General features: G+C 31.3%; 2 protein-coding genes, 1 long non-coding RNA gene and 1 pseudogene across 3 annotated transcripts; 2 read left to right on the forward strand and 2 right to left on the reverse strand.

Moving 5' to 3' along the window:
- The first annotated feature begins 7,527 nt into the window (after positions 1 to 7,527).
- Positions 7,528 to 21,943, forward strand: LOC110640973 (uncharacterized). The gene is made up of 9 exons (XM_058133708.1): positions 7,528 to 7,920; positions 8,008 to 8,109; positions 8,190 to 8,349; positions 8,464 to 8,649; positions 8,827 to 8,961; positions 9,164 to 9,246; positions 9,648 to 9,741; positions 9,839 to 9,938; positions 21,475 to 21,943. The coding sequence occupies exons 1-8, from the start codon at positions 7,646 to 7,648 to the stop codon at positions 9,926 to 9,928; spliced, it is 1,125 nt and encodes a 374-aa protein (XP_057989691.1). The 5' UTR covers positions 7,528 to 7,645; the 3' UTR covers positions 9,929 to 9,938; positions 21,475 to 21,943.
- On the reverse strand, positions 10,985 to 26,907 carry LOC110640975 (oligopeptide transporter 4-like; annotated as a pseudogene).
- Positions 26,908 to 33,216: 6,309 nt separating this feature from the next.
- LOC110640970 (oligopeptide transporter 4) lies at positions 33,217 to 39,334 on the reverse strand. The gene is made up of 6 exons (XM_021792550.2): positions 38,707 to 39,334; positions 37,652 to 37,749; positions 35,328 to 35,897; positions 34,955 to 35,207; positions 34,508 to 34,690; positions 33,217 to 34,092 (listed from the first exon to the last, which is right to left on the reverse strand). Exons 1-6 carry the CDS (start codon positions 39,274 to 39,276, stop codon positions 33,478 to 33,480), a joined length of 2,289 nt encoding a protein of 762 aa, XP_021648242.2. The 5' UTR covers positions 39,277 to 39,334; the 3' UTR covers positions 33,217 to 33,477.
- LOC131172586 (uncharacterized) lies at positions 34,090 to 35,323 on the forward strand. The gene is made up of 3 exons (XR_009143111.1): positions 34,090 to 34,353; positions 34,469 to 34,708; positions 34,972 to 35,323. It is a non-coding gene; the product is annotated as an uncharacterized LOC131172586 (long non-coding RNA).
- Positions 39,335 to 72,089: the final 32,755 nt, after the last annotated feature.

Raw genomic sequence — 72,089 nt, forward strand, 5'->3', positions numbered from 1 at the left:
CTCGACGAGGGCTTCATGATATTAATTTCAAAATTTTCTGACAACGTTTTTCGGTGGGTCCCACGGAAATTCGCAGTGTATTTTCGAGCATTAAATGAGCTTAGAAAATTCTGAAAAATTTATGTACTAACCCCCGTGTTATGGGCTTCGTGTAGGTATTCTCATTTCGCGAAATTCGACGATTGACCGGATGCGAAATTCCGCCGATGCATCTGCTACGGAAAAGTCTCCGAATGGGCGAGATTTTGCCTACCCCATTGTCGACGCCCCGAGCGCCCTCAAGTCGGAATCGGCAAAGGTAAACCCGAACGTTGTTTTTTCGTAATTTTCTAGTGCTTAAATAGGATAAAAAAACCATAAAATATTCGTGGTAGCTTAGAAAATTACGATTCTATTTGCAATACCTTAGTAATATTGCTAAGGACATGGCAAAGTTTTAGAATTTTTAGAGTTGATTTGGGCGCTTTTGCAAAAATGGTCAATTATAGGGACTAAATTGAAATTTTACATATTGTGATTTATGTTTGGTTTGGTGGGACCAGGAGGGTCTGTGTGATATGACTGAGTTGTGGATATATGGATTGTGAGTATATAAGTGTGTTTTGAACCCTTTTTAAGGGTTGGTTAGGTCCTTGGTATAGGGGGGACTCTGCCGGATTTTCGGCACGACTTAGGACGTATTTGGGTCTTTTCTTGATTTGTCTTGAGTCATTTGTATTAAATGATTGTAATATGATTGTCAGGTGAGCCGGGACTGCCTTCTTTCTCCGCCCAGCCACCACAGTGATTTGTCGTCAAGTCTGTGAGTAAAATATTAATTTTAATTATAATTTCGATATTATTATATGTTCAAGATGCCCATGCATCACTTATATGCATATATTTATGTAGTTAAACTCTAGGCACGATTTATGTTGCATTCATAATCATAAAGTGCCATGAATGGTGTTGCGTAATTTGGAGCAGCAGCGTGCGTTGGCGTGCGTGTGATGTGGTGTGGACTATGGATAGGACGGGTAGACACGGCTTGAGTTCTTCATTGGGACCCGGTCCTTCGGTAGACACGGCTTGAGTTCTTAGCTGGGACCCCGATTTGGTATTTAAGTGGAAGTCCTAGATGAGTTCTTCTCTGGCACAAGATTGGATTTAAGAGAGCTGAATAGGGGATCAGCTCCCATATACTATTAATGATGTTACAGGGTGTGTGAGTGCTCCAAATTACCTTTTGATGCTATGATGTGAATATGGTGTTGATGTTGCATTTCACTCTACAGTTGCATTAGTTTCAGATAGTTATTGAGTTTATAGTTAAGATTGATATTTTACTCTCTGAGTCGAACGCTCACTCCTGTTCAAAAATTTTTACAGGACAAAGGAGGATATTTTGTTCAGGTTAACTCGCTTTTCTACCTCGCAGGTTGTTTATCAATATTGTGTAATTTTAATTACTCCTAGAATTTCCGCATGTGTTAGCAGTAATTATTTGAATTTGGTCTGTAATATTATTATTATGTTGGACCTGTAAACTTAAATATGTTATGCATGTTGATGGATTGGATGAGGGAGCTGAGCTCCCATTTATTTTATGTTGATGAGTATGTGGAGGGTGAGCTGAGCTCCCCAATTGAGTATTTATTGTGTTTACAGGTCGGGTGAGTCAAAAACTCCCCGTTGGAAAGTCCATTTTATGGCCGGACTCTGTCCGTTTGTTTTCTTGAAATTGGTCCCAAATGGGCCTTAGAGTTGGGTTAATGAATAGTTAAGGCTTACTACGGGCCTCGGGGGCTTTAGGCTGGCCCAGGTCCTAGTGCCGGTCCGGCCCATAGGTTGGGTCGTGACAGTAGTAAGTTAATATAAAGTCAATCTACTTTTTTTTTTATAAAAAGTCACTTAAATATACAATTTACACTCTTCTATATAAATGAAATTTTTTCTTAAAAAGTTGAGAATTATTTTTCAAATATTTATGATTAGTACAAGTATTTCACTAGTTACAATATGTTTTATGGAAAAATGTTTTTAGTTTATTAATAGATTACGTTAAAATAATAAGTATTAAAAATAAAATAAATAAAATAAAAAAATTATTCAAATTTAATTTATATATATATATATATATATATATATATATATATATATATATATATATATATATATATAGAGGAAAAATGTTTTTAGTTTATTTGTAACACCCTCACTTTAGCTAGTTCGTGCATTCAACTGTTTTGGTGATTAATGTCGGTCTGGACAGTCAGAATGTCTGAAACTATATGTAAACTAGAGTGAGGAGTCATAAATAACCCAAATAATGATAAGAAAAATTTTAGAAAAAAATTTAAGAAAAGAAATGTAATAAAGTTAAATGAGTCATAGTCCCAGCGATGGGTGACCCTAATGGGAAGTTGCTGTGAAGACAGCTAGTAGCCCTAAACCTGAGGAAAAATTCGTAAAATAATTTTTAAGACTCTAGAGATGAGTTATGGAGGTTTCAATGATAATAGATTGTTAAGAAAATGCAAGAATAATTAAATTAATCGGTACACACAATTTTAGCTCAACAAGCTAAACGAAGGGCATTTTGGTCATTTCACCTTTAGAGATAATTTTTGACCAATTTGTCCAATTAAGTTAATAAATTATATGGCACAAAATGTGAATAAATATTGCTAAAAATTTAATTAAAAATTATTAGAAAAAAAAGAAAAAGAAAATGAAGTTTAATGAAATTATTACACAAGCATGACATAATAATGATGTCATTTAAAAAGCTCCTACCAATCACATTTAAACAAGCCATTATAAACCAATTAAAAAGGGATAAAACGAGATAAAATGAAAAAGTAATATGCCTTCTTCTTTGTCTAACCAGCCGAATTCCCTTCCCTAAACCTTTTCCACCATTAAAGCTTTCTGAAAACTTATATCCCATGTAATTCTACCATAAAAACCCTAGCTTTCTTTATAAAAAATTAACCTTGCACCTTGAGAAAGCTTTAGGCAGCAGAAATTTGAAGAAAAATTGGAGTTGTAACAAGCCCAAAGAGTAGCCAATTCAAGGTTAGTGCACTAAACAATTTCTTTTCCTTATTTAATCCTGTAAGCATGCTAAATCAAGTAAAAATTGTGTGAAATTAAAAGAAAAAACTTGAGTAAATGAAATCTCTAAATTTGTAGCCATGAGAAAGTTTAAGAATTGTTGGTTTTGATGAAATTAAGTGGCTTAATTATGTTATTGATGAGTATAGATAATGGATAAAGTGATTTGGTATGAGTTTGGTGTGTGTGTATGCCCTGAATTAGAAATTGAAGTTAGGGTTTTAGTGGAAATTTGTGGGTTTTGTTAAATTGTTAATGAATTGACATTATTAAGGTCAATTAATGACTATTTGAAGCTGTTTGACCATAAAATGAGGCAAATTGTGACATGGGATTGTGAATTGGTAAGGCTACCCCATGTGATCAATTTTGGACCATTGGAGTCCAACGTGTTTGGACAGCCCTAGTTAGATTTGTGCAGCTCTAATTGGTGTAAGGCCAATTGAAGGTGAAAATGGACACTTAATGCAACATTTTTTGTGAAAAAACTATGCCCAGAAAACCAACTTAAGTTGCCCTAAAAATTGACCTAATCTGGGTAACACACATACTGCCTTGAAAAATTAACCAAATGAATAGTATTTGTTCATTTGACCATAACTCAGTGTAGAAATATCCAATTGACCTGAATTTTATATCAATGGAAAGCTTAGACAATTTAGAACAATTTTTATGAAGAACACAAGCCCAAATTCTAACCATAACTCATCCGAAATACTAGCCAAAGTCAGGACACCTAACCTACTAGAATTAGTTTTGCCCATAAATTCTGGGTAGAGACTAATCCAGCCAGTTATGGTAATTTAGCCATAATTTGAGCTACAAAACTCCAAATGGAGTGATTTAAAAAGAGAATTAAAGAAGACACATAAAGGAACAACTTTGATGGAGAAAAGTTTATCAAATTTTCACTGTAGCTTAGACCAATGGAATAGTAAACATAGGACATAAAAACTGAATTTTTAAAAATACTTCTAGGAGGCTTTGAAGTGCAATTGGCAATCAATGCCAACAAATTTAGAACTCAAAATATGGTATAATTATGTATCTATAATTTGTATACATACTATGTATGAAAAAGTCAACAAATTAAATGAATAGAATATGTAAATAGTAACTCCAAAAACATAAGGAATAATAAAATAAATTAAGAAAGCCATTATGAGTACTAATATATATAGTGTAATTAGTGAATTAAAAATTATTGAACTTTAGTGACTCTAGGACATAAAGGAATAACCCATATGGAGGGCCTTAAGAAAATATTTTGATATACAAATAGTACACGAAAATTAATCGATGTAAATTACAATTATCATGAATGGAATAATGAATATATAAATTACGAGGAATGCATGAATTATGTGTAATTATGATTTAGGAATTTATGTTTTCACTAGAAATAGAATAAAATTTTATCAATTGTAATTGAACCTTATAATGAAATAATGACATAATAATACATATTAATGTTTAATGGTACTATGTGTCCATGTATTGCCTAGACACGTGTGTCAGATTGGATAGATTGGCATGTCAATAGGGTATTGTTTAAACAGTGCTACGTAAGGTTTTATGCTTGTATTTATGACTTGTATGCCCGATTATCTATTATCACGGCTTTTAGCCATATTAATTTGTTATCATGGCTTTTAGCCATACTGATTGCATACGTGGTTGACGTTCTGTATTTTATGTCCCATGGTATGACGGTCCGAGACACCACGGTGTTTAGTGCCCAGTGACCCGCTTATCCAGTTTAGTCAGCCTGTCATAGGTTACTTGGACAGTGTAATTTATTGAAATAAGTTAAAAATATTAACAATTAAAAATATTAGAGATTAACTAAATGAGTGAGAAGACCTGAAATAAATTAGATTAACTATAAGAATCTATTTAATAGAAAGAACTAAAATGAACTGGACTGATGTTAAAATTTATCTATTATAAAATGACTATGGGAACGTTAATATCTAAGATAACCTAGCAAGTATTGAATGAAATGATAAAAAAGATTAGCAATAGAAATATAACTTAAATAAACATTACAAATGCACATTTTCATAATAATATAAAGTTAAGAATAATATTCTTAGAATTTTTGTAGATTGTATATTATTACTGTGAATTTAGGAATTAAGCGCTTCTGACGAGAAATAAATTAGAACAAAAGATAGTTGATACTATAAGTGTTATATTAAATTAGATTAAATTATAGAGTATCCAAATTATGATCCATTCTTTTTTTATTTGTATATATTATTTTCTTATTATATTATTGCACCACTAAGTAGAAATGCTTAGCGCGATGGATTTGTTTCCCTTGCGCAGGTACTGAAGACAAAGCCTAGTGGATATTAGACTGAGATTTTAGAGTTTGGATCAGCAAAGTGTTCAAGATTGTCACCTTCTCAGCAATACATGTAGATAGGGCTCATATAGGTCTTACTATGTATTTTGTACATTATAATTAGTTATTATTTATAATGTAAATTATGAATTTATATAATTAGTTTGTAAATCATGTAAATTAATGAAACTTGAGAATTTTTATGTATAAATTGTGCATGAATGGAAATGCATGGAAATGAATATGAAATTGAAATATATGGATGATATTTGAAATATAAGATGAGTATGTGAATAATTGATGAGATTTTTTTTTATTGTAGAATGTTATTGAAAAAAATTCAAACAGGTGAATAGTGAAACACGCCAAACGGCAATACAATAGGGAAAATTCTGCCAGTTTCTCTTTCATAAATAAATTGAATGATTAATTAAAAGGGCGAGAAGAAAGGAAAAAAAAATTTAGGAATAAAGTAATATAAGTTAGGGTGCTCCGGTATCGAGTGTGATATGCCTCACTCGTCTACACTGTAAATGGGTAAGGGGTGTCACATTATTAATATATTATGTTAAAATAATAAGTATTAAAAATAAAATAAATAAATTATTCAAATTTAATTTAAATAAATAAATAAATAAATATATATATATATATTTAAACCAGTATAAAGTAATAAAATATAAACTTATGTTGAGAATAAAATTAAATTAAAATTGCAGTATAATATAAAAAAAATAATGAATATGTACAATGGTATAAATAACGTGCATTGAAGGTAAATTATTATTTAATTCTTATATTTAAATAAAATTAATTAATTGGTTTTCTCTCTATTAATTATTTTGGTAATCAATAGTGGTCAAATTATTATTTAATCTTTCTATTTTGATGAAACTAATTAGTTAATCTCTATATTTTAAAAAAATACATTAATTAGTCCATGTTATTTGACCAGTTAAGTATTTTATTTTATAATTATTTTTTATACCTAAACTACCCTCATTCTCTCTCCTTATTTCTATTTTATTAGCCCTTATTTTTCTCTCTTCTTATTTTTTTTTCTCCACGCATAAACCCTTCTCCCCTTATTTTCTCTCTCTTTATTTTTATCTATTAATAAAAATAGTATAAATTGTCTATACAAAAAAGTGAGTGAGTTTCCTTAAACTTCTAAGTGATAAATAAAATTTATTTTATAATAGAGAAAATATAAAACAAAAGTCCAATAAATTGAAAATGAAAAGAAAAATGTAAATTCATATTTAGTTTTTACATAGTAAAATTTTTATTTTTATTAAAAATTATATTTTTTAAAATATATAGATAATTAATTAATTTCACTAAAATAAATTAAATAGTAATATTTTTTTAAATATATGAATTAATTAATTAATTTACTTAAAATAAAGGGATTGAATAATAATTTAAATAATATAAATAATGAAAAATTTAAAAAATGAATTAAATAATTTAATAAAAGTAAAATATATAGATTAAATAGCATACTTTTAAAATATAAACTAAATAATTAATTTATTAAAATAAATAAATTAAATTATAATTTTTCTAAAACAACTAATTTATAATAAATGTCTCCTTCTTTATCATTTAAATAAAAATTATTATATATATATATATATATATATATATATATATATATATATATTCTTGTAAGTCTTATTGATTGATACGTGCTTTGATGATCCCTGCAACTAAAGAGGTGGAAGGTTTTTATTAAGGGAGGAAGAAAATGATTGAAACTGGAACAGAGGAATAAAAAAGGCAACAAAACAGGTGCCATAAATTATAACTGAAGGAGAAGGAGATGAGAGTGGGATCTAGAAATGGAGCTTATAATAAACACTTGATAATTTTGTGTTTATTTATTTATAATATTTTTAATTAATTAATTAATTAAATCATTAAGATCAATTAAAATATAATAAATAACTAATTTTATCCTTATTTTTAAAATTATTTTATTTATAAAATTATTTTTTTTCAAATTTATAAGAAATTTTATTTATTTATATATTAAATTATAATTAATTTAACAATTCATATAATAATCCTATATAATATTACCTTTGTATTGTGAGTGGGTCTTACCGTGACTCCCGCCCCTTCAGGCCCAACTCCTTTCTTAGCGCCACTGCAAAGTACTCCAATTGTCCACCGGAGCAACGATACCGTTATTCAATGGCTCTCACCCTCCCTCGAAAATGGAAATGGAGGCCATTCTTGGTCTCCTCCATAGCTTCAATTATTGGACCTGAAACTAGAGCTCATGGGTTTCGATCAGATGCTGTTTTAGAAGCATTAAGGAAGGCAAGAGAAGAGAAGATCCCAAATGTGGTGCTATACAAGTACCCTTCTTTCTCCGGATCATTCTCTGCTCTGTTTGCTACCCTCTTCCACTCTCGCCTCAATCTATCTTGCCTTGTTTTGCCTTTCTCTTTGGTTCAGCCTCTCAGGTCCAATACCCTCTGAACGAGATGTTATCGGCTTGGTTTTGGTACCCAAATTGATTCTAAATCTTGATAGGTTTACTGCTTATACAGGGTTGAAGATTTGGCATTTGAAGGACTTGAGAGATGTTATCTTCTTGATTTTCTTGGTCCTCCAGGATTTGCCGCTGTGCTTTCACGGCAATCAATGTGCGAGTAAGCTTGCTGTGATAATTTTTGCCCACGATGATTCAATTATTATTTTCTCTTTGCTTATTTTTGGTTTTTATTAATAGGGTAATAGGCTTTGATCACCGAAAATCAGCACTTTCAAGAATTCCCTCTGCTGAAGAGTGTGCAGAGAAAGTCACATTTCATGTTGATCTTGAAAAGAGTAGCTCTACTGTTGTATATAACTATTTCTCTAACAAGCTTCTAGCTATAACATCTCATAATGTAAGTGCTTCTTGAGAGTTGAGACTATATTCTGTTGGTTTTGGTTTACTAGCATTTTAGATGGAGATGATGTGAATAATCATATTAAAATGGGAGCTCATTTCTCTTGGTCAGAATAAGGGAGGAGTTAACAGATTGTTGAACCCAGAAGACCAAGAACGTGTTGAAATGGTTCTTAAGTACATTGAAGATGCAGATCTTCGACGATGGAGCCTACCATATATTAGGGCTTTTAATATCGGACTAAATGAATGGCGCTCGAAGTTAAATTGCATCACAAACCCATTTATGTTTGAAGAGGTTTGGGGCATTGAATTATTATTGATTCACTGTTTATGTATTTCCTTGCTATTGCTTGAAAGCTTGATTATTCTAGAAGATGTGCAACATGGGTAAAATGTTTCCTCTGTTCATATTTCTTCACAATTTCTAAAATGTTAATTGACACTGAAGTATCTCTAACTTGCCTTTTATTAGTTGTTGGAGATGAGTTCTACCTCTTTAATTGCCAATGGAAATTCATATATTTCCTCTCGTCAGAGTGCTGCAAGCAAGTTACTAGATAAGGTTTTTAAAGTTCGATTGGGTAGAGGATTTTATGGGGAGTGCCTGGTAATTACAGATCTCTCTTTCTGAAATCATGTTTTTTTATCATGTCTTTGCTCCTTATGGAATGAATCAAGTTCCCAGATTTCATTCTCCCTTCACTTTTTCTTTTTCTAATACCTTCCCCCACTGTGGGGGAACCTAGCCTATAGTTTCCTCCTGGTGTAACATCTATCTTATCTTATTTATTCCTGTTCCATGATTGCAGGGAGTTAGAGCTGATGGCAATTCCAACTTAAGTGATGAAATTGGCAGGCAACTTAGTGTAAAAAGTGCTGCAGCTGGTCTTAGGTAACATGTTTTGGATTGGTGTAAGAAGTCCAACATTATCTCTAGTGTTTTCAGACTTTCAGCTATAAAAAGTATTTCTAATTTTATGTACAAATTCCCGTTGATTGAGGCCATGATGATATTTGTGTAGTTTGTTATTTGAGCAAGGACCTGACTTAATCTCTAAAACAATATTGGTTGGCAAACTTGGAGTTGGATATGTTATTTCATATTAGTGTGGATGTGTGTCAGTGATAAACTTGATTCTTTATCACGTAGTGTCTTGCTAGGTCTTCTGCTGCATTTGCTATCAAAGCCTTTGTCGTTTTCCTATCATAATTTTTCATTATGGCATATTGAGTTTTGTTGCTAACTGTAGTGCAACTTAACATTGCATAAGAGTGTGTGCAATGATTTCTCAGGCCCATAGGAGCTGTTGTCTACATGCAACGGAATAATCTAAAGATGTGCTTAAGGAGTACAGATAGAGATACTGATACATTGGAAGTTGCAAAGGTGTGCATCATGACATTTATCGAAATTATATCTATTTATTTTGACTATTTTGGGCATAATCTTCAAGCAAGTTGCCTTTCACTTTCTAAACATGAAGGCATATGGTGGAGGTGGCTCGCCAAGTTCTAGTTCCTTTATTATACGGATGGATGAGTATAATCAGTGGCTTTCAGACAATGCATCATGATTGCATCAAGGTATGAAGCATTATAATTAATATACTTCAATAATCACGCTAGAGAATTTTATGTGTGGAATATTCTTTGTACAATATGTCATATTTCATAACCAACTATATACTTCAATAATCACGCTAGTGAATTTTATGTGTGGAATATTCTTTTTACAATATGTCATATTTCATAACCAACTAGGGCAGCCTAGTTGGCCACCACCTTTGTCTTAAGACCAAATGGTGGGGGAGGTGTGGGGTTCGAATCCCACCCTCCTCAAAAAAGTGGTGTCTGGGTGATTTATTCCCAAACTAGACCCATTACCCTGTCCTAGTAAAACCCTTTACTAACACTAGCCCACTAGCAGTGCAGGCTTCTATGGGAGCAAACCTAATAACTGTAATCTATTCAGAAAAAAAAAATCATATTTCACAACTGCAAAAATGGCTGCTGACCTTGTAATTACATCATTAATCAATGTGCACCTTATTATGGATAGGATCCTTGATCCTGTCCAATCAAGCCAAATAGTCTTTATTTATTGGGTGAAGTTTGTAAAGTCAAGTCCTATTAACTTCAACCTTAGTTCAAAGGATTTATCTGGCTTGAGTATGTGATAAAAGTATTCTAAACCTCTGCCATGTTTTTGATCATGATGACTCTTGTTTCCGTATACATGCAGTAGCAAAGGGTATACCTATTTATCTCCTTTAATGAAATGAAAAAGAATTGCTTTTTTCTTTTTTTCCCACTCTGAACATATGGCCCAGTGTACGATGCTATTATTTTCTGGTAAACTGTTATTTCTGATTAGTGCAGTGCTTCTGTTTTATAAAACCTGTTCTAATGCGAAGAACAATGGGCCATTCCCATGCAATAACATTGCAAATACCCTGTCGTCACTGCTTTTGCCATCAAAGCGTGCATAGCCGATATGCATGTCAGCCTGTTGGGTCATGATCTTAAAGTAATAGCTTCACCTGATTTAGTTTTGGACTTGGATCGTGACCCAACAGGCGAACATGCATCTGCATGATTCAAACTCAAGTCATTTTCCTTGGGCTAAAATGTATTTTCTAATTGTTTTATTGCACTTGCATTAAAAGAAGCAAACTTTCATTGGTGAACTTATATACAAAGCAGAATTTATGGTAAAAATTATATTACACATGAAACCTCCAGTTGCCATAATCTTCCCATCCCTGTAGTTCATTCGTGATCCTGCTCTTGTATGATCTCCTAGATCCATCTTGTGCAATACTTTTAACAGAAACATGCAGCAGAAGAACAATATGTTTAGTTCACTGGACAACCATCAACCTTTATGCCTTTGGCTGTTGGACAAGATGCTAAATCACAGTGTTCACCATATGTACCCCACCAAGTTAAAGTTCTGTTTTCCATGCCAACAGAAAAGTACAATAGCACTGCCATGAGAGCCACCTCTGCATCCACTGCTGCTGAAAGAATGTAATTGTACCTTTGCCACCACTGCTTCCAGTCGCGGAAGATGAAGAAATTAAAAATTGTTCCTACTATGATCCAGGAATTGTAGTTTACTGTTGTTGCTGGAGGCAACATTCCGGATGCTAGAAGAACTGGAAGGTTAATCAGGGGAATCCAAGATTGCTTTGGGAATATCTTGTGTAATAGCCAAAGTATAACTGGTCCTGCTGCACTTCCAAGGAAGAGCGAATTCATGGCTTGATAATTTCCAAGACTTCCAAATATCCGTTTAGGTCCTACGAGACCCCATATGATAGATGCATCAAAGAATACTGTGTCACCTGGGCATCTCCAAGGACTGTCAGGGGGAAGCAGATCGTACTGGCATATGTTATTAATGAGTTTAGCAGCCACCATACCATTGCAATGTTGATGGTTCCAGCGAGCATTTTTCCAATGAACTAGGCATTCCCATATGGAAAAGAAAGATAGGAGTAGAATAGTTCGGCTATTGTAAATTAAAACACTAGGTGTAGCGTAAAACAATAGAAGGTATTTACTACTTTTGATTGTTTAATATAAGTTAGAATTCTAAGCTTCAAATGATTTTGGGATGCCCAAAAATATGGTAAGATGATTTTCCTTGCAAACTGTTTTTGGTGAACTCACCCCAAGACAAGCAGAATGCTTTACTTATGTATCCATACTTTAGCATAATCTTGTTAATATGTTAATACACACTGCTGCGCTTTCTGTTGGAAGGTTTGAGCTTCCATCATTGTTGAGGAAAATTTTCATGCTATTGCAGTAACTAAATGTAGGACAAATTTTAATCACGCATTTGCATACTTATTTGAAGGGCTAGAGTTTGAAAATTACTTTTAGTAGGGTTAACAGTGTTGGAGAAAGGATGTGGGGTTTGTATATTGAATAGGATGGGAATTGATTAAGTTTTGACCCAGGAAGAGTGATCATATCTGAAAAGCTTTTCTCATGATATCTCCTCTTCTCCTTTTCCTTTCTTCTTTTTATGTACTTATTTATTTATTTTTGAATATAGTGAAGGGAAGCAAATTAGTTTAAAGCTTTTGGTTCTTAGAATTCTAAGTTGTTGAGTGGATGTAAGGGAAAAATGCTTAGGATTATGGCATAGAGTTTTGGAATATAGGAAAGAACTCAAGGGCTGATTTGCATGAAGTATCACACTAATGGTTGAAGTACCCAGATAAAAAAAGGGAAGAACCAGTGCAAAAGAAGATGTACTCCGGGGTTTGTCTTTTCAATCTGGTAAATATCATTTTGCTCATAGATCATTCTGTGTTGAAGATGCTTCTAAGAATTACCTTGTGCAATTATAACCTTTAAATGGATGCTTTACATTTTGTTCTTTTATTTTCTAGGTACTTTTGGTACAAGATTACAACTCAACTCAACTCAACTAAGCTTTTATCTAAAAAATTTGGGGTCCGCTATATGGATTCGCTTTCTCTACTCTAAACGATTTTGGGTTAAATCCTCAGAAATATGTAATGCTTCTAGATCATGTTGTACTACTCTCCTCCAAGTCAATTTAGGTCTACCCCTTTTTTTCTTTCTATCCTATAACCTAATTTGCTCTACTTGTCTAACTGGAGCCTCCGTATATCTACGCTTCACATGACCAAACAATCTCAATCTTTCTTCTTTCAACTTATCTTCAATTGGCACCACTCCTACATTTTCTCTAATACTCTCATTACGGACTTTATCTAGTCTAGTATGGCCACTCATCCACCTTAACATTCTCATCTCTGCAACTCTTATCTTAGACGCATACGACTCTTTCAGTGCCAAACACTAACTACCATATAACATAGCTGGTCGTATGGCTGTACGGTAAAATTTTCCTTTCAACTTATTGGGAATCTTACGATCACATAAAACTCTTGTGGCACGTCTCCACTTCAACCATCCGGCTTTAATCATATGACTAACATCCTCCTCGCATCCCCCATCTACTTGAAGGACTAAGCCTAGATATTTAAAGTGATTACTTTGGGACAGTATAACTCCATTCAAACTAACTCCTTCCCTATCATCAGTTTGGCCTTCACTGAACTTGCAATGCATGTATTCTGTCTTCGTTCTACTTAACTTAAAACCCTTCGACTCTAGAACTTCTCCAAAGCTCTAACTTTCTATTGACTACTTCTCGTGTCTCATCTATTAGAACAATATCATCCGCAAACATCATGCACCAAGGAATACTCTCTTGTATATGTTTCGTCAATTCATCTAAAACTAATGTAAAAAGGTAAGGGTTTATGGCTGATCCTTGGTGTAATCCAATTGAGATAGGAAAATCTCTTGTGTCCCCTCCCACTGTACGCACAATAGTAGTTGCTCCTTCATACATATCTTTCAACACTTGTATGTACCTAATAGATACCCTCTTTTGTTCTAGCACATTCCATAAGACATCTCTTGGAACACTATCATAAGCCTTCTCCAAATCAATAAAACCATGAGTAGATCTTTCTTCACATCTCTATATTTCTCCATCAAGCTTCTAATGAGAAAGATCGCTTCCATAGTTAAACGACCGGGCATGAAACCAAATTGATTGAGAGAGATAGAAGTATCATGACGTAGTCGATGCTTCATAACTCTCTCCCACAACTTTATAGTATGACTCATGAGTTTAATTCCCCTATAGTTTGAGCAACTCTGTATGTTTAAAAATAGGTACTAAAATACTCCTCCTTCATTCATCAGGCATTTTCTTTGAGTTTAGAATCTTATTAAATAATTTAGTTAACCATGCCACTCCCATATCTCCCAAACACTTCCACACTTCAATTGGTATTTCATCAGGTCCACAGGCTTTACTCACTTTCATTCTCTTAAGTGCTTCCTTTACTTCTAAAGATCTAATTCTTCTAGTATAATTCACATTCTTTTCTATTGTTCTATAGTCTATATTCACGCTATTATCATTTTGACTATTATTAAAGAGATCATTAAAATAATTTTTCCATCTTTCTTTAATGTCTTCATCTTGCACCAATACTTTTCCTTCTTTATTCTTAATGCACCTAACTTGATTAAGATCTTGACATTTTCTTTTTCTCCTCCTTGCTAATCTATAAATATTTTTCTCCCCTTTTTTAGTTTCAAGTTTCTCATATAACTTTTCAAAAGTCTGTGCTCTTGCTTGACTAACTGCCTTTTTTGCCTCTTTCTTTGCTATCTTGTACTGTTCATATGCTTCATTATTATCACATTTAGGTAATTTCTTATACCATTCCCTTTTTCTCTTCACTGCCTTTTGTACTTCCTCATTCCACCACCATCTCTCTTTTGAGGGTGGTCCATGTCTTTTAGACTCTCCAAGTATTTTTCTAGCTACTTCTCTATCTTTGATGCCATCTGTATCCACATATCATTAGCCTCCATACCCAGCTTCCATACTTCGGATTCAAGAAGCTCATTTTTGAATTTCACTTGCTTTACTCCTTTGAACTTCCACCACTTTGTTCGAGCTACAATATTTCTTCTGACCTTACTTGAATTGTTCCTAAACTTGACATCTAAGACCACCAACCGATGTTGACTTGTTAAAGTCTCTCCTGGAATGACCTTGCAATCCTTGCAAAGAGCTCTATTTGTCTTCCTGGTTAAGAGGAAGTCGATTGGCTTCTATGTTGCGCACTTTTGAAAGTCACTAAATGTGACTCTCTTTTTATAAAGTAGGTATTTGCTAGTATTAGGTCGTATGCCATAGCAAAATTCTGGATGCTTTTTGCCTCCTCATTTCTACTGCCAAAACCAAAACCTCCATGAACATTCTCATAACCTTGTCTATTACTTCCTATATGTCCATTCAAATCTCCACCAATGAAAACATTCTCTTCATTCGGTATGCTTTGCATTAAATTATCCATATCTTCCCAAAACTTTTGTTTACTATTACTGTCTAGTCCTATTTGTGGGGCATAAGCACTAACTATATTTATTGTTTCTCCTTCTAGTACTAGTTTTACTAGTATAATTTTATCTCCTACTCTTTTTATAGCTATTACTGCATCTTTCAATGTCCTGTCTATGATTATATCCACTCCGTTCTTGTTTCTCTCATTTCCGGTGAACCACATTTTGTACTCTGAATTACCTACTTCATTACTTTTCTCTCCTACCCATTTAGTCTCCTGAATGCAAGCAATATTCACCCTTCTCCTTTCCAAGGTATCCACAAGCTCCATTAATTTTCTTGTAAGTGATCCAACATTCCAAGTACCAACTTTGATCCTCCTCCTATCCTGCTCCTTCCTAATTAGTCTTCTTCTATGATATCTTCTGTTATTTTCTATGTCTATCTTGTGTTCTGTTCCACTATCTGTTCTACTATCTGTCCTATGGACTAACTTCTTTACCCACACCCATCCATGATGTGGGAACCCTTGCTCACTTAACACCACACCCGGGTGCTGGCATGGCGCATCGCTTTCGGTGAACGCCCTACACCCTTGCATATTTCTCACTACACTCGGGCTCCGATGTAGCGCGTCGTTAGTAGAGGACGCCCCAACGTTTATATCATTTGAATCCATATCATAAGGTGTGACGAAATTTTTACACTGGTTGTCACCTACCGCAACCCTCCTCCTTTATCCGGGCTTGGGACCGGCTAAGCGCAAACTACTTAGGTGGAGTTTTTGGTACAAGATTAGTTAGAAGAAAATATATACCTGAACTAAGAACATTGATCTTGGAGGGATCTTCATGTAGTGTCCAAGCTTGAAATCATTGAGGAAAGAGACAGCCTGTGCCATGCTCATAAGACCATAGGTTTTGAAGCACACATTGGCTATTGGTCTTCTTGGATAGGTGATACCCATGGCATACTCTGTGATTATGTTTATCCCTGGTGTCTATACATGAAGTACAAGGTCATTAGCGAAGAACAATTTGCATAGAACATGAAACAGCGGAAAGAAAGGCTACTAATCCATTTAAATGGGACCAAAGTTTTTCAATGTTATGGAAAGTCAATCACTATATTATTTCTCTGTATATTCTGTATTCTGTATTCTTATTTAGGATTTCTTCCTAATTAGTAGAACACAATTATAAGAATCAATTGTATATATATACCTATGTAAAGATTAATTGAAATCAAGGAGAATATCTCTTTCTACATGGTATCAAAGTAGGTCATCTATCTAGGATGACTATTTGTTCTCATCACTCAGCTCAGGAGAGACCTTGGCCGCCGACCGGCCGTCCCCTCTGATCCGGTCGCCATAATCCAAGCGCGTGAGGCTCACGCGCCCAACTCAGGTTCTCGCCATTTCTTCACTCGCCGGCGCTTGGAGGCTCGTCCGCCAGCTGTTTCAACTCCGATCAGCATCGCTGGCATCCCCTCAACCCCCTCATTCCACCAATGTGTGCTGTTGCCTGATCCAGTACACAATTAAAGGACTTCTGAGGTTTGACTCTCAGATCCTATTTCGGTATTTGCTTGATTTGTGATTTTGGATTATTTTGCGGCTGTAAGCATTTTGGATTAACGTTTCGGTTAGTTTTCTTTGTCTCAACAAATGACAGACAATAAGAATGCTATTTTTGATGTGATTCCGGTGATGACTAAGATCACGGAACACAAACTTAATGGTTCGAATTATCTGGAGTGGAGTAAGACTGTTAGGGCTATTTGCGTAGCACTGATAAAGATGATCACCTTACTAAAGACCCACCTACTGATGATACACGACAAACTTGGCTAAGAGAGGATGTTCGGTTGTTTTTGCAGCTTCGAAACTTGATTCACAGTGAGGTAATTAGTTTAATTAATCACTGTGAATTTGTTAAGGAATTGATGGATTACTTAGATTTTATGTATTCTGGTAAAGGGAATATCTCCCGTATTTATGATGTTTGTAAGGCATTCTACCATGCTGAGAAAGAGGATAAGTCTCTTACGGCTTATTTTATGGATTTTAAACGGGTATATGAGGAATTTAATGTATTGTTGCCTTTTCGTTCTGATGTGAAAGTTCAGCAGGCCCAACGGGAGCAACTGGCTATTATGAGTTTTCTTGCAAGCCTTCCTTCAGAGTATGAGTCTGTTAAATCTCAGATTCTCTCTAGTTCTGAGATTTCCTCTTTGCATGAAACGTTCACACGGGTCCTTCGTATAGAGAGTACTCAATCTTCACAGCTTGCCAGTAGTGCTCTTATTAGCCGTAATCAGAATGGACAACAGGGTAATAGAAGAGGAAGTAGAGGAGGAATTACAGGCAACAGAGGTAATCAACGTAATGGAGAGGCTAGTTCTAATCATGACTCAAGAGGAGTCATTTGTTATTATTGCCATGAGCTTGGCCATACAAAATATAATTGTCTGCAACTTCAGAGAAAAAATCAGCGATCACAGATGGTAAATATGGCAGCAGAGGATTCTACAGTATCTTCCTCTGAGAAAACTGTTTTGGTATCTGCAGAGGATTTTGCACAGTTTTCCCAGTATCAGGCATCTCTAAAGCTTACCAGTTTCTCTGTCACTGCGATCGCTGAGTCATGTAAATCCACTACATGCCTTGTGTCTTCCTCATCCAAATGGGTTATTGATTCTGGTACGACAGATCACATGACAGGTAATTCTAGTCTTCTATCTGCTTTTCAGTCTAATCTCACTTTCTCTACTATTACTTTAGCTAATGGTTCTACTTCTTGTGTCATGGGTTCTGGAACTACGAACCGTACTTCGTTAATTTCTTTGTCATCTATTTTGTGTCTACCAAAATTCTCTTTTAATCTACTTTCTGTTAGTCAACTTACTCGTACCTTAAATTATTTTGTTTTCTTTTTTCCTGACCAGTGTTTGTTTCTGGATCTTAAGACGAAACAGATTATTGATAGAGGACGTGAGTCAGATGGTCTCTACATTTTGGAAAATCATGTACCGCGGTCGCTTGTTTGCTCCAGTACCTTAACACCTCTTGAAACTCATTGTAGATTGGGTCATCCTTCTTTGTCTACCATGAAGAAGCTCCAGTACTAGAATGTGAGTTGTGTCAGTTTGCAAAACATCATCGTTTGCCTTTTGTGTCTAGAGTCAATAAACGGGCTTCATCCCCTTTTGAGTTAGTTCATTCTGATGTTTGGGGTCCTTGTTCTGTTACTTCTAAAACTGGATTTCGTTATTTTGTTACTTTTGTTGATAATTACTCTCGTGTTACCTAGTTATATTTAATGAAGAATTATTCTGAGTTGTTTTCTATCTTTTGTGCCTTTTGTAATGAAATCAAAACTCAATTTAATATTTCTGCGCGCATATTAAGAAGTGACAATGCCAAAGAATATTTTTCAGCACAATTTCAATCTTATATGACACAAAATGACATTCTTCATCAGTTTTCCTGTGTTGATACCCCATCCCAAAATGGTGTGGTCGAAAGAAAAAATTGGCATCTTCTTGAGGTAACTCGTGCTCTACTTTTTCATATGAAAGTTCCTAAACACTTTTGGGCGGATGCAGTTTCTACGACATGTTTTTTGATCAATCGTATACCATCTTCTGTCCTTAATGGGGATATTCCTTATACTGCTTTGTTTCCTAGAAAATCTTTGTTCCCTATTGAACCCCGTATTTTTTGTTGTACATGTTTTGTGCTTGATGTTTGTCCACAGGTTACTAAATTGGATCCGAAGTCTCTCAAATGTGTCTTCCTTGGGTACTACCGGCTCCAAAAAGGGTACCGCTGTTTCTCTCTTACTTTTAATCATTATCTTGTTTCTGCAGATGTCACATTTTTTAAGTCCACTCCATTCTTTCTTCAATCATCTTTGTATAAGAGTTAGGGGGAGGAGGATGATCTTTTAATATATACTGTCCAGCCAATGTATAGTCCTCTCCCACAGCCTGTTCCTTCTGTCTCTAGACCTACTCGACCTCCCGTTGTTCATGTTTATTCCAGGAGATTGGAGATTCTTGACTCAGATCCTCCATCAGCTACTTCGTTGGGAGATCCTGTACCTCATACTGATCATGATTCTAACCTAGACTTACCCATTGCTCTTCGTAAAGGTAAGTGTTCATGCACTTACCCTATCTCTTCTTTTGTTTCTTATAATCAATTGTCTTCTTGTTCTCGGTGTTTTGTTACTTTTTTAGACTCTGTTCCTATCGCTAATACTGTCGGTGAGGCACTGTCTCATCCTGGCTAGTGTGCTGCTATGAAAGAGGAAATGGAGGCTTTATATGCTAATGGTACATGGGAATTGTTGCCTTTGCCCACTGGTAAGAAAGCTATTGGTTGCAAATGGGTATTTACAGTAAAGGTAAATCCTGATGGTTCTGTAGCTAGGTTAAAAGCACGTCTTGTGGCAAAAGGATATGCTAAGACATATGGGGTTGATTACTCTGACACTTTTTCTCCTGTAGCTAAACTTATTTCTGTTCGCTTGTTATCTCTTTAGCAGCTACATATGATTGGCCCCTGTACCAATTGGATATCAAGAATGCTTTCCTTCATGGTGATTTTCAGGAGGAGGTGTATATGGAGCAACCACCTGGGTTTGTTGCTCAGGAGGAGTTGGGTGAAGTTTGTAGGCTTCGGAAGTCTTTTTATGGCTTGAAACAAAGTCCTAGGGCCTGATTTAGGAGATTCAGTGAAGCAATACAGGAATTTGATATGTAAAAGAGTAAGTGTGATCACTTAGTATTTTATAGGCAATCTGAGGCTGGTCTAATTTTCCTGGTAGTCTATGTGGATGACATTGTCATCATTGGAAGTGACTCTGCAGGTATTTCATATCTTAAAACCTTCCTCCAAACCCAGTTTCAGACCAAAGACTTGGGATTGTTAAAGTATTTCTTGGGTGTTGAAGTTATGAGAAGTAAGAATGGTATTTTCTTGTCTCAAAGAAAATATATCCTCGATCTATTGACAGAGACAGGAAAATTAGGTGCTAAGCCTTGTAGTGCACCAATGACTCCAAATTTACAACTGTTAGCAGGAGATAGTGAGTTATTTGAAGATCCAGAGAGATACAGGAGATTAGTAGGAAAATTGAACTGTAAGACCTTACAGTCGCTCGTCCTGACTTGCTTATCCCGTTAGTGTGGTAAGTCAGTTTTTGTCTTACCCCTACTGTTGCTTATTGGGAAGCCTTGGGACAAATCTTGTGTTATCTGAAGGGTGCTCCAGGAAGAGGTTTGCTATATGGTAATCATGGGCATTTGAATGTTGAATGTTTTTCAGATGCAGACTGGGCTGGATCTAAGGTTGACAGGAGGTCAACTACTGGATATTGCTTTTTTGTTGGAGGAAATTTGGTGTCTTGGAGAAGCAAGAAGCAGGGTGTAGTTTCTCGATCTAGTGTTGAATCGGAACACAGAGCCATGACATAATCGGTATGTGAGGTAATGTGGATACTTCAATTACTAGATGAGACTGGTTTTAAGACCTCCCTGCTTACGAAATTGTGGTGTGATAATCAAGCTGCTCTCCATATTGCTTCTAATCCGGTGTTTCATGAGCGGACCAAATATATTGAGATTGATTATCACTTTGTTCGTGAAAAGATTCAACAACAGATCATCTCAACATGACACATCAAAACTGAAGAGCAGTTAGGAGATATTTTCACAAAAGCTCTGAATGGAGCTAGGATTGACTACATTTATAACAAGTTGGGCATGATTAACATCTATGCTCCAACTTGAGGGAGAGTGTTATGGAAAGTCAATCACTATATTATTTCTCTATGTATTTTGTATTCCTATTTAGGATTTCTTCCTAATTAGTAGAACACAATTATAGGAATCAATTGTATATATATACCCATGTACAGATTAATTGAAATCAAGGAGAATCATCTCTTACTGCATTCAACATGATGCTCCTTATTGCCACAGCCCACACCAAAATTTTATACCATTTGACCTATCATATGGAACCTTAGACTTTGGTAGAATATATAAGAAATGTTCTGGGAGAACATAACTTGCAAGACTGTGGCCAAACAGTTAAGAATTTTATTATTATTATTATTATTATTATTATTATTATTATTTAGATATGTAATTGTGGCCAAAAGTTCACTGAGCTTACTTGGTTGGTTCTGGCAGTTGTGACACTGATTGGAAAGGTGAAGAACAAAGCCATAGCGCTGGCAAAGAGAAGTCCCCACCATTGCATCTGAACCTGATCATTCAAGACTATGCAGAGAACAAGCGAAACTGCAAGTGTGGCAGCCAGCAACAAGTGAAACCACCAGGAAGTTATGTCCTTGTATCTTCTCATCAATCTGGTATGGATATCCTCCTTGCCGTTACAAGAATAATGGTATCGCTCATAAATCTCCCTGTGAATTATAAGTCATACACAATAATGTGATCATGTGTAAATACAAATACACGTTTCCGATTGAAATAGCTGTAATGAGAATTAAGGTGCTTCCAATTGATGATTCAGTTTGAAAAGGGTTAAACCACTGTGGATTGTATTTGTTTTTGCTTTGAGCATTTCAGAATAACAGAGGACACTGTAAAAACTCGTGGTTGACAAAATATATTGAATTGAAAAACGAATTAACTAGTTAGGAGTAGAAAAATGAATGCAATATTGTGACTCGAGTCTGAGAGTTTCATGAAGTAGTTCATTTTTGGATGGTGCTTTGAGTGTCTTCGGGAAAAAGAGTAACTACATTTGGAAGATAATATTTATATATGCTACGTAAAATATATAAGCATAGTAGGTTCATATATTATTAGAAAACTTCAGAAAACAACATTAGGTAGTAGAGCATATAAACATAACTGATCTAATGATAGTGAATTGACATATTCACTTTCAATAATTAGCCAAAGAAATTTTGGTTTTCATCTTTTCTCGTACATGTAAAAGTTTCGCTCAACCCATAGAATTCGAAATTGCTTGTCATATCAGTAAGCTTTTGTCAATTGTTGAGTGAAATATTACCTTCCATGGAAGAAAGCCACATGCTTAAGGGTCGATGCAATGGTTGCAAAACCAAAGCCATAAGTGAAAATGAAAAACAAGCTCAAATGAATTCGTCCTTGCTCCTCATACTTTGCAGATCTAGCTCAAACTTGTCATTAACAATAGCTGATATATCATACTTATTTCCTTGGGCTGTAAACACGTGGGTGGAGAATATGGGAAATCTGTGTGCATTGTATAGGTCTAGTCCCCAGTAAGCAATAGGAATGACAATGTAGAGTATCAACACATATCACACAAAAACATTGGCAATGGCAAAGAAAGGATTATTAAGGGGGCTGAACAAGAAGGATGCCGCAGCAGACCAGTCAAGTGTTATGCCCCAAGTCCAAGGCCATTTGCAGTGCTGTTACGGACTTTGAAAACACTCGGCACAGGCAGACCCATGAAATGCTTGTAGGTGTTGTGAATAGATATCCTGGAACTACATACCAGGACAAACCGCAAATTAGTGCAATTAGGAAGAACTTAGCCCGTGTCATGCGTTGATCTTTTTCATCTTTCTCATGCAGAGCCCTGCAAAATTATACCAGAGAATTTATTCTGACATTAGCTAGTTTGCATTATCTAAATACATTATTTTTTTTTCCCAGGTGCTGATCAAATGCTGGAAATGTCTGCAAATTGAACATATCCAATAGGTGGGATTAAATGCACTTGTGTGAAAATTTCTTCTAAGCACTACCCTGACAGTAGATTATTGTAATATCTAATTACATAAATACAAAGGACCCATTTGGCATTGAATTTTTAGGGTCAAAAAGCACTTTTTTAAAAAAAAAAAATATATATATATATATATATATAATTTTAAATCTTATTGAAAAAACAGTTTGAAAAAAAAAAAAATTTTATTATTTTGATAGTCTAATAATTAAAATATGTCAAATTTAATTTTAAATTACTTTTAATATTTTTTAATTAATATATTGAATGAAGATTTTTTTTTAGCAGTAGTTTCAACAACTAAGGATAGCATCGAGTAGAGCACTTATAAAAATTATTTTGTCTAAATCTGCATAATATTTTTAATATATATATAAATTTATAAATATTATTATTAAAAAATATATTTTATATTTAATTAATTAATTATATAAATAGGTTCACGTAAACTTGAGTTTGAATTCATCATAAATATTACTTTTTAAATCTAAACCTATTTTAAACTCATATTAAAATTTGATTAAATTAAATATTTAAAAATATTTGACCTGTTATCATCCGCCCTAACAAGAACTCTAAACCATCCTAGAATATGTTAAGGTGATGGAAGGGAACATAATCCTACACCAACTCCACCTCCTCATGAAGGTATCTCAAGAGCCGCCTCCAAAAAATGGAGGACGTGCTGAACATAGAAGAATTATTGTGACAATCAGACAGATAGCTATCACCATCATCATGCTTATTATCATTAACTTTTCTGGCCCACTAGAGAATTATTGTGATAATCATGGGGCCTACCATGCCCATAGGATTTAATTTATTTTTAGAGTATTTGATAGAGAGCCAAATTGACAAACAACACCCGCCGATATTAGTCTTCCTTTCACCATCCATCTTCACATCATATATTGGGTCAGGTCTGCTAAAGAGACAAATTATCCATCGACAGTTTTGATTTTCAGCAAATAACCCCTATTTATTGATACCTTTCAAGCAACTTCTTGTCCCCAAGTTACTGGAATATTTGAAACTGATAGAGGCAATGAAAACAAAAATTTTTAATAATAATTTTCTTACGTCCATAGCAGCCAGCTATAAGTGTGAATATGGTTTTTTTTTTTTAATGTTAATTGCTGTTAAAGTAGCAAAAGTTAATAACTTTGCAAAGTTCTTCATGCAAAGGTTCACATGATTCAACTCATGATTTTTATTACTAGTCCTGGATAGATACTGTTACTGGTGGCATATTCATTAATAATAAAATATATACATTTACTAATGAATTTTAATTTCATGATACTGAAATTATTTTTAAAACAGTTGAATTTTGAATTTAAATTTTAATTAAAATTAATTTTATTAAAAAATATATTTTTCTTCACTGTGTTATTAAGTATTAATATAAAGTTATATTTAGCAAAATTAGTTGTTCTAATAAGCTGTTAGCGATTAGCTGTTTATATAGTAATTTAAAGGAGAAGTATTCAGTAAATGTAACTGTTAGATTAGTTGTTAGAGTAATTTTTTATGAATCACTCTCTTAACCTGTAAACACTAATATAAATATTATGATACCAAATAATATAAATAAGAGAAACAGCGTCTCATTTATTTTATTTTTCTATAAATATTTTAAATATTTTTCTTTTGTTAGAGAAGCGGTGATTCCGTCCCATTTCTGATGTATTAGAAAAAAATTTTTTGTCTCGTTTTATTTACCATTTTAAAAAATTAAAAAATATATATATTTTTTTCAATTTTACTCTTATTTATTATTTTCAATGCACTTATATCTTCTTATTACGTTTTTACATTTCAAGCATAATGTAAAAATATTTTACTCAATTATTAATTTTTTTTATAAAAATACGATTATTAAAATATATTTTAATTATTATAAAAATTTTTTAAAATTACATAAAATAGAACGCGGGAAAACCACAAACAAATGTAAAAGAGAACTGGAATGGTAATGGTAATGATTACCATTTCTCCTACACAAGCAGCTTGTGCATTTCTTCTCTTCAAATTTATTTATTTTTATCAAATTATGGCTAATAATTAATTACATTAATAATTTATTTTATTGACATTAAATTATGAAATTTTATCATAAATATTATTATTATTATTATTTAAATCTAACATTTAATAAAAATTTTAAATTACTTTTAAATGTTACAGTTTAAATATAATTAATTATTTTAATAATTATTCATAAAATATATTAAATTAATAATTGCAACGATAAATTATTAATATTATTGTTTTTTATAAGACTATTACATGTATAATATATAATTAATATTTATTTAATATATACTGATTAAACCTCAATTTACCTTCAGTCGAATGTTAAATTTTTTACACTTTTTATCATTATTAATTTAATGATCGAACCGAATTTAAAAATATTGATTATTACCCATTTACTTTATCTCTTTAACAGTTTTTTTTTTTTATATTTTCTTTTTTTAATACTATAGAAGTAAGCTAAAGGGGAAGATATCAGCATATTCTAATCACTGAAAACTAGAATCTTGTTATTCCTCTCTTAAGAGCTTGGTTTGATCTGCTTGTTAAAAGACATATTATTCACTATCAGGTTTGAATCCATTCTACAATTTCTTTATTTAAAAAATAAAAGAAAAGAAAGGGAGAGTGGATGTACCTGAAGAGAGAGACCTGAACCAGAGTGTTAGGCCACCACATTTGAGCAGGCTCTACCACATACTTCCTCGGCAGCCCTGCCCATCCATATCCTAATGCCTACAATATACATCCACCAACCTTACATTTAATCTGCCCCTTCAAATATTCTCTTTCTTAAGTTATCTTACTTCTATGAGTTAATTGATCAATTTCCATTCTTCTTTTTTATTTATTTTTTTGTAAATTTATATTTGAGTTTATTTATTTTTTCAATTTTATTGAAAATAAACAATATGGTTTTGTTTAAAAAAATAAAAAGAATCTCTTTTTTAATCTCTCTCATTAAAAAAATTAAAAATATTTAAAGCAAAGTAAAATAAATTTTTAAATATTTCTCTTTAAATCTAAACACAGTTTAAAATTAGACCACAATCAGCTGATTAAAACTTTATATATTCAAATCAAATTAAAATTAATTTTTAAAGCATAAAATTAAAACTAAATTAGTTGAATTTGATTCAAACTAAAATTTTTTAAAAAGAAATTTAAAAATATTTTTTATCATTAAATTGAAATTAAATTTAATAAAAAAAAATGAAGTTAAAATCAAAAGAACTCTAAAGTTCGGTCTGAACCTTTGATTTTGAAGACCAAAATTTATAGTTTGATTTGAAACCGAACTAGACCGGCCAGCTCGCTAGCTCTACTCTTTTCCTTCAAAACAAACAGAAACTAAAGACAAAATATGTTCAACCTAATATTGACAATATATTATCTTTCCTTTTGAAACCTTGTTTTGTTTCAATTAAGGATAGAAAATTTAACTCTATTTTCAACATAATAATAAAATGCTAATAGTGTTAAATGACACTGGTATAGCGCTTATGTATCACTCAATTAGGAATAGGCTAAAAATTATATGATGATATGAAAATTCAATTTAATACTAGTATATAATTTTATTCCAAATGAAATTATAAAGTAAATGCATTTCAAAATAATTGAGTGAGCATAATTAGAAGGCAATTATGAAGAAGAGAAATGCAAAACAATAATATATAAGCCTCCCCTCTATTATTTAAGGAAGAAGAAAATAAGACTTTTTGCCAATGAAATACAATTGCTTCTTGTTCTGCTGGTCTTTGGGCAGCTCTCAGTTTTCCATGGAAAGCTAGACCATTGTCATTTGTGGGTTTAAAGCCAAAAAATGGAGTCATTTCACTTTTTTTTTTTTTTTTTCCCTTAAAAGTTCGTTATGTATACATATTTGTATATATTAATTTTTTATAAATTTAATTATTGAAGTATTTTTTATAAAATTTAAAATTAATTAAGATAAAAAAAAAACATATTGTTTGCTTAGAAAACAACTTAGTTAGCTAACCACTTAGAAAATGCAAACATGTTAGATACTAAGTGTGTCAACTGCATACTTCTCTAACTTCTTGTGAGAACTTAATTAGACTAAATACAATTTCATCAAAAATCTCACTTCAAATTGAACAATAATAATAATAGAAATTATATTGATCGCTGAAAATTTAAGTATAAGATTTGATAAATAAATGTAAAGCTTAGAAAATTAAAAGATATATAAAATTAAAAATAAATAGACTATTAGAGCGTGTTGTTGTTGAATTGATCAGTTGGTCGAGGCCTTAAACGTTACACAACAGAACATATTTGTAGCAGCACCTGATCAAACCTGTGAAGGTTCTAAAACCAAGATATTGCCATGTTGCACATCCACAGTTGTCGTAACTCCCCTACACCGGTTCTTTAACTGCTCTTAACTTGCCCATGATAACTTCCTTTGGTTATTTAGTTTTTTATACAGCAAAATCAATTAAATTAATTTTTTAAAAAATTAATTTAATTAATTATAGACTTAAAAATAATTAATGAGTTGATCTAATTATTTTTTTGTGCAAACACATATTATGTATTTAAAAGTTTATTTACTTTTAAAATTTTATTGTAACTTTTCAATAATAGATTTTTTAAGATAAAATGGTGAATGATCTTTTAGTTATTTACAACTAGAGATAAATCTAATTATAAGATTTAATATTATAATTTAAAATTTTTAATAATATTTTTCACTTATTTTTTGACAAAAAAATTTCCCTAGGTCTGCCATTGATCCATTGTTATCAAATCGGGTGAGATGTTGATTTAGTAGAGGAACCGAAATAATGATTTAATAGTTTAATCAATGAATTATTAAAAATTAATTTTTTTATATAATTAATTTTGATCAGGGCCTAGATTTTATAACTCACAATACATAATATGATTTCATTATTATTGGACTAAAATTTATTGATATTAAAAAATTAATTAAACATATAAAAATTAATTAAAAATTAATTAAATATCACTTATGAATATAAATAAATAAATTTAATTAATTAATTAAATTTATTTATTTAAAATCAAACTTTTAACCTTTATTGTATGGAACCAATACTTCTAATATAAAAAATTCTCATCTTTCTCAATCATATATATTTAATTAAGGCTGAAGTTAGTTATGAGATACATTAAAACACAGTTGCACTATTTAGTGATTTGATGCAAAATCAAGCCTAGAAAATTAAAACATCTTAATCCTATCATAATGTCATGTGACTTTCCTCAATCAGGACAAAATTAGTTGACTTAATTTTTTTTAATTATTTTTAAATTTATAAAATTTCAAATTACAAGTGAAATAAATTATTTCAAAAAATTAAGAGAGTAAACTGTAATACCCTTATTCTAATAATAATGGAATTCTATAGAAAAGTATATAAATGTATATATGTAAATTAAATAAATTTATTTTGATGATAAACAAAAACAAATGGAAGTGATAATTAAAAGGAGATCTGTAAAAAGAAAGAGGAGGAGAAACAAAAAAAAAAAAAAAAGAAAGAAGGGGCAAAAAGGGGAATTAGCGAGAAAGAGAGCTGGAAGTATCTAGAAAGGGTGGTTGAGAAAAGGAGGCAGTAGCGGGAAGCAGGAGCCACTTCTCGCTTGCTTCATCATCGTTTCATAGAAATGTAAAGGGAAATCAAAGGAGGTAAGCAAAAAAGCCCCTTCTTTTCCCCTGCTACCATATTTACGCAAATCTAGCGTTAAAGCTCATCAATTCTCTTCCAATTCTCAGTCATCATTGTTCTCAATCCCATATTAGATCAAGAAACCACCATTTTTGTCACTGAATCATGAGGAGAGATTGAAAACCGAGCACTCAAAACCCCTTTTGCCCTCACTAATTGCATCTCCATTCTACCCAGTCAACCTAGGAATCCACAAAACAATTAGTTAAACTTTCATCTCCAACCAATACCCCAACTTCTATCCTTCCCCTCACTATTTTTCCTCAAAACCACAGGGGTACCAAATTCAGTTTAGCTGTTATTGTAGATTTCTTAATTGTTGTCACAAGTAAATGCTCATCATTGCCATCCAATCTCTTTCCCATCATCTTTGGTCACTTTGTAACATTTCAAATTTTTAAATAATTATTTTATGTATAATTATATGATTTTTTACTAGTTTGGTAGGCCTAAGAGAGATAGTATGATATTGTTTTGATATGGGTCTTTTTATTTTAATTGCCCTGCAGGTTGATAGGTCCTAAGTGCAGCAGAAATTTTATCAAATTTTTAGCATAAATTTAGGATGTCTTTGACTCTTTAACTTTCTTATTTTGTTTTAATATTAATAAATTTATAGATATAATTATTTAAGTGATCCAGATCAACCCTCCTCCTCCACTCAGCCACTTTAGTGAGTAGATATTGATTTTAATTATAATTTTAATATTATTATATACTTAAGGCATGTCCATGCATTCACTTTATATATATATATATATATATATATATATATATAAAAAGAGAGAGACCTAAATCTTAGGGAATGATTTGTATTGCATCTTTATTTGATGAAATTATTGTGAGTGTCACCATAAGGTAATTTATAGTTGTGTGCACGTGTTGGTGTGCGTGTGGTGTGATATCCATATTGGATATTCGCTGGGACACGATCCTTTTTGTGGATAAGTCGGGGTGAGTACAGCTTTGAGTTGATTTCGCTGACTCCCGCATTTGGATTATTAAGAGAAAGGCTTGAGTTGATCTCGCTGGCAAGTATTGGAGTCAGAGAGCTGTATAGGGGATCAGTTTCCATATTTATATACATTGACGTGACACACAGATACGTGAGTGCTCCAAATTATCTTTTGTGTGAGTATTATTTGAATTTGGTTGAATATGTTTGTGTATGTTGTGTTTCATACTTAGGGATGCATTAGTCTTAGATAATTATAGAAATTGTATTTAAAATTAATATTTTACTATGAGTCGAACGCTCACTCCTGTTCATTTATTTTTCCCAGGTGATAGGAGGGCTCTTTGAGATTAACCTGCTTTCTTTCTCCCAAGTTTACCAGTAGAAGTTATATTGTGATTTTATTTTCTTATTTTCCAATCTAGAACTCCGCATGTACTGGTAGTGTTCTAATTTTGATTTAGGACTATAATAATTTATTTCTTTAAAGTTGTAAACATATTATACGATTATGTTGGTATGTATGGAATGAGTATTTGCTGGGACTAGGGAGCTGAGCTCCATTGGATTATATGTGTTTGTTTAAGGATTGTGAGGGTGAGTTAGCTCCCCAGATATTGATATATTATGATTACAAGTCGAATAAGCTAAAACATTCCCATTGGATAGTTTAATTTATAGTTGGACTTTGTCCGTTTATTTCTTTAAAATTGGACTATTATTATGAGTCTTAGAGTTGGGCTAGGAATAGTTAGGCTTACTACGGCTTTGGGGGCCTTATGATGACCTAAGTCCTAGTGCCAGTCCGGTCCAAAATTTAGGTCGTGACACACTTGACCAATCTAGTGTTGTTTGACAAAGGAAACTATGTTAATTAAAGTATTTGCTGAATGCAGAGCAATCAGAATTGGCAGAAGAGGCAAGTCCATTAGGCTGTCATTTTCGCTCTTTTGTACATCTATTTTCTTGTTATTTTGTTTCTTTTAATATTCATAAGCATTATTATTCTAATCCTTTTTATTTTCTACTGCAACAATGCTTAGATTTCTATGATAATTTGACGTTTTACAGTATTTTAATTTTTGGGTTCTAACCTTTTGATTTATCTCATCCATTCATACCTTAAGTACGTTCAAGAGGAATTGCTTTGCTAATAATGTAAAGGATTTGATTACATGTGCACTAAATCAGCTTCCTTCTTAAATTTGGATTATTGTAGAGTGCCCTTAATGAGCCTAAATAGACAGCATTTTTCTAACTTCAACTTGAAACCTGATTCTCTTTAATATAGTGGGTTGTTTTAAGTTGATTTTAGTCTTGTAGTATGCTCTTGTAGCCAAGTGGTAGAATACAATACTTGTTATTAAGCTAACAGTATGTGTGCAATTTAGGATCTTAATCCTTATAGCAACAATTTGTTTAAACTACCATAATCCTGGATTGTGTATAGTGTACCTTTAGTCTAGGAAATGCTTGCCAGGTTCATTGGTTGGGAAGGACAATTTAGTAGACTACAATTAAAATAGCAAAAACAATATTTCATGCGCTGAGACTTTGAGTTTACAAAAAGAAATAATAATAATAAATAAATAAAAGAAAGAAAGACAAAACTCAAAAAATTTTTTATTTAACTAGTTAGCAAGAGTTGTTACCAAAAATTATATATTAGTAGTGAGATAAACAGATATGAAAATACACTTCTTGACAGGATACTGTTTTAGGCTAATTGGTTTTCCATTTTATTCATTAAATGTTTATGTTATTGCAAGCTTTAGAAGCCCAAAGATAATATTGTACATTTAAAGTCGACTATATTTGATTCTTTTATTATTATTATTATTATTATTATTATTATTATTATTATACAGGTCACCCAAATTGTTACTCTTGATTCTTGATTTGTTTGATCTTTGAAGCATCTTGAGCATAAAGCTTAAATACTTTCTGGCGTGTACATTTCCCTTTTAATCTTATTAGATATTTATTTATTTTCTGAAATGGAAATGAAAGTGGTTACATCTATGCAGATTTATAGATATGATCTGTTTTGTTAGCTTAAGATCCTAGCAAAAATTTTTAATATATTTAATGTCCAAGGGGAAGGTTCAATTTTTCAAGGGTGATGTTTTTGAATTTTCGGTAGAATTTAGAGAGAATTCAAAACAGAATTATGAACATTAAGCTTGTTCTTAAGTGGACTATTAAATAAATGAATATTTTAGTATTTAAATGGTATCTTGTAACCAACTATTAGTGGGGAATCAATTAGTTAGTCTATATTTGAGAGCTACGTAGACCTAATCCCCTATTTTGTCAATGGAGATACGTAGGTAAGCCTCTGAATGCGGTCTAAAGTCAGTAAATCTTGTTTTCTTTTTGGCTTCTCTTTTAATTTCCCTTTCATGTGTTCTAATTGGAGGCATTTTTGGCCTTTGAATTTTTGCACTCTATTGTGCATTAATGAAATGTTACAGATCATGTACTAGGTTCTTTTTATTTGTTTTGATGACTTTTTATGCTTAATATTTGATTTTAATTGTTGGTTTTTCAGGAAAATTGTTCTAGAAATTTAAGCTTTATAGTAAGTTTTATGTCTAGTTAATCAATTATTAAGAGAAACTCTATCTGTTTGTATTTAGATTATGCATGTCCTAGTTAGGGAGGGTGAGTGTGACATAAATGAATGGAGCCGTTTGGAGAGTTTAAGATGTTTAGAAAATGCGTTAAATATGAATAAACTCAAACCTTACTCATTTAGATAATGAGTCAATCTAAATTAAACTTTTATCAAATCGAATTTCAAACTTTATGAGCAACTTAATTCATTTATAGATCTAATAAATTTTGGGTTAATTAGGATTATAAAATTCAAAACTATGTAATTTTGATTAAATATAAGATAATAAATTCAAATTAAATAATTTTAATTAAATAAGTTAGCTTACGAGCTGCTTATAAATCTTAATGATCTGAGTATGAATAAATTTGAGTTGAACTTATTTATTATACCAACTTCAAAATTAGATTCAAATTCTGTTCATTTAAGAGAAAAAAAAAATAATCAAACCAAGTTGAAGTTTCACCAAATCGATGACCGAATAACTCATGAGCAAGTTGAATCATTAATTAGAGAAAAAAAAAAATCTATTTTCACTATGGTTTTCAGAGCTGCCTCAATTTAAAAACCTGTAAAATTGATGGTTAAAAATTTAAGGTTCAATCAAGATTGAATTTGATCACAACATAAAATCTTATATAATGATATTATCAATTTAATACAAATCATCATATTCAATATAAATATCCATAAATTATATTCTATGTCATATTTAATTAAAAAAATAAATATAACATAATTGTCTATATAAATTATGTTTAAAATAAGTCAGCATAATATAGTAACACCTTAAAACTTATAAAGAATAAAATGATTAAGCACTTAAGTTACATATCCGATCTATCATGAATTGTATAAATATGTGAGACCCATGTATTTAATAAGTGAATTCTACTAAAGTTTTGTATCTTGATTATGTAGACCTAGTAGTTCAGGTAAGAAAAATTCATAAACTTATAACAGTGAACTTACAAAGCAGAATTTATGGTGAAATTATATTACACATTGAACCTTCAGTTGTCATAATCTTCCCATTCTCGTAGTTCATTCCTGCTCCTACTCTTGTATTTTATGCTAAATCTATACTGTGATAAGCAGAAGAACAATATGATTAGTTCACCGGACAACCATCAACCTCTACGCCTTTGGCTGTTGGACAAGATGCTAAATCACAGTGTTCACCATTTGTTCCCCACCAAGTTAAACTTCTGTTTTCCATGCCCAATGAAAAGTACAATAGCACTGCCATGAAAGCCACCCCTGCATCCAGTGCTGCTGAAAGAATGTAATTGTACCTTTGCCACCACTGCTTCCGGTAGCGGAAGATGAAGAAATTAAAAAATGTTCCTACTATGATCCAGGAATTGTAGTTTACTGCTGTTGCTGGAGGCATCATTGCAGTTGATCCTAGAAGAACTGGAAGGTTAATTAGGGGAATCCAAGATTGCTTTGGGAATGTCTTATGTAATAGCCAAACTATAACTGGTCCTGCTGCACCTCCAAGGAAGAACCAATTCATGGCTTGATAATTTCCAAGACTTCCAAATATCCGTTTAGGCCCTACCAGACCCCATATGACAGATGCATCAAAGAAAACTCTATCACCTGGGCATGTCCAAGGACTGTCAGGGGGAAGCAGATCGTCCTGGCATATGTTATTAATGGAGTTTAGCAGCCACCATGCCACTGCAAGGTTGATGGTTCCAGCGAGCATTGTTCCAATGAACTAGGCATTCCCATATGGAAAAGAAAGATAGGAATAGAATAGGTCAGCTATAGTAAAACAATAGAAAGTATTTACTACTTTTGATTGTAGAGTTATAACATTGCATGAAGTATCCACACTAATGGTTGAAGTACCAAAATGTATATATATATATATATATATATATAGATAGATAGATAGATAGATAGATAGATAAAAGAAGAAGAAGAAGAACAAGTGCAAAAGAAGAAGATGTACTCAGGGTTTTGTCTTATCAATCTGGTAAATATCATTTTGCTATCATAGATCATTCTGTGTTGAAGATGCTTCCCAGAATTATCTTATGCAATTTTAAACTTCAACTGGATGCTTTATACTTTGTTCTCTTATTTTCTAGGTGCTTTTGGTACAAGATTAGTTGGAAGAAAATGTATACCTGAACCAAGAACATTGACCTTGGAGGGATCTTCATGTAGTGTCCAAGCTTGAAATCATTGAGGAAAGAGACAGCCTGCGCCATGCTCATATAACCATAGGTTTTGAAGCAGACATTGGCTATTGGTCTTCCTGGATATATGATACCCATAACATACTCTGTGATTATGTTCAGCCCTGGTGTCTATGCATGAAGTACAAGGTCATTAGTGAAGAATAACAGTTTGCATAGAACTTGAAACCAAAGTTTTCAACATGATGTTCCTTACTGCCAGAACAAAATTTTATACCATTTGACCTAAGATATGGAACCTTAGACTTCGGTAGAATATGTGAGAATTGTTCTGGGAGACCATAACTTGCATGACTGTGGCCAAACAGTTAAAAATTTTATCTTTTTATCAGATTTAGATATGAAATATTGTGGTCAAAAGTTCATTGAGCTTACCTGGTTGGTTGTAGCAGTTATGATGCTAATTGGAAGGGTGAAGAAGAAAGCTATAGCACTGGCGAAGAGGAGTCCCCACCATGGCATCTGAACCTGATCATTCAAGACTATGCAGAGAACAAGCGAAACTGCAAGCGTGACAGCCAGCAGCAAGTGAAACCACCAAGAAGGTATGTCCTTGTATCTTCTCATCAATTTGGTATGGATATCCTCCTTGCCCTTATAAGAAGCATGGTATCGCTCATAAATCACCCTGTGAATTGTAAGTCATACACTAGAATGTGATCATGTGTAAATCCACATTTCCAACTGAAAGATTTGTAATGAGAAATAAGGTGATTCTAATTAATTGTTGACAATTGTTAAGTATTACCTTCCATAGAAGAAAGCCACATGAGTAACGGTCGATGCAATGGTTGCAAAACCGAAGCCATAAGTAAAAGCAAAAAACAAGCTCAAATGAATTCGTCCTTGCTCCTCATACTTATGCAGATCTAGCTCAAACTTGTCATTAACAATAGCTGATATATCATACTTATTTCCTTGGGCTGTAAACAAGTGGGAGGAGAATATGGGAAATCTGTGTGCATTGTACAGGCCTAGTCCCCAGTAAGCAATAGGAAGGGCAATGTAGACTATCAACACATATCCCACAAAAACATTGGCAATGGCAAAGAAAGGACTAATGAGGGGGCTGAACAAGAAGGATGCCACAGTAGTCCAGTCAAGTGTGATAGCTCCAAGTCCAAGGCCCCTCATGCCTGACCCAATTTGTTGTGCTGTTACTGACTTTGAAAACACCCAGCAGACCCATGAAATGCTCGTAAGTGTTGTGAATAGGTATCCTGGAACTACATACCAGGAAAAACTGCAAATTAGTGCAATTAGGAAGAACTTAGTCCGTGTCATGCGTTGATCTTTTTCATCTTTCTCATGCAGAGCCCTGCAAAATTATACCACATAATTTATTCCGACATTAGCTAGTTTGCATTATCTAAATTCATTATTTTGGCATTCTAATGATCTCACAAATTTAATTTTAAATTATTTTTTAATATTTTTTAATTAATATAAAATATATATTTTTCTTAACAGTAACTTTAATGGTAATGCCGAACAAATCTAAAATATTTTAACGTGATGGAAGAAGCATGACTTCACCTCCAAATGAAGTGCTGAACACAAAAGTATTGTTGTGACAATCAGATGGCTATCCTTATTACCACTATCTTTTCTAGGCCACTCCTTCAGTGTTCTTAACTATTCTTAACCATCTGATCTCTCCCTCATCTTGCAAAAGTCATGAACTCTAAATTCTATCACTATAGTACGATCTTCTAGTGGAAATTAAATTCCAACCTATAATACTACATCATGAAAAACATGGGGCCTACCATGCCCATAGGATTTAATATATTTTTAAAAGATATGATAGAACCAAATTGACAAACAACACCCACCAATTTAGTCTTCCTTTCACCATCCATCTTCACATCATATTAGGTCAGGTCAGCTACAGAGACAAACTAACCACCAAGAATTGTGATTTTCCGCAAATCATTTATTGGTACCTTCACGAGCAATTTCTACTCCCCAAGTTACTGGAATATTTGAAATTCACATGGGCTATGATAAAATGTTTTTCTTTTCTTTTTTTTAAATAATAATAATAATAATAATTTTTTACGTCCACATCAGGCAGCTATAAATGTGAATATGGGGTCTTTTTCTTGTTAACGAGTTGTTAAAGCAGCAAAAATTAATAATTTTGCAAAGTTCTTTACGCAAAGGTTCACATGATTCAACTCGTGATTAATGATGTTGAAATAATTTTTATAACAGTTAAATTTTGAGATTGAATCTCAATAAAAGTTAATTATATTAAAAAATATATTTTTTCTTCACTATGCTATGAATTATTAATACTAAACAAATATCAAAACTCCTTTACTTTTCCATAAATATTTTTATTTATTTTTTTAAAGAAGTGGTGATTAATTATTAAGGAAAATTTTTGCCTATCATGGAGAAAATTATATAATAAAATCGATGTATATATAATAATTTTATTATAACTATTGATTATAGTGAGTCCTATGTAAATCTCATCATTATTAATCGTTATAATAAAACTATACACTGATTTTACTAAATAAATTTTTTTTTATTAATTTAAAATATAAAATATATAAAATTTATTTATTTAATATATAAATCTTACTATATATCTTATATTTTAAATTAATAATAGACTTATTAAAGAAAAATCCTATTATTAATTGGGCAGGCATTCAAAAAGATTCTGGCTGACTTATATGGGGGACAACCAATTATAAAAGATAAAAAGGATAAGAAGTCCATTATTACATTCATTTATTTTTTGTCTGAATTGTCACTAATTCTTTCTTGTTTCATATACATCTTCATTGAATTTTCATGGTTGTCTTATTGCTTTATTTTTTATTAATTATAAAAGATCACATGCATTCATATTACCCATTAATTAGCTTTGTCCCTTAGCAGTTTTTAGAAGTAGATTAAAAAGGAATATATCTCTCTCTTAAGAATAAAGGGAGAGAGTCTAACTTGATTTTATTTAATAATTAAAAATATCATTTATCTCACAAAATTAAATTTAAATCTATTTTTTCAATTCCTCTACTTAAAAAAAAATAATAAATAAATGAGTAGTTATACCTGAAGAGAGAGACCTGGACCATAGTATTAGGCCACCACATTTCAGCAGGCTCTACCACATACTTCCTCAGCAGCCCTGCCCACCCATATCCTAATACCTACCATGCACATCCACCAACCTTGCATTAATTACTCACTTCGAATATTCTCTTTCTTAAATCATCTTACTACTATGAGTTAGTTGATCAATTTCCATCGTTTAAAAAAAAATCAATTTCCATTCTTTTATTTATTTTATAAATTTATATATAATTTTATTTATTTTTTCAATTTTACTGAAAATAAACGATATAGTTTTATTAAGAAAAATACAAAGAATCTCTTCTTTAATCTCTCTCATAAAAAAATAAATTAAAATACATAAATTAAAATAAAATAATTTTTTAAATATTTCTCTTTAAATCTAGACACAGTTTAAAATTAGACCAAAATCAGATTAAAACTTTATAGATTTAAAACAAATTAAAATTGTTTTTTTTAAAGCATATTAAAATGAAATTAGTTCAATTTAATTCAAATTAATATTTTTTAAAAATAAATTAAAAAAAAATTTCAATCATTTTTATTTATTTTACAGAAAATAATTTGTATATAAAAAATATTTTCTATGAAAAATAAAAAATAATTTATTCTTTTAAAAATAAAAAATTATTTTTCTTAAAAATAACTTAATTTTTCATTAATTTTTTTAGTGTTTTAAAGTTAGAAAATTTGAAAAATGTTTTAAAAAAATATTTTCTGAAAAATAAATTGAGCCTACATTAAAATTAAATTTAATAAAAAAAAAGTTAAAATCAAAAGAACTCTGAAGTTCGGTCTCAACTTTTGATTCTGAAGACCAAAAACCGGCCAGCTCACCAGCTCTATTCTTTTCGTTAACAAACAGAAACTAAAGACTGAAAAAATATCCTACCTAGTATTGACAAGATACCATCTTTTCTTTTGAAACTAAGAAAGAAAGAAAGAAACAGAATTTTTTTGCTGCCAAGAAAAACAAGAACACTTGGTTGAGCTGCTATATATACACCAACAATAAATCCATAATAAAGAATTACCTGGGTAGTGACTATGAGAATCCAACTTGCCAAGAATGAAATTTTCCTCTTGTAAAATGCTTTGATAATAGTAATAATACCAACAGCATAAGCAGATCCAGCTCCAAATGCACTTCCAGCATTTGCAAAGATGGAGATGAGTACGTGCTCTTTCATGTTAAACGGACCTGGGTTCAAAGAAAACGTTTTCGACCCCAAACCAGGGATGCGGAACTTGCTCTTGGGAAGCACAGCTGCTAAGAAATGTCCGACCGGAAGTGTGGCTACTTGGACAGTGATTTGGGTGATCACAAGAGGCTCTGTTCTGTAAGAGAAGAATTGGTTGAGGAAAGAGAGAAGCCCGCATGATAACAAACCCAAGAACCACATCCTAAAGGTCCATACCGGAAGGGTTGGATCATCGGTGTTGGTAACGGTTAGTCGGACCTCCTCAATGGGAGAAACCTCGTCGTTTTCTACATCGATGATGGGTTCTTCTGGGTCAGAGAGTGTAGCACCGTTGGTGGTGTCGTTACTGTTACTGTTGCCATTGGCGGTGGTGGTGGTGCTTTGTACTTCTAGAGTCCCCATGGTAAGAGAGGATGAGGTGAAGGTAAGGGTGGGATGAAGAGGCCTAGCTAGCTCTAGCCTTTTTATTGCATGCTGGTGGGTTGTTATTTTTTTTTTTTTTTACTGGGCGTTTAACTGTTTATTCCTTGATTCAATGATTTGTATGGATTTGATATGGACTCGTGAGCTATTTGAGGATGGAATTGATAAAAGTTGAGCTTAGTTTATTATTATTATTATTATTAAATAAGTTTAGTTTCAGTCTAATTCTACCATTTAATAAATTAATTCAGCTTGAATTTATTAATATTTGATTTCGCAACGTTTAGTAGGTCGCTTATTGAATAAATTTATAGGCCAACTCATGAACAAACTATTGATATTCCGTTCGAGTTTTTTGATATTTACCATGTAATTTGAATTTTTTAATTTTAAAAATAAATTAAAAAAATTAAGTTAACTGAAAAGATTCACTTAATAAATAAGAGGTTAATTGACCCATCTTTTTATTAAAATATTCTACACAAATATATATTTATTTTAAAATTAATTTCTTATAAATTTTATTATTGACTCCTTTTTTGATAAAAATTAAAATAAATAGTTTATTTACATGATTTGCTTGTAGATTAATTTTTTTACATAAAAATATTAGTTAAATTGATTAAATTTTATTTTATTAAATTTTTAAATATTAAATTTTTAATATTTAAAAATTTTATCTTTAATATGTATATATTTTTAATATATTAATTCGAGAATTTTTTTTTTTATATTGGCCAATAATTTTGTCCTTATTTTTTTGTCCTGACTCAAGAAAGTCACATGGTGGTATGAGACTACGATATGATTAAGATGTTTTAATTTTCCAGGCTTAATTTCACATCAAAGTCACTAGACATACTTTAGGATAAAGCCAAAAATAAACCTATTCGTTCATTTCATAATTGTGTTTTTAATTCCATTAAAATTTGTAATTTAATATATATATATATTGATTGCTGTTAACTTTTTCGTCAAATACCAATTTTACATATAGTATTAAATTATAGGTTACTGGAAAAAAATATAAGTTAACGACGAATTTTTTATTGATCTACCGCTAAAATTTAAACCCTAATCAAAGTAAATTATTTTTTTAATAACTAAAAAATTAAACTACTGACTCATCAATTCGATTTCTCTACTAAATCAACATCTAACCTGATTTAATAACAATGGTACAGTTTTCTATAGAGAATTGAGAGTTTCCCAAAGACCAGAAACACAGCAAGCACTGTATTTTCTTGTGCCTTAAATAATGGAGGGAGAGGTTTATATGTTATTATTTTGTATTGCTGCTCTTCATTGTTGCTTTCTAATTATGCTTTACTCATTTATTTTAAAACACATTTACTTTATTTCTTCCTTTGAAATAAACTATATTAAAAAAATTAAATTAAATCCTTATACAATCATATTTTTTTACCATATATTTATTTTTTAAAATAATTTCTTTTTCGAAATTAAAAAAATAAAATCCTACACTCATTATATTTTTAAATAAAAGAATTATAAAAAAATAATTAAATTCTTACAAGTTTCTGTTTTTGAAATAGATGGTATATGAAAATTGATTAGGAGTTTTAAAATATCTTCCCAACAAAAAAAAAAAAATTGCCTTGGATTGGATGTTAGTATCCTACTTTAATTTACTTCATAAAATGCTTCTTTGAGTTATTGGTTGATGGATTATATTGACAAGGAATTGATTAGGTAATGACAAAGTGGCTTTTATACCATTGACCTAATGGGTCAAATACCTGCAATCTAGGATTCAGCTTGAGTTGCTCTCTCCTTCTATTCTCTAAAATAATAATTAAAAGGAGATGAAATGTGTTATATATAGTTGCTCTCTCCCTCTATTCTCTAAAATAATAATTAAAAGGAGATGGAATGTGTTATATATATATATGTGTGTATTAAATCTAATGAATGACATTTATATTAGACACTAATAGATGTATTCATTCACAAAAGCATAAATAAAAGTGTATATTTTATATTATTTTCATTCAATTTTATTTATTATTTTATTTAAAATTATTATGTTAAAAAAATTAAGATGCATTAATTAATTTTTTTAATTTTATTATTATTTTTATTAAGCACAATAATTATTTTTATTATTTTCTATAATCGATCTTATTACCTCCTTTCGGTTTCTCTCTTAATTACTGTATAAGATAAACGATAATTTAGTTAAATTATTAAGAATTTTATTATAATTTAAATGATTTAATAGCTTTCATAATTATCATGCAAAAATCTTAAATGATAAATAAAAATGAATGGTAATAATTTAATTTCAAAAGTCAAAATCTAATAAATAAAGTTGTAAGCAAATCCATTAACTTATTATGTAGTTTAGTTCTTATTACAAGTTAATGTCAGTGGATTTTGATTGTTTATTGAATCCAAATTCAGTCAACTTGAAGCTGCACCGAATCCCAACTTGAAGGTATTGTGAAAATAATAATAATAATAATAATAATAATAATAATAATAATAATAATAATAATAATAATAATAACAGATTTACTAAAAACAAGTGATATATGAAGGATAAATTTAAAAGTCATCTCAAAATTTTAGGGATTGCAATGAAATCGTCTTTAAACTTAAAAATATAATATAAAACTCTTTAACTTTGAAATTTTATATAATAAAATCCTTCTTATCATCAATAGATGGTTTATACAATTCAGAATAACAGTGATATGAATAATTTTCTCTTCTCTATGTGATAGTAGCAAAACCAACTATTATTTTCTTAATAAATTAACTATAAAAGAATCTCAGCCATATAAAATAATGAATCACTAGATGCATAACAACTGATTAGAGAGACTCTTCTTTAAAAAAAAGACAATCATTCACGTTATCACTATTTTGAATTGTCTACATTAGCGTGTTACTTATAAACTGATTATTGAGAGTTAAAAGGATTTCATTGTATAAAATTTTAAAGTTTAAGGAATTTTATATTATATTTTTAAGATTATGGACAACTCTATTACAAACTTCAAAGACGGCTATTGAAATTTATCAGATATATGAAAAAGCAAAACGAAGAAACTATCACTTATTTAATTTCTTGATCATTGAGCTCACATTTGACTTCATTATTTTTATTTTGGACAATAGAATTTAAAAGCCTATGTTTTTGACTTGATAAATCATATGAATAATTACATATTATTGTTATAATTTCATATAAAATATCTTATATGAAATGACAAATAGTTAATAAATAAATATTTATGTGTGTTGAATTCAAAAATTATAACTATAAGATAATCATTTTTTAAAAATATATATATAACCATATATTTACTTTTATTTTATTAATTTATTATACTATATAATATATTAACATACTATCACTGCTTTACTATATAATTTCTTAATTCATACTCTATATGTCAATCTAAGGATTGAAAGCTTTTCTTTTGGTCTTAAGAGTAGACCTTAATTACAAGCTATCATTTTGGGGTGTCATAATTAAAAAATTTTTATTTAAATTTAATCTATTATATATTTAAAATATAAATATATAAAATTTATATATTTAATAGATAAATTTTATCATGTAACTTATATTTTAAATTTATAATAAATTTATAATAAATTAAATTTAAATAAAAAAAATTAGTGGCAATAATTCTGCTTTGGCGGCAATTTCTGAAGGGAAAGAACATATCTTAATAGTCATTATCATTTGCGTGTGGAAAGTTATCATTTGCGCTGTTGGAAGTTGGAATTTTATGCGATTGTCCTTGTTAGGCTTAAATGTTTACCCGATAAAAAAGCCATGAAAATGCAGGAGAAGATTCAATGATTCCAGACGATAAGGAATCTCGATGGTAAAGATTCCAAATTATCTCTCTGTCCATCACTAACGTCATCGTTGGATTATCCAGCTGTTTTTGTCGTATCTATTGCCATCTTTTTCCACACATTAATTAAATATTTTAATGATTTGATTTTCCACTCCATTATTAACGGCAATTTCTCTACAAATTCAAATGGATATCATTCATTTATTTTATAATTATCTTTAAATTCTAACCTATCACTCATAGTATACTTTTATAAAAATGTTAATGAATAGTGTGAGAAGTACATTTGTTAATGACTGAAATGTATTTTTTATATTATTTAATTATATTTATATTAATACTAATATTACCATGCTAGCATATTGAATAATATTAATTATTTTAATAATTATCAATTATTTTACTTATTATTAATTGTTATATATTAGTTGTTTATAATTAACTATTTATATAGTTATTATAGTAAAAGTGTTTAATAAAAATAAATGTTAAATTAATTATTAAATATAAAGATGGTGATATAAAACCCTAATCAAAATGCTTTCTCAACTTCTAAAAGTTAGAAGACGTAGTTTTTCATGAACTACTCTCTCAATTCTAAACACTAGTATAAATAATATACCACCGAATAATATAAATAAGAGAGATAATATTTTCACCATAGTTAAAATGTTAAACACTATTTTAAAAACTGTTGCTTAATGGGGTCTTAATTTAACTATATTCACTTTTCAAGAAATAACTTCTAAAAAAATTAATTATTTTTCAGCCGCGACTACCCGACCTACTTCTATCCATAATCACACCACACGCATGCCAACACACGCACACAGTTCCAAATTATCCTAAGGTGACATTCACAATAGTTTCATCAAATAAAAATGTAATATAAGGCGTGCCTAATAATTAACGATGTACATATAATTATAAGTGAATGCATTGGCATGCATTGAATATATAATAATATTGAAATTATAAATAAAATCAGTATCTACTTATAAATCTACTAAATATCACTGTGGCAACTGGGTGGAAGAAGAATGCCAACTCTGATTACCTAAACAATTATATTATGACTTGATCAATACTAACACAAAATAAGAATTTAAAGAGTCAAGGACATTCTAATTTAAGCCGAAAATCTGGCTGAGTTTTCCCTGTATGTAGGACCTATCCAATCTGCAAAGTAACTCAAACACACTTCTAAAACCAAATGCCTCAGGCCTCCATATTAACAACATCACACGACCCCTCTTGAGCCCAACTAAACAAAATTCAAATTACTACACAATTCAACTATAAAACTTAAAACTAACATTTTTCCAAAATCAACCAAATCAACTTGAAAAATTCTATAAATATGCCCCACAGTCCTTAACAAAGCTATAATACTATTGCAAAAGGAATTACAATTTTTTTGCTACCTACGAATAGTTTATGAATTTTTATTCAAAACTCGACATTAGGTAAATAGGGCAATTTGGAGTTCCGGTTTACCTATGCTAATTCTAACACCTGGAATGCATCTGAGGCGTCTAAAAATGGTGAGAAGCATTGTAATATTGAAAGTGGATCCGACAACCTGCCTGTCCAGCTCGAAAATGCAATACTGGTCACTGATAGAATTTTTGCAAAACAAGAACACCTACGCGAAACCCACAATACCAGAAGTTAGAATATAATTTTTATTTAATTAAACAGACTCATTAAAAGCTCAAAAAAATACTGTAAAGTTCGTGGGACCCATCGAAATTTCTGTGTCAGAAAAATTCAAAATTGATGTCGTTATGAAACTCTCCCTGAGTGGAGCGTGCTAGTGGTCTCAGAATCTCCATGGGGCACATGGTTTGAGAGAAATCTAGCCCAAAAATAGAAATGGGCTAAAACTTCCCGGGCTTAATTCATACAAACCGTCTGATGAAAATTGGCATACTAGGTGTCTGTGGAAAGCTCTCGAAGAATAGTACATGAAGGAGACTTTCGATTGGTGGCCGAAACTACCAGAATCGGGCGAGGAAGCTGAGGCATCGCTCGACTTCAAGGGGGGTCTTTGGAGTGGTTTTCTGGCTAGCTGGAAGGGCAACCGCCAATGGGGAGGGAGGAGAGAGAGAAAAGAGAAGAAGAATGGAAGGGAGAGGTGATGCACGGGAAGGAAAGGGGGAGGGAAAAAGAAGATCGATCCGATTTGACCGATCTGATTCGGTCTGATTCGATTTGATCAGTTCAATTCAAGGTACTCAAATTTGATTTTTACTCTGCCTTGAGACTCAAAAAGAGGCCTGAAAATTCCAAAAAAATTACAAAAAACTCAAAAAAATTTATAGAAACTAAATATATTTTTAAACTTGCCACGTGGTCTTTAAATTAATTTTTAAAAATCGATAAAATTAAAAATTAATTATCTGGAAAAATAAAAATCTAATTTTGAAGACTCAAAAAATTCAAATTAATTATTATAATATTTAATACTTTAAATTATTATAATTTACAAATAAAATAATTATTTAAAAATTCAAAGTGTTGCATTCATTTACTCCATAAAACGTTTCTTTGAGTTATTGGTTGATGGATTATATTGACAAGGAATTGATTAGGTAATGGCAAAGTGGCTTTTATACCATTGACCTAATGGGTCAAATACCTGCAATCTAGGATTCAACTTGAGTTGCTCTCTCTTTCTATTCTCTAAAATAATAATTAAAAGGAGATGAAATCTATGATATATATATATATATATATATATATATATATATATATATATATAATGAATGGCATTTATATTAGACACTAATGGATGGATTCATTAACAAAAGCATAAATGAAAATGTCTATTTTATATTATTTTTGTTCACTTTTATTTATTATTTTATTTAAAATTATCATTTTAAAAAAATTAAGATGCATTAATTAATTTTTTTAATATTATTATTATCTTTATTAAGAACAATAATTATTTTTATTATTTTTTATAATTCACCTTATCACTTTCTTTTTTCAGTCTCTCTCTTAATTATTGTATGAGATAAAGGATAATTCAATTAAATTATGAAGAATTTTTTATAATTTAAATGATTTAATTGCTTTCATAATTGCCATGCAAAAATCTTAAATGATAGATAAAAATGAACGGTAATAATTTAATTTCAAAAGTCAAAATCTAATAAATAAAATTGTAAGCAAATCCATTAATTTATTCAGTAGATTAGTTCTTATTACAATTTAATGTCAGTGGATTTTGATTGTTTATTGAATCCAAATTCAGTCAACTTGAAGCTGCAGCTAATCCCAACTAGAAGGTATTGTGAAAATAATAATAATAATAATAATAGATTTGCTAAACACAAGTGATATATGAAGGATAAATTTAAAGAGTCATCCATGAATATTAGAGATTATAATATAATCATCTCTAAACTTAAAAATATAATATAAAATTTTTGAACTTTAAAATTTTGCACAGTAAAATCTTTCTAATCATCAATAGCCGGTTTATACAATCCAGTGTAACAGTGATATGAATAATTTTCTCTCTCCTATGTGATAGTAGCAAAATCAACTGTGATTTTCTTCATAAATTAACTATAAAAAAATCTCAGTCCTATGAAATAATGAATCACTAAATGCATAACAACTGATTAGAGAGACCTTTCTTAAAAAAAAGGACAATCGTTCACGTTATTACTATTTTAGATTGTCTATATTAGCGTGTTACTTATAAATTGATTGTTGGGAGTTAAAAAGATTTTAAAAGCCTATGTATTTGACTTGCTAAATCATATGAATAATTAATTACATATTATTTTTATAATTTCATATAAAATATCTTATATGTGTTTAATTCAAAAAAATTATAACTATCAGATAATTATTTTTTTTAAAAAAATATATATATATATATATAATAATATATTTATTTTTATTTTATTAATTTATTATACCATATAATATACTAATATATTATCACTGTTTTACTATATAATTTTTTAATTCATACACTATATGTCAATCTAGGATTTTGAAGGCTTTCCTTTTTGTCTTAAGAGTAGACCTTAATTACAAGCGATGATTTTGGGATGTGATAATGGATAAATTCTTATTTAGATCTGATCTATTATATATTTAAAATATAAATATATAAAATTTATATATTTAATAGATGAATCTTATTATATGTCTTATATTTTAAATTTATAATAAATCTAATTTAAAAAAAAAATCAGTGACAATAATTCTACTTCGGTGGCAATTTCAGAAGGGAAAGAAAATAGCTCAATAGTCATTCTCATTTGCGTGTGGAAAGTTGGAAGTAGAAATTTTATGTGATTGTCTTTATAATGCGTAAATGCTTACCTGATAAAAAATTGGTCGGCGGAAGTTGGACAACCATGAAAATGCAGGAGAAGAATCGTTGATTCCAGAAGATAAGGAATTTCTATTATCTCTCTATCCATCACCAACATCATTGGATTATCCAGCTGCTTTTGTCGTATCTATATATTGCCATCTTTTTCCACATTAATTAAATATTTTAATGATTTAATTTTCCACTTCATCAGTAACCACAATTTCTCTACAAATTCAAATATATATCATTCATTTATTCTGTAATTATCTTTAAATTCAAAACCTATTACTCATAGTATAGTTTATAAAAATATTAATGAATAGAGTGAGAAGTACATTTATTAATAACTGAAATGTATTTTTTTATATTATTTAATTATATTTATATTAAAATTAATATTATCATATTTAGGCCTTGTTCAATAATATTAATTGTTTTAGTAACTGTCAATTATCTTATTTGTTGTTAACTATTGTTAACTATTTTAGTAACTATTAATTATTTTACTTGATGTTAACTGTTATATATTAGTTGTTTATATAATTGTTAAAGTAAAAATGTTTACTAATAATAACTGTTGAATTAATTGTTAAATATAAAGATGGTGATATAAAATCCTAGTTAAAATACTCTCTCCGCTTCGACAAGTTAGGAGGCGTAGCTTTTCACAAACCACTCTCTCTAAATATTAATATAAATATTATACTACCGAATAATATAAATAAGAGATATAATATTTTGACCCTAGACAAAATACTAAATATTACCTTAAAAGTTATTATGTAACAGTATCTTAATTTAACTATATTCACTTTTCAAGAAATAACTTCTCAAAAAGTAAATTATTTTTCCAGTTATTTTTTTTATAAAATTGTATATTCTATAATGTTTGGTTTGCAATTTTTTTTTTCAATCACTAAAGTTTTAAAGAGTATTTTTTTTATTTATTTAACTAGGTTCGAGAGTGGTATATTAGTAAAATCCTCCAAATAAGAAGAGACTCCAGGATTCAAACTCCTGACCTTGTAAGTAAAGTTTACGTAAGGATAACTCCACATCACTAATCCAACAACTTATTGGTGGAAAATTTTAATATATATATACTCTCCAATAAATTCTATTCTATATAGTAGCAAAGATACACATTGAATATGCTTCTACAAAATATTGTTTGATAATATATAATTAATTCTAGGAATATATGGAGTATATTGCAGAATATATCTGATACACTCAAAAAGTTTTACTGTGTTCATATAAAATAGTTAAATTTTAAATTTAAAAAGAAAATATAAGACCTATATATTTGTGAGTAAAAGTACATATATATATATATTGTCTCAAGAGTTATAATACAATCTCTAGTACAGATAGAATTACTTTTAAAATAAAATTCTTTTAGGGTAGGATTTGTAGCAGGATTAAATTTTTAATCTATATTATTATTTATTTTATTTTATAATTTTTATAAATAATTTAATTAAAAATATAAAGATTATTTTTTATCAATTTATAAGTTTGCTGTTAGAGTCCCATATCTGTTAGCTACAAAAAAATTGAAAGAGAATATGAGTACAAGGAGAAGCCAAACTCAATTGGCTTAGGCCATTTTAGCGGAGGCAATTCTAAACTCAATAATTGAATTTTGTCAATAATTTTTAGTATTCTCCAAGTTAGAGAAATTTCACATTCACTTTCTATTCATACTTTTATATATATTAATTAATTATAGATGATATTAAGTATACATATTTGCCTGAAATATCCTCTCCCACATTCCTTTTTTGATAAAATGAAATATTTTTCAAAATTTCTCTCTTTTTTTATCCTTCCATTTTCACAAGAAATTAAATGTAAAACCACACACATTTTCAGTGAATTGGACTCTCACTGCTTTGTCTATCAACCCTATTCTGTTCATCTCATAATTGTGGTGACCACCTCCCTCTCTACCTTTGGTATAATGGAAGTTTTGAATCTAACAATACTGAAGTCAACCTTTGAGCCTAATTTGCACACAAAAGAGTAGAATAGGAAATTAAATAATTACTTCACATTCCTTATCCTTATATATGTCACTTAATTTAGTCCAGTAGTTTAAGGTATATCACTCATATGATATAGTCAAGTTAAAACACTTAGATGAACTTTTCATTGTATATGTGCTGCATAGTCACAGTAAGGAACTGGTCATAGTTAAAAATACACAGTAGCTTAGTGATGCTTTGACTGAAGATGCAGCAGATTTTAATGCTTCCACAAATACTGTTTAGTAATTTTTCCTGTTAGAAAATTTAATTGAATATATTAAATTGAATGACAAAGAAAAGAGTTTTCCTTAAATAAGATCATACAAATTTTTAGGAGTCAAAGCTGCCCAGACTTAATTGGAATAAGGGTCAATTTGCTCCTTATACTTATTGGAGAGGTTCAATTTAGCCAATTTTTAACTTTTAATCTAATTTAACTCACAAGTTTTGATTTATGCCTAAATTAGCCTAATTAATTAATATATGTTATTTTTTTAATATTTAATTATTTTTTAATATTAAAATATTAATAAAAATATTATTATAATTTTAGTTTTATTTAATTATAATTTTCTAATTTTAAATTAAAAGTATGAAATACAAAAATCATATTTTTTCATTTAAATAATTAAAATTAATTATAGTAATAATTTTTAATTTTAATTAAATATATGAAAATATAAATATATTTTTTTTATATTTTCAGTTTAATTAATAATATTGAATAATAAAAATAATATTTTATTAATATTTTAATATTAAAAAATAATTAAAAATTAAAAAAGGTAAATATTAATTAATTGGGTTAATTTGAGCATAAATCAAAACTTATAGGTTAAATTGAACCAAAAGTTAAAAATGGGTTAAATTGAACCTCCCCAATAAGTATAGGGGCAAATTCACCCTTGTTCCAAACTTAATTACATAAGTATTATGATGGGCATTATTAGAGCCAACCCCAAATTAGTTTGGATTAAGAATAGTTGTAGTATTATGAGAGCTTTGACGAAGAATTTTCAATTTTCAATAGAAGTTGAAATTTAAAATATATAAAGAAAATATGTTCATGCAAATAGCTCTCAGTACATCAAAGTAAGTGAATGGAGGGCAAGAAACTCACATTTTCTTCATCAATTGTTTGCCAATATCCTTTGCATTTCAGCTTGATGGACTTTCTGCATTTCGTTTGTGTGCTCTGCAATAGCTTTAGACAGTGAAGCCTGAACCAAAGAATACATATAGAGCACTTCAATTTGGAAAATGGAAGATTAAAAAATTATGTAGCCAAATAAAGTAGCATGAGCATTAAATTATGTAAAGGAGAGTGGAGACTCGACACTAAATCTGTTAGGTGAATGATATGCCTTCAGTAATTAAACTAAGCCATAGACTTTTATATATTGACATTGCCTTCATATCTGGCAATATGCATCCCATACATTGAATTTTAAGACAAGGAAGATGTTCTAGCCTCGAGATTTCCCCATAAGTGCTGCATTCGAGCAATTTAAGCTCCATCAAGTTATGGAGTTGTGGATTTTTCAGCCACGCATGATGAGAAATTTTCACCCAGATAATTGCTTACTTCTAAACTCTGCATGTTGGAGGAAGGCTGGAGACCTCCAAAACTTCCTCATGGTTGCTGCAACTTTACTTTTCACAAGTTTCGCTTTCCCCCCACCTCCTTTAGACGTATTATAGCCAACTCTCCTCATAGTTCATTTAAGTATTCTAGTTCTTGAATGCTACTTCCGATGTCAAGACCCATAGCAACTAACCCCAGAGTTGCCATCTGGTGCGCACAACAAAAAACAATATGCCTCAAACTGATAAGATTGCTCATCTTATATCTTGGAGGATACTTCAGATACGTGCCCCAAACGAATATCAACGTTCGCATATTGTAAAACTTAGTGATGGAGCTAGGCGCAAAGCTTTGTTTTTAGAATGTGCATGTTCAACTCTTCAATTAAGATGGCAACCTTCCAATATTAGCACGTTCCAAGTCTAGAGTTCTCAAGCTCAAACTCCAAGGACTTGAAAAGAACAAAATCATTTGTGAATACAGAGCGGAGCCTTTTAGCACCACACTTTGAAACAACCATTAAAGGTCTTTCATAGGTACGATTTACATATAAAAGATGAATGCATGAGATATCATCTCGTAGTGGATGAGTCTCAGAAGTAAATGTTTCAGACTTGGAAAGAGATAATGCAAGATCATGCATCTTACATCTCGTTGTATTATCATATTCATTCCTTTTCGCTTCTTGGAAAAAGAAATTCCCATTTCCTCATTTGCAGGCCCAAGAAGACCTTCAGCCATCTAGAGTTGAATCAAATTTTCCTTTTCAATGAAATAATCCTTTGGAAAATTGAACTGATGAAGTATAAAATCAAATAATTAATTGAAAAACTAGCGGTGTATGTTGCAGGTCACCAATTTTTTTTTTTAAAGAAAATAATAATAACAATAATTTTTAAGTACTAAGCCCAATACTTATATGATTATTAAGTTAGAAATATTTTTTAATTAAATAAATTTGATTGTTGAGTTATTATTTTTGCATTTAGATATTTTTGTTTATCGGTTCTTTTTAATTATTTTAGTGAAAAAACTGAATTGAATAAATTTTTGTTGAAGTGTTGTGTTTTGAGTAACTATTAATATATTTTATTTAATAATAAAAGTAGATTTAAAAAATAATATTAAAATAATTAATTATCATTGAAAATTATTTTTTTTATAAATTTTTGTTAATAAAATTTTATATTGTTATTATTTTTTATACTGAAACAAAATTTCATTAAAATCATTGAATAAGAGCCATGATAAAAATAATTGGGTGTATAAATGATGAATAAAAATCGAAGTCTGATCCTTGTAATTTGACTCAGGGCAGCCATACATGCCAGTGCTGCTCCATTCATATGTTTCGCCTTTCTTCACAATAAAATCAATGTGATTATTAGAATTTTAATATCATTGTTTGCTTTTGATTAAATAAATAAAATAAATTTTTATTCAATTTAAAAAATAGTAATATTTTTAACTAAATTAAAAGGTAAATGAAATATTTTACAATTGCCAAATTATTTTTTTTTTTAAAAAAAGAAAGGTCATTTAAAAATATTATAGTGTTTAATACCATAATTTAATGACTTTATGGGGTTTTAATCAGGAAATTAATCTCAATCCACAATTAGCATTAAAATAATTAATATTTTTAATACCAATAAACTTTAATTTAATAGTAATGAAATCATCTTAAAATGGCAAGTTATAGAATTCAAGCTCTACAACTAATTATATAAAAAAATTAATTTTTTAATAGCTTACTGATTAAACTACTGATTCATCGATTTCGATTTTGTACTAAATCAACATCCCACCCGATTTAACTACAGTGGTCTAGCCAGCTTCCTATAGAGAATTGAGAGTTGCCCACAGACCAGCAATACAGCAAGCAATGTATTTCATTCACACGAAAAGCCTATTTTCCCAAATTCTAAGTAATAATAAGTAAAAAAAATGAATATATATATGAGGAGAATATTGAATTTTCCCAAATTACATTTCATTCTTAAAACTAATTATAATTATATTTTTTTATTTAAATTAATTTTAAAATTATATAAATTTAAAATTCTTAGTTCTATTTATACTTAATTTCAATCAAATAAATTTTTTTATAAAAGGTAATTAATTAAAATAAAAAATATAATTTTATCGTATTACAAAATTAACTAAAATATTTTATTAGTATCTACTTCGGATTCAGAGAGTTGAATCAATCTAACCCAAAATCTTTGAATCAAATCGAAATTAGCTTGGTTTTAATCATTCTTGAACCAGAATGGAACCATTTGGTTCAGGACTAAAACTCAATTATTTCTTAAAAAAATGGAAAAATTAATTATAAAGAAAAATTAGTAATTAGAATTGATTAAAACTTGACTTAACCGAAACTAGGGGACTCTATGGTCAAGGCCTAGTACCCTAAACCATTGAACTAGAACTGCCAATTCCGACCTTGACTGGACCCTGACTAGGTCTAGCTAGCACATAGACAATGTCTACATTTCTAAGGCATTATAACGAAATGCATATGCAATTATGCATATCAAGCTCATAGAAATAGTAATTTTGGCTTTTTGATATTGTATGCATTCGGATAAGTTCCTTTATAAAGCATGCTTATTTCACTAGCCACTGCTCTGATGTGTTGTTTTTGTGAAGCTGTGGATGAAAGAAGACTTGTTGAATCCTTGCAATTCGATTTGGGCATCATTAGAATTGCAACAGATGACTTTTCCGATGCGAACAAGCTTGGACAATGAGGATTTGGAGTTGTCTACAAGGTAGGAAAGGAAAAATTACTAATCCAAAATCTTGAATTTCTTAAAGCAAAGTTAAACATATAATATGTTTTGATACATTTTCATAGTAGACTTTTCAATGGACAAGATATAGCTATGAAAAGGTTATCTAGAGATCATTTTGGACAAGGTAATAGTGAATTTGAGAATGAGATTCTACTGGTAGCCAAACTTCAACATTGGAATTTAGTCAGGCTACTAGGTTTCCGCAGGGAAGGAAATGAGAGGCTTCTAATCTGTGAGTTTGTGCCTAATGAAAGCCTGAACCATTTCATATTTGGTATGGATGCACATTGCTTTAGATACATATTTGGTATGGATGCAGATTGCTTTTCCTTTTAGTTTTATTGACACATAACTTTTGTGAATGCATAGATCCTATTAATCATACGTAATTGGATTGGGAAACACGACACGAAATTATAAGAGATATTGCTCGAGGTATTCTTTACCTCAATGAGTATTCTCAACTATGAACTATTCATCATGATCTCAAGGCTATCATCATTTTATTAGATGAAGAGATGAATCCTAAAATTTTAGATTTCAACATGGCAAGATTGTTTGTAATGGATCAAACTCAAGGAGAGACAAGTACAATTGTAGGAATCTGACAAGTGTTTGGAAACTAAAACATTATAAAATGGGAAAGAAAAAGAAAACATAACTCTACTTTTTGTTGATGTATAATGGAGACATGGCCACAAAGTATGCAATGCATGGACAATTCTCAGTTAAATCAAAAGTCTTTAGCTTTATTATATTAGTCTTAGAGATCATAAATGGTCGGATAAATATGTGTTTTGGCAATAGAAAGCAAGTATAGAATCTTATGAGCTTCGTAAGTTTGAATATTCTCATATGTCTTTAGCCCAAAACGCCAAAAGCTGAGCTAAAAAGATTTAAAAATTTTGTGTTAGATATTAAATGTGAATGTTGATTATTTTTGCAGGCTTGGAGGAACTGGGATGAGAGGACAATTGCAAATCTCATAGATCCTGAAAGATGGCTCAGCAAGTAAAATTCAGATATTAATCCACATAGGTTTATTATGCATTCAAAAAGATATAATCCAGAGACCAATCATCACTTTAGTTATTATCATGCTTAATAGTTCTTCTTGCCATCTCCAAATGCTCTCATCACTTGCATATTCGGCACCATCCACCACTAACTCAAACATGGCAATGGAGATAAATTAGATGGTGAATAAGTTATCAGATCAGTGCGGATCTTCGCAAATGTTAATTAATGAAACTTCAATCAGTGAGCTATATCCTCACTAACATTGCAACATAGACAACAATTAAAGGTTTGAAAAAAAAAAAAAAAAAACTTTGACCAAAATGCATGTTTCTAGTATAGTTGAAATCTTACTTGAGTTTTGGTTGAAACTCATATCCTAAAGCTTCAGACTTGACTGTATATATTAAACTAGTTATTTATTTGAGCATTGCATAAATTATTTATTATTTTATTTTAATAATGTCGCAACGTGTTTTGTGGTCGCTAAGCAATTCACACTAAAGTGGAAAAGTGTCGAGTCGCCACTCTAATTTTTGTCGAAAAATAGAGAAAACTTTTTATTTTGAATTTGTTTTTTACTTAAAAAAATAATAATCCACTTCTATTTTAGAGATTCAAGGTTCCGGGTCCTTATACGTGTGGGGAAGGCATTAGACATCCCACATCTTTCTAAAAGAATAAATGGGTTTAAGTATGTACTCGAATAAATGGATTTAAGTATATACTCAAATAAATTAATGTCAATAATTTGAAATGGGGCTTAATTTATAGCATACATTCCTTGTTTTGATTGGAAAGAAAAAAAGGTATGAGCACTTGAATGTCTTACTTTTAGAGTTAGTCAAATATATGAATAAGTGAAACACCCAAAAAGTGAATTTTGACTATATTTGATTTTTATTTTTATTTTTGTTTTTGAATCTTTTATTTTAAAAGAGACTTCTAAATTTGATAATTAATTTGATTTTAATAAGAAATTTTATTTGAAAATTAAATTCTGCTTGAAAATTAAATTGGGCTTTAAAAATTAAATTTGTTAAAATATAATCTTGTCTGAAATGAAATTAATCTTGAAAATTGACTTATAAAAATTTTGGAAATTAAATTAACTTGAAAATTTTTTAAAAAATGTTTGTTTTGAAAAGGAATTTTAAAATAGATTTTTTTTTGTTTTGAGGTTTCTTATTTTTATTTTTTATTGTTTTAAACCATATTAAAATAGAAGGCAAATATATATTAAAAAATGAATTTTAATTTTATTTTAAAAAGGAGTCAATTATTTTATTAAACACAAATCTTGTTAAAGGGATCATGCATATACGTGATGCAAATGATACCTATTTATTAATTTCCTCCCTTTCTTTGATTAAAACTTTAATATCAGGAAATGTATCATTTAGTTCCTAGGGATTTTAATAGATCGTGAAAACCTTCAGCTTCCCAACATTAATCCCATCATCGGTGTCTAAATGACTAGGGGTATTATGTGTGTAGTGTGCCTAATTAATTATGAAATGCAACTTATGAATTGAGCACATATATTACTTATAAGTTGACCAAGAGATTTAGCGAGACGCTCCCAAAGTCAAATTTCATTTCAATTTATAGCTTCCAATCAGCCAAATTATTCATATTACAAGAATAATATAATTTATTACATTTATTGTTATCTTTAGGATGGTCTAGAAGAAATTAATTTAATTATTTTGATTTATTAGGTATAAGATTGAATTATCATTGCACCCAATAGACTAAAGTGATTTTTAGAAGGTCTAAGATGAAATTATCATTAGGCCTCTAAACACCAATGTTATATATTTTAAGGGTTAATGATGAAATTATCAATAAACCCAACATTTTATTGTTTTAATTTGCAAGGTCTAGGATTCGATCGTTATTAAATCTTAAAAATATTTAAACTTAATTTTATAGAGGTCTAAGATGCAATTATCATTAGACCCAAAGAGTTTTAATTAATCGAATTGGTAGGACTTAAGATGAACTCATCATTAAATACCACAAATAATTTTTTAATTTATGGGGCTTAAAATTAAATTATCATTAAATCCAAAAATATTTAATTATTTTAGTTATACTTAGTTATAGAGTTTAAGATGAAATCATCATTAAACTCCAAGGATTTTATTAATTTTTAATTTTAGAATTTAAGATGAAATTATCATTAAACCTCCAATTATTTTAGTTTTATTTGATTTATAGAGTTTAAGATGGAATTATTATTAAACTCTAAAATCTTGATTATTATCCGATTTATAAGATTTAAGATAAAATTATCATTAAACCCTGAAAGATTTTATATGTTTTATTTCATGTTTGTAAGATTTAAGATGAAATTATCATTAAATTCTAACAATACTTTAAATTTTTAAATCCTAAGATCTAAGATGCAATTATTATTTAATTGCCTTTGTTTATGATGTCTAAGATGGAATTATCATTAGATCTCAAAATTATTATATATTTTAATTAATAGGGGTTGTGATGCGATTATCATCAAATCCAAAATATTTTAATTAATTAATTTATTTATAATATTTTATTTATTTTACAATCAAAATGATTTGGGCCTTTCAATAAATTTTAATATCTACTCGTCTATTCAGGCACCCATCATCAAAACACGTAGCATCATTATAGAAAAAGAGTTTAGGAATTAAAATTTGTATTCTAGGCTTTATTTTCTAATACTAAAATATTAACAGGGTGCATGTAACACCCTCACTGTATCCATTCCGTACATTTTACTGTTTCGGTGACAGGTGTCAGTCCGGATAGCTAGAACGTTTGGAAAAATATTTAAACTAAAGTGAGGAACCATAAGTAACTCAAATATTAATAAGAAAAATATAGGAAAAATTTTAGAAATAAAATACAACCAAGTTAAGTGAGCCGGTGCCCTAGCGATAGGTAACCCAGTGGGAAGTTGCGGTCCTTGCAACTAGGAGCCCTAAACCCGGGAGAAAATTTATAAAATAATATTTGGGGCTCTAGAGAAGAGTCATTGAGGTTTCTATAGTATTAGAATGCCAAGAAAATAAATAGAAAATTTTTTTAATTAGTACAGACAATTTTAGTCTGTTAAGCCAACGGATGGCATTTTGGTCATTTTGTCTTTAGAGATGATTTTTAGCTGACTTGTCTAGTTAAGTAAATAATTATTATGACATAAAATATGAATAAATATTTCTAAAAATTAAATTGAAAATGAGTAGAGAAGAAAAGAAAAGAAAATGTCAATTATGACATCACATGATATCACTAAAGCACTCTCATCCAATCACATTGTGACACATGTCCATAATCCACTTAAAAAGCATAAAATGGGCTGAAAAATTGAAGAAACTAATTTGTTTCTTCCCTTTCCCATTTCCAGCTGTGACTCTCATCTTCCCTCTCCCTAACCCATTCCTCCATGAAAGCTTAAGGCAAGCTTGAGACAACCCACCAACCACCTCTAAACCCTAACTTCTCTTCATGAAAAATTGTCCCTACCACTAGAGTAAGCCTTAGGCAGCAATTTGAAGAGGAAAAAGAAAGGTTTTGGCAAGCTTGGGAGTAGCTCCAACAAAGTTACTGACCAATCTCCTTCCATTCTTGTTTAATTCATGTTTATTAACATGTGATAAATGGAAATTGTAAGAAAAACAAAATAAAACTTATGTATATTCACCCATACAATTTTGGCAGCTTATGGGTGGTTAGGGTTTGATGAATTTACTTGAAGTAAAGTATTTACGAGCTGCCCATAGCATGAGATGAGTGCTTGAACATGTAAGAGTAAGTGAAATGCATGAATGAACCTTGAAAATGTGGACACTTGAACAACATTAGGGTTTGCTCATGTAATGGCATGTTAACATTGTAATGGTCAATTAGTGACCATTTGAATGTGTGTGAGGAGGAATTGAAGTGAGTAAGGATGTTGGAGTTGAACTTAGGCATGCTGCCCTCGGTGACCTGCAGGACTGGTTGTGAGTCCAGCAAGTTTGGGCAGCTATAAATGGAGTTGTATAGGTTCAATTGGTTCAAGGCCAATTGGACATGAAACTAGATACATAATAACACAACTTTGGTGAAGAAACCCTACCCATAAAACCAAACCAAGTTTACCTAAAAATTGCCCTAATCCGGGTGACTTGCATTCTGCTTGGGAAAAATGACCAAATGAACAGTGTTTATTCATTTGGTCATAACTCGGTGTAGAAAGGTCCGATTGACCTAAAATTTTACCAGTAGATAGCTGAGATATAGACCTACAACTTTCATGAAGAAACCAAACCCAAATTTTGACCATAACATGTTCAAAAACTGACCTGTAATCAATAAACAAAACCTGAAGAATTGGTTCTGCCCAGAAAAATCTGGAAAATTACAATCCAGCCAGTTATGGTGTTTAGGCCATAACTTGAGCTACAAAACTCCAAATACAGTGATTCAAAAAAAAGAAATATAACTAGACACAATAAGGAACAACTTTTATGAAGACAATTTTACCAAATTCCTACTGTACAAATGACCAATAGAACATTAAACTTAGTACTTGAAATCTAAAAATTGTGAATAACTAACACTAAGCTTTGAAATGGAATTGACAACCAATGCCAACAACTTTGGTATGCAAAATGTGGTATGTTTGTGATATTTGAATTAATATACCTATTATCTATGAAAAAGTGAACATTTTAGTTGACTAATGAAATGAATAGTAACCTTACATATAAAGTACAAATATTCAAGAAATGACTTTGTAATATGCCCTAGTAGGCCTAATGTGATTGGTTTGGATAGATTGGCATGCCAATAGAGTTCTGATAGTAGTACTGTGTATGATGTATAGCTCCATGCCATTCTGTGATGATAGCCTATGGCTATACTGATTATGATGTTATACTTGGCTTTATGCCTTATTGCTTTTATGGCTTATTAGCCATTTTGTTTGCATACCAGGAGACACATTGTGACCGATGGTGTGACGGCCTGAGGTACTTGGTACCCAATGGTAGTTTACCCGTTTATCCAGTCCGGTCAATTTGTATAGGTTACTTGGGCATGGAAAAATATAACTGTAATTGAACTGATTATTAAAGAAAATAAGGAAATGAAATATCAAGATAAAGATCAAGAGTGATTACAATAAAATATAAAGAAGCTCAAAATCATCAAGAAAACAATTAACAAAATGCATGAAGAAGTTAATATCATAAAATGTAATTAGCCTTCGACTAAACAATAAGTTAGTAAATATTCATTTCTTATAAACACAATAACTAGAAAATTTTTACTTTTATTTGCATATTATATTTTCTTGTATTATTGGCACCACTAAGCTTTATGCTTAGCGCGTCGCTTTTGCAACGCATAGGTACTGAAGATTTGGACAGAGAGCCCAGTAAACCATAGACTGGGTAAGGCCATTCACAGTTCTGCTTAATATCCGTGTCACCTCACAGGCTACATTGCATTGGTAGGACACTAAGTCCCATTTTGTATTTTATAATTTTTGTAAGTTTTGTAATTAAACTCTTATCTTATCGTGTATATTTGAAACAAATGTAATATAATTTTGTATTAATGTAAGTATTTGTAACTTGTGATTATAAATAACATATGAGAATTTATTCATGATTTGAGCATGATGATGATGTGGAATGAATGAATGACAAATGGAGGAATTGTTATAAATTGATGTGATACAAATGGAGTTTGAGAATGATTGAAAATTATTGGAAGTGTTTTTCACAGGTTCCGAAGAACTGTTTTCTCCATTTTTAGCCGGTACTCTGTCGGATTTTCTATAAAATTTGCGGAACCTCAAATAAATTGATGTTTTTCATAAATGATTTAAATAAATTATACTTCACCAATTATACTTCATAACTATAGTAAAAATAAATAAGGAAGGATAAAAAGGATTAAAATAAAATAGGGTGATCCGGTACACTGTGTGACATATTTTACTCGACTATACTGTAGACGGGTAAGGGGTGTCACAATGCATAAACTTAGGTTTTATCACTAAGACCCCACTTGTGATGAGCCAGATACTAATAACGCCCAATGAACTTTGGCTGCAATTATGCAGGATCATGCCACTAATTCAATTAGCAAGAATTCCAACTCACAATCCTAGACTTTTCAATAATAAATAGATACTTATTACATGAGGAAACCATACTCAAGAGAGTATTCCCAAACATCCCAAGAATGCATTTTAGAATGCCCACACTGATCTTGATAATTCTATTATATACAAATTTTATTCTCATAATTTTCTAGCTGTAAATCGCCGCCCTATCATAAGCTGGATCTAATGCAACACCGTTTATGGAAATTAGCATAAAATAAAAGTTTCTGCCGAGCATCCCCAAAAATATGAACCTTTATTATTTTAGAAACATAAACAGGAAGCTTCAAAACATAATTTGTGGGTTTTAACATCAACACATACTCACCACACTAAAATAAAAAAAAAAAAATCAAATCCTTGCCATGTAGCTAACAGCTATATCTATTTATTTTCAAAACTCCATCCATCGAGAATTAACAATCAAACCATATAATCCAATTCTAAAACTTCAAATTCAGCAAATAACCCAACCTCTGCTTCAATTCTCTCTGAACCTTCCCTCATTATCATTCAGTATATACACAAAACAATAAAACTAAGCCATCATAAATAGCCACATAGTATCAATCATCCCTACCCATTACCAAAATGCTTAATCAATAATCAACTATTACTATGAAAAAACATAAATGAATCCATAGTCATCAATTAACAAATCGCAAAATGCATTTACCGGAGGAGTAACAGATACAAAGGCATCGAAAAAATAGTGAATCTAATTATGAAGCCAACAATCAAATCCAGCAAATATCTCCTTAATGAAGAACTATGGATCTACGGGTGGCTTTGTGAAGGCACTGATATGGAGCAAAATAGACAGACACCAGTATTGGTGAAGAAAAGCAGGTGAGCCGTTGGTTTCAACCTGAAGCGGAAATGGGTCTAAAACTGAAATATGGAGTGTTTCTTTTTGTGAGAAAGTGCTAATCCCTCCCTTCAGAGAGCAGATAGCGTGAGTTTTATATGGAGAGCCAGTGTGAGAAGAGAGGATCGATTTTTCTTTTCACATGATACTGGATTGTTTTCAAGATAGAAGAGAAAAAGTTTTCCTTGTGCAGGTAGATAAGAAGTTTAGGAAATTTAATAAAATCAATTTCTCATTAATTGATTTTATTTTTTTATTTCTTCTAAAAAAGATGTATAATTAAAATTTAATGGCAACAAATTAAAATCTAATAGAATATTTCCTTTTTCTAAAATAAATAAATAAATAAGATTTAGGATAAATTGAAAATGTAAAATGAACTTTAAGATTGAAATTAAAATCAAAACTGAATCCAAACAAACCCTTTAATTTGCACTTTTAATTAAATAATAAAAATAAAATTACTATTTGAGAACCAAAACTCTAAAAAGAAAATGAAAAAGGAAAGATTGAAATAAAAAATGTCAATTAAAATTGAAATTGAAAATTCAAAATAAATTGATTGGTTTTTTTCTTTTTCTACTTTACTTTTCTATTTTATTTTATTTTTATTTTTTTTTTTAAATAATTTCAGGTCCGGACAAAATATAGTGTTTACAAATAACATAATTTAATATTTTTATATTTATAATTTCCAAATCATACTATCTTATTAAACATAGTAAATGCAATTTAAATATTATTAAAATTTCAGATATTTATATATATCTATCTAAGTCAAATTAAATTCAAATTAAATTTTATTCTTGAAATGATCATTAATTATTTTTATCAAAATATTATTTTATTGTAATGTAACAATATGATATATTACAACATAAATTAAATTGAAAAAAAAAATCGCGTATGATGTCAAAGAATATATCCATAATAGCAAATATAATAATGCATATACTCAAATAATTAATAATTAATATTTTAGCCCTTAAAGAATTGAATCACCATTGGAATTGGGATATAATTAGACCCATAAATACCGAAAGAGAAAATTATATATATATATATACACACACGCGCACGTGCACTTCTAATAACAAAATATAAAAATTTCATAATATAAAAATGTCATATAGATTGGAAACAAAAAAAGCTAAGAATGAGGAGAAATAAATAGCTACAACATGCAATTGAGTCTTGAACTTGGTGTGCTGACACAATGGTGAAGGTTTTACTGTACCAAGATACTAGGCAAAAATCATTTTTCACCATTGGATTACTTGATGGATCTACCAGTGCAGACTATTCTACTAAGAATGTTCATAGAAATTCAGGAGAGTTTACGCATATATGTACTGTGACGGTCCTTATCCGTCCACTGTATAGCCGAGCAAGAAGTGCCACATTCAGTGTCGGAGCACCCTATCTTGTTTTATCATATCTATTGTAAGCTTTTAATATCATTTAAAAGTAGTAATCCATGTGTAGAATATTTTTTTTTTTATAACTTATTTCTGTGGAGACCCGGACAGAGCCTCCCCTATTTTATTAGCATCTGGCGGGTTCCACTAATCACCTGTTAACATGTTCATATTTATTTCACACATTTCCATATCATATTCTCTTGTATCATATCATTTACAATTATTTATGAGATCTAAAAATGAAGTATCATCTATTACATTCATATAGAAATTCATAGACAACAAAATACAAGTTTTCATTTCAATCTCAAAGTTTAATTACAAGTCCAAAATGAAATACATCATGACTAGACATAATGAACCAAAATACTAGTCTATATATGGGCCCTATCAAAATACAAAAGACTGGTGAGGTGACTCTAGACAGTGGCCGGTCGAGCTCACGCTGCACTCACTGGTGCTGGCCGGCTTCTTGGGACCGATCTCCGATTCACGCGATGAAAAACCAACGCGCTAAGCATAACACTTAGTGGTGCATAATTTATAATAACAATAATTTAATAATTGAAATAATATCTGCAAATCATAATTTCTAGGTCTTTTACATTTTTATTGCTCTTTGGAAGCAATTAACATTATCGGGATCTTTTATGATTACTTATTGTATTTTAAATCTTACTTAATTTTTATCAGTGTCCAAGAAACCTATAACAAATTATAAAAGCTAAATGCATTGGTGTATACTGGTTAGACAACTGTATGTCTATCCAGTATATGTCTGTCAGGCACGAAGCCAGCTATCGGGCACGAGACCCGCTATCGGGCTTGTAAAGCCAGAAATAAAGTAGGCACAATGGCCAGTAAGTAGACATATAGCCTGTAGAATAATCATAGTAGACATATTTTGTCAGTTCATGATTTTCTCGGTAGGCATTACTGCTATCTGTAGTCCCTAATTGGTATATCAATTTATCCAAACTAAATAAATAAGTCTAAGTATACTATGGGCAATTAAACATTTTTAATTTTTTTAGCACTATTCACTATTACTATTTTCTGGTACTGTTCAGTGGTACCATTAATTTCATATTAAGAGGACATTAGTCCCAATTTACATATTCATATCGTTTTTAATATTTAATTAGCCTTATGAGTATTTTAATTATCATATATAGCATTTTTTCCATGAACTTTTTTTTAGGTTTATTTTGATGTGTTATATTTATCTAGGAATTTGACTAGGTTAGGATGTCTATTTAGTCACACCTCCTTCATAACAATTGATCCTCTATGTTTAAACTTAAATTTCATTTTTTGAATCACTAAATTTGGGGTTATAGAACTCAAGTTATGGTAAAAATACCATAACTGGTCCCTTTGCCTCTAAACTGTCCAGAATTTACAATTCCTGGTTAATAAACTTTGACTAGTCATTTGATCATTTTATGGTTATTTTTAGACTTAGTTTCCTTCACAAGATATGTTCCTCTATGTCTTAGGGACTCCCAGGTACAATTTTATAATTTTTCAAGCTTCGTATAGTGAGTTATAGTCAATGTATTAACCTAGACTCTCAATCCTATAAAGGCAATAACCAAACTTCAGGGTAGTATGTTTGACCCTCTTTTAGGGTCTTTACACTTAAAATTTGGCAAAAGTGTCTAAATCAATGTTGTAGCCCTAATTATCATGTTTCCAGATTATATTGGCTCAAATGGAATTTCCTAGTGGGAGTTATGGCCAAATGAACACATGGGTATCAAATGACATTTTGGGTTCCACTTAATATTTTCCAGATTTTAATTCCTAACTTTGGCTAATATTTTCCCTAGGATGCAATGGTTTCTAGAGCTTGGACAAAACATAAAAATTGTTGTGCTATGTCTTGTAAAACTTTTTACACCAGTTTCACTCAATTTTTAGCTTTGGAGACCAAGTTATGGCATTTTTGCTAAAACCGGTCAAGCATACCAAAGGAACAATATTTTGGACAATTTCTGGATTCACAGTTTTAGTGACTCAAATTATGCTAACAATTTGATTTGGTTAAAGGCAAAACTGGGTCAAGTGGTCCTCATGAAAAGTATAGCCCTATGTCTAAGCTTTCTATTGATATAAATTTTAGGTCATTTGGACCAGTATAGAGAGAGTTATGACCAAATGAACACGTACTGTTCATTTGGTCATTTTTTTTGTTTCAGTGTTTGGTCATCCGGGTTTCGGCAGAGAATTGATCATGGTTTTGGCAAAATTTAGATATGGTGTCTATATGAAAAATGGGCTATTTTGAGTCTATTTTCACCTCCAATTGGCTGCATACCAATTGGAGTCACACATTTTCAGTTATGGGTCAATAAACCCACTAGACTCATTGAGTCCAAACCTGCAGAAAATTGAACACTCCCAATATCTCAATTCTTTCAACTTCCTTACTTCAATTTGCATGCAATACACTTCTATAAGCAACAATCTCAACTCAATAGGTCAATTTCAACATTTACACCAAGTCCTTAAGCATTTACACAAACCCTAGTTTTCAAAGTTTTAAATTTTCACAAACACTACACAATCAAACACCCAAACATTTTAACTCATCACATATTCTCATGGAACCATTTTTCATCACTTAAAAGCAACAAACTTCAAGTTCTATGGCTGCCAAAAATTCAAGGGTTCTTTCCTCTAGACTTTCTTTTTGTTTTAATGATATTTATGCTTGGCTAAACATGCTTTTCATGTTTAATAAAGAGAAGAAAAGGGATTAGTGCGCTAACCTTACTCGAGCTTCCCTAACTTTAATTTTCTTACTTCCAATGGGTGTCTATAGCTTCCTTAGGGTGTGGGGAGTATTTTTTTTGAAGTGGCCTATGGGTTTTGGTGTGTGAAAGCTTGGGAAATCAAGCTTGAAAGCTTGACAACAATGGAGGAAATGAGGGACCAAGGGTGGCGGCAATATGAGGGAGAGAGAGAGAGAGAGAGAGAAAGAGTGGAGAAGAAGATGGTGTTTGATAGCTTTTTGTCTCTTATGGCTATATATATATATATATATATATATATATATATATATATATATATATATATATATATATATATATATTTATATGTGTACTCTATTTTTTAAAATTTTCCTAAGCCATTTTCTTTTCTTTTCTTTTCTTTTCCTTTCTTTTCTTTTCTTTTCTTTTCTTTTCTCTTCTCATTTTCCTAATTTATTTCATAAATTTTAATTTTATGTAAATTATTTTATTCTCTAAATTTTAATTTGACATTTAGATCAAAATTCACCTCTGAGGGTGAAATGATCAAAATTTCCTTCATAATGCATATCGGGTCATTTTTATTATTTTTTTACAAATTAATAAATTCTCTAAATTTTTTTTTCTATATTTTCTTTACATTTTATTTCTTCAATTTATGCCTCCTCACTATAGTTTAGGTGTAGTTCTAGACATTTTGACTATCCGAACAGATATTAGTCGTCGGAACAGTAAAAAGAACTGACAACCTATGGTGAGGGCGTTACAATTCTTCCCCTCTAATAGAAATTTCATCCTCAAAATTTACCTGATGTGAAGAGCTTAGGGAACTGCTGCCTCATCATCTCCTCGCTCTCCCATATTGCTTCTTCCGTGTTGTAGTGTCTCCACAAGACTTTCACTAGTGGGATCCTTTTGTTTTTTAGTTCTTTCACTTCCCGTGCTAAGATTCTGACTGATTCTTCTTCATATGTCAAATCGGGTTGCACAATTATCTCCTCTGCTGAAATGACATGTGAAGGATCTAATCTGTATCTCCTGAGCATCGACATATGGAATACACTGTGGATCTTGTCCAGCTCAGGTGGTAAAGCTAGCCTGTAGGCTACTAGACCCACACGCTCAATGACATCGTATGAACCAATAAACCTAGGGATCAACTTACCCTTCTTACTAAATCTCAGCACTTTCTTCCAAGGTGATACCTTAAGAAACACCTTATCGCTAACCTCATACTCTATATCCTTTCTCCTCAGGTCGGCATATGACTTTTGTCTATCCGAGGTGACTTTCAAAGTGTCTCTAATGAGTTTCACTTTTTCCTTTGTCTGTCTCACTAAATCTGGGCCCACTACTTTCTCCTCACCCATTTCTGTCCAACATAAGGGAGTCCTACATCTCCTCCCATACAATGCTTCATATGGAGCCATTTTTATGCTGGCTTGGTAGCTTTTGTTGTAAGCAAACTCTACCAAAGGAAGATACTTCTCTCAACTTCCTTCAAAAGCAATGATGCAGCTTCTCAACATATCCTCCAATACCTATCATGTGATTCATGTCATTTTTTATAGTCTTTTAACATTTATAATAATTTACTAGGTTCTAAGGGTTACCTGAATCACTCGTTCTGACTGTCCATCCATCTGTGGATAAAAAGCCATACTGAAGTGTAGTCGAGTGCCTAAAGACTCCTGTTGCCTCTTCCAAAACCTCCAAGTAAATCTCGGGTCTCAGTCAGATATGATCGATGTTGGCACTCCATGTAGTCGAACTATCTTATCTATGTAAATTTTTGCTAATCTCTCTAATGAGTAATTGGTTCTAACTAGTAGGAAATGAGCTGACTTGGTCAATCTATCCACAATCACCCATATAGTATCATGCTTCCTCTGTGTCAATGGTAGCCGAGTCACAAAATCCATGGTGATGCGGTCCCATTTCCACTCTGGTATGGATATAAGTTGCAACAACCCTGATGGAACCTGATGCTCAGCCTTAACCTACTGGCATGTCAAACATCTAGTCACAAAATCACCAATCTCTTTCTTCATCCAGGCCACCAATAATGTGTTTTCAGGTCTTGGTACATCTTGGTACTTCCTGGGAGCATAGCATGGAAGCTACTGTGTGCCTCTTTCAAGATATTCTTCTTCTGTTCCTCATATCTTGGTACACATATTCTGCCTTTATAGTACAGCCACCCATCTCCTTTCAACTCATAGTCAATCTCCTTCCCCTCTTGAGTTCTGCCCATAATAGTTAGCAACTTTTCATCCCTTAACTGTGCTTCTTGTATTTGCTGTAACAAACTTGGCTTTACACACAACTTAGCCAAAAGTACCCCATCCTGTGCTAAAGACAACCGAGCATTCAATGCTCTCAAAGCCTTCCTGCTTAGGGTGTCAGCCACTACATTTGCCTTCCCAGGATGGAAATAGTCTTTAAGGAATTCAATTCATCTCCTCTGTCTCAGATTGAGTTCCTTTTGAGTTGGCAAGTACTTTAGACTCTTGTGATCAGTGTAGATGTAACACTTCTCACCATATAGGTAATGCCTTCATATCTTTAATGCAAATATTATTGCCGCCAATTCTAGATCATGAGTTGGGTAGTTCTTTTCATATAGCCTTAGCTGTCTAGAAGCATAGGTAACTACTTTTCCTTCCTGCATCAGAACACACCCAAGCCCATTGTGAGAGGCATCACTGTAGATCACAGTCTTTCTCTGACTCTGGCTGTGTCAACACTGGAGCTTTTGTAAGCATAGCCTTCAGCTTCTCAAAGCTAGTTTGACATTTATCATTCCAGTCAAACTTTGCATTCTTATGCAGTAACTTAGTCAGTGGGGCTGCTACAAGGGAAAATCCTTTCACAAATCTCCTGTAGTATCCAGCTAACCCTAAAAAGCTTCTGACTTCTGTTACATTTCTGGAAGGCTTCCATTCAACTATTGCTTCAATCTTCCTTGGATCTACCTTAATCCCATCTGCTGACACAATGTGTCCAAGGAAGGATATCTCATCCAATTAAAAGTCACACTTGGATAACTTAGAATACAACTGCTTTTCCTGCAGTGTCTGTAGTACTAATCTCAGGTGTTCATCATGCTCTTCCCTATTCTTAGAATACACCAAGATATCATCTATAAAGACCACAACAAACCGATCCAAGTAGGGATGAAAGATCATTAGGTCCATGAAAGCTGCTGGTGCATTTGTCAGCCCAAATGGCATCACTAGGAACTCATAGTGTCCATACTAGGTCTTGAAAGTAGTTTTAGGAACATCTGTCTCCTTCACTCTCAACTGGTGATAGCCTTATCTGAGATCTATCTTGGAGAATACTCCAACTCCCCTCAATTGATCAAACAGGTCATCTACCCTAGGTAAAGGGTATTTTTTTTTCGCAGTCACCTTTTTCAGCTGCCGGTCGTCTACACATAGCCGAAGGATACCGTTCTTCTTCTTCACAAATAGCACCGGTGCTCCCCAGGGTGACACACTAAGGCGTATGAGGCCCTTGTCTAGTAGCTCCTGTAACTGAACTTTCAACTCTCTCAGTTCAGTAGGTGCCATCCTATATGGAGCAATGGACATCGGTGCAGTACCCGATATAACCTCTATGGCAAACTCCACTTCTCTATCGGGTGGCAAACCCGGCAACTCTTTCGGAAATGCATCTGGAAAATCACATACAGTGGGGATCTCTTGTATGCTTGGGCTAGTCTTCCTGGTGTCAACCACATGTGCTAAGAAAGCCTCACAGCCCTTTATTATCAATCTTCTGGCTGTTGTGGTTGATATGATGGTGGAAAGACAACCCGTTCCTTCATCCACAACTGTAACCTCATCCCCATCTACTATCTGTAGTGACATCCTCTTTAGCCAACAATCTATCATTACCTGATGATGTGATAACCAGTCCATACCCAATATCACATTGAACTCATGGAATGGTAGCTCAATCAAGTCAGCTAAAAACTCATACCCTTGTATTTTCAGAGGATAACCCTTGTAGACCTTTTTCACCATGACACTATGGCCTAAAGGGTTTGTGACTTGTATGTCCTCCTCTAACTCCTCAATCTGTACCCCTCTATCAACTAGTGGTGTGATACACACATATGAATGTGTGGAACCCGGATTAATGAATGCACACACTAGCAGATTATAAAGAGAAAATGTACCTCTAATGACATTAGCTGGCTTTGGCTCATCTCGAGCTCTCATAGCATTAGCACGAGGTGCTACCCTAGTCTCCTACCTTTGCACTGTCTCTGCAATAGGCCTCTATGATGTGCCAGCTGTATCAGGCCTCGCAGGTCTCCTACCCCTTTGTTCTGCTGGGGCAAACCTCTTTATTTGAGGTGGAGCAGTGGGAGCACTAGTATTCCTCTTTGGACAATCCTTCAGGAAGTGATCCGTAGACGTACATCTGAAAAATCCACCCGTCAACAATATGCACTCTCCTCTATGGGGTCTACCACAACGTACGCAAGCAGGTGGTGGGGTTGATCCCCGTGTAGCTGCACCAGGTGAACTACCCACTGATGCACCAGATTGTCCTCCTCCTTTCCTTGGAGCAAACCGAGACTTCTGTTTCTTGCCCTAACCTTGAGTCTGGCCCTGAGACTCCTTGGGCCTCTTACTTCCTGTGCCTACTGAACCGGACTGACCAGACCCAAAACCCCTCTTGTGTTGCCTATCCTTTCTGGACTGCTCTTCATTTCTGACTCTCTCCACATCAAGGGCTGATGCTACCAACAGAGAGAAATCTGTGAAGTGGTGAGATGTCACTATTAACTTGATGTTGTCATTCAATTCTTCCTCAAATCTTCTGCATTTATCAATCTCTATTGGCATCAACTCCAATGCATATCCGCTAAGTCTCACGAATTCCTGCTCATATTCAGAGATTATCAACTGCCTCTGTCTCAGTGCCAGGAATTCTCTCCTTCTGGCCTCTAAGTACACATGACCAATGTATTTCTTTCTGAATTCAGCCAGAAAGAACTCCCAGGTGATCTGTGTAGGCTGTGTCACTCTAAATACCGTCACCCACCATCTATATGCATCCTCCTGTAGCTGTGACAAAGCACATTCCAACTGCTGCTCTGGGGTGCAGTGCACTGCAATACCCTCTCTGCCCTCTCCAACCAATACTCTGCTGCGATTGGATCATCATCCCTCTTACCTCTGAAGTCAACTGCCCCATACTTCTGCAGTCTCTCTAGTGGAGATTTGTGTACAAGTTGCGGCTGTGGGGGTGGAGGTGGCTGTACATGTCACACCATACCCTTTTGTAAGGCATAACATGATCCCGTAGAATACCTAATGAACTACCGAACTTCACCTACCGATAACTCATTAAGTACACTACAAGGGATTTTAAAATCATTTTCTTACTTTTTAGAAGTGGTGAGCATTTTCTTACATTTAATAGAAGTTTAAAAACTAGTTCAAATTTTTGTCCATTTTATTTTGTCCGCAAATTTTAAAAAAATTTCAGCAGAATGTCGTCTGTATTTTAAGAAAACAGTTCTTCAAATACCTGTAAAAACACTTCCAATAATTCTTTTTTATCAAATTCACTACTACCTCAACACAATTCAACATCATTTCTCAATTCAATTGTCATAAAAAATAATACTCAATAATTTCATTCATTTTTTTATTAAAGTAAAAACAATCTACATTCATCAACCAAACTTTACATTAGCAAAACCAAAATAATATTATTACAAACTCTATACAACTGCTCATGACTAGTTATTACATGTACATACATTTACATACATCAAACTAAATATTACAATTAGGGTATAAAATATACCCGATAAAACTTTAGGGATGTGGCTCCAAGATCCTCAGCAGCTCACCCTGCTACTCCTCTAGTCTCTATATCTGCGACAGCAATAATAACCATCGCTGAGTACTATGACTTAGTGGTGCACAACATACTAAAATAACATTTTATGCATAA

This window comes from Hevea brasiliensis, chromosome 14 (assembly GCF_030052815.1).
Source record: "Hevea brasiliensis isolate MT/VB/25A 57/8 chromosome 14, ASM3005281v1, whole genome shotgun sequence".
Taxonomy (NCBI): domain Eukaryota; kingdom Viridiplantae; phylum Streptophyta; class Magnoliopsida; order Malpighiales; family Euphorbiaceae; genus Hevea; species Hevea brasiliensis.

Bases quoted from the DNA above. Each gene is read 5' to 3' on its own strand.
- LOC110640973 (XM_058133708.1), top strand. From the start codon at position 7,646: ATGGCTCTCACCCTCCCTCGAAAATGGAAATGGAGGCCATTCTTGGTC. The intron at 7,921-8,007 runs GTCCAATACCCT...CTGCTTATACAG, and splicing joins TCTTTGGTTCAGCCTCTCAG to GGTTGAAGATTTGGCATTTG. The intron at 8,110-8,189 runs GTAAGCTTGCTG...TTTTATTAATAG, and splicing joins TCACGGCAATCAATGTGCGA to GGTAATAGGCTTTGATCACC.
- LOC110640970 (XM_021792550.2), bottom strand. From the start codon at position 39,276: ATGGGGACTCTAGAAGTACAAAGCACCACCACCACCGCCAATGGCAAC. The intron at 35,898-37,651 runs GTATAACTACTC...ATAATTTTGCAG, and splicing joins GTCCAGGTCTCTCTCTTCAG to GGCTCTGCATGAGAAAGATG. The intron at 35,208-35,327 runs GTAATACTTAAC...TACAATTCACAG, and splicing joins GTGGCTTTCTTCTATGGAAG to GGTGATTTATGAGCGATACC.